At 45.3% G+C, this 71272-nt stretch overlaps 2 protein-coding genes across 2 annotated transcripts in view; both read left to right on the plus strand.

The window, feature by feature from the left end:
* Positions 1 to 31417: 31417 nt before the first annotated feature.
* VSTM2B (V-set and transmembrane domain containing 2B) lies at positions 31418 to 51349 on the plus strand. Its single transcript, XM_054296369.1, has 5 exons — positions 31418 to 31847; positions 32416 to 32600; positions 34160 to 34189; positions 34928 to 35339; positions 50682 to 51349. The coding sequence occupies exons 1-5, from the start codon at positions 31775 to 31777 to the stop codon at positions 50768 to 50770; spliced, it is 789 nt and encodes a 262-aa protein (XP_054152344.1). The 5' UTR covers positions 31418 to 31774; the 3' UTR covers positions 50771 to 51349.
* Positions 51350 to 69368: 18019 nt separating this feature from the next.
* POP4 (POP4 homolog, ribonuclease P/MRP subunit) overlaps positions 69369 to 71272 on the plus strand; it is a 3334-nt gene continuing 1430 nt past the window's right edge. The window contains exons 1-4 of the mRNA XM_054269320.1: positions 69369 to 69387; positions 69778 to 69830; positions 70198 to 70421; positions 71060 to 71137. Of these exons, the coding sequence (XP_054125295.1) occupies positions 69381 to 69387; positions 69778 to 69830; positions 70198 to 70421; positions 71060 to 71137 (362 nt within the window). The 5' untranslated portion in view covers positions 69369 to 69380. The remainder of the gene's footprint in view (positions 69388 to 69777; positions 69831 to 70197; positions 70422 to 71059; positions 71138 to 71272) is intronic.

Genomic DNA, 71272 nt, shown 5'->3' on the forward strand with positions numbered 1-71272 from the left:
AGAGTCAGTGGATTGATCCAAGCTGGATCACACCATTAAGGGTAGCCTGTCATTTACAAAATAGGTTTGAGATTGGTTTGTTTGCTGCAGCTGGAAACCTTCATTTCATTACACAAATTATTTCTCTGAAAGCTGCTAAGAAGGATTGTGGTCTATAATTAGAATAATACCCCACAGGATTACGTTCACAAATGTAATTATATAATCATTTAGAACTAAATTGTGCCATGAAACTACAGGGCTTTTTAAATGGTGCTAGCATTTCTGGAGGGTTCTTTTTAAGATTTTCTGTTGTAATGCAGTTGCCACAGGCCAATTAGAAACACTTCCAGTTCAGCTGAGAGCTCCTCCCTCCTTTTCTTATCAATAGTTTGATTAATCAAGATTAGAGTTTGTATTCAAATACCTGCTGTGAGTCAGAACCAGCTGGTGGCACTGGGACCAGGTGCAGGTGACTCAGAACCAGTTGGTGGCACTGGGATCAGGTGCAGGTTGTTCAGAACCATTCATTGGCACTGGGATCAGGTGCAGGTAGTTCAGAATCAGTTAATGGCACTAAAACCAAGTGCAGGAGGTTCAGAACCAGTTGGTGGCACTGGGATCAGGTGCAGGAGGTTCAGAACCAGTTGGTGGCACTAAAACCAGGTGCAGGGGGTTTGCTTGCAGTGTTTAGGGTGCAATGGTGTAAGCTGGAGTGTGTCTGTCAGAGGCCCACAGGGGAAGGCAGCTCTGCACAGGCTCCTTTGGTGTTTCAGTGCCTTTCAGAAGCAGACCATGAGCTGGTGAGATGGGTCTTTGGGGCAGAGTATCCCATCTCTGTGTCAGGCAGAGCTGTTTGTGCCCACAGGGGAGGTGATTCCTGTGTCCAGAGCCAGCCTGGCTGCCCAGCCTCACCCGGGGACTCCTGCAGGGTGTTCTGAGGGGTGCTGCAGCTGCTCTGCCCCTGTCCTCCCTGCAGCCATGCCCAGGACAGCCTTTGGATCCATTCCTGTGCTGGGAATGTGGATGCATTGATCCCTTGGCATACCTGAACCTGTGTGAATGGGTCGCTGCAGCTCGTGGATGAACATTGACACAAAACTATTTCACACTAAATTAGTTTCACTGCTCTCCTGCCTGAAATGAATCATAAATACCAGATAAAGAAGTTTTTCTTTTCTTTTTCACATTTGCAGGGCCTTTTTTAATAGCACTTTTATTAACACTGTTGATATGGCATCAGGTTGAATCCTCTTTTACCTCAATTTCCTCACTCACTGTGCCTTGTCTGTTGCACACACAAAACTGTACCAGAAGGTTTCTTTAGTGCAGCAAAACTGCAGAAACAGGAGCAGTGCCTTGCCCTGTTTTATTAGGAATTCATCCACTGTCCTTTCAGGTTGCAAACCCCTGGTTAGTAAGTCAATGGGCAATAGCAGGGTAAACTAATGAGGTTCTACAACATTTGCAACCTGAGAAAGGCAAATATTTCACAGAGCTCTCCAATTATCTCTGGTAGCCTTGTACACTTCTAATGAGCACAAGGTAATCAGCCTATCTCTTCACTGTATTAACAAGAGCCACTTAAAATTCTCCAGGATTCCTGTGGAGAATTGATCTATGGGCCCAAATGGATAAATAAAGAGGTGGTGCAATTACCACTTCAAGGACTTCAAGGGCTGCCATGCTATTCCCAGGGCTGGCTGCCTCTGCCTGTGCTGTGTTTTGCTGGTGCCTTTATTGTATGCAAACTGAAGAGAGTGATTTTGGAATGGCAAGGGTGCTTTAGCAGCAGCTTCATCTGGCTGCTGTGAGACTACAAAAATCATTCTCCTCCAAGACAGCAGCTCCTAACAAGGTGTTCAGCTGCCAGCTCACAGCTCCAGCAGTGCAGCTGGGCAAGGAACAGGATGTCAGGAAATACCAACCTGGAAACAGCAGCAGCTGCTGGCTGGGCTTTCACCATCCCATCCCTGTCAGGGACAGCAGGAGGCTCTCAGGGAGCAGCCAGCACAGCTCCATGGGCTCTGCTTTGGGAGGGAATCTCCCTTCCACAGCCTCCCAGGACAACACCTGGAGCTGTGGAAATAGGAGCACAGCAGAGGTGTGGGGTGGTGGGAACAGCTAGATGTGTTCTTCTATGTGTTTATCTTAACACCCTGGAGACTAAAGATGAAGAATACAAATTAAATGTTAGATGCTTCTGGTCACTAACAGTAGCTAGATTTGTTTGAGATCTTTTAAAATAAGGACAGGAAAAATTGTTGCTCAAATGGATTTTTCCTGTGAGATTGGAATGTACACAAATTTCTTAACACTGAAGAGAAACTTGGAAAGGAAGGAGAATTTGTGAACATTCTCCCTTCCAAAAGTCTGTGTCATAGTGAAACCCATTTATAATCAGAGGTTTACAGGAAAAAAAAAATCAGTCATTTAAAAAATGTGAACTGACAGGCAGTATCCTTTCTAATTCCCTAATCTGCAGCTGTGCTGAATTCAAACATGCACTTTTGGATGCTCAGGAGATTGTTTGTTGATTGGTGTAACTTTAAGTCCAGGGGGTACTAAAAGTAGAAGAACATACTGAGGTGTGTTTTATAACCCCTGGACTTACAGTTACACCGCATGGTTGTATGTCCTTACAACTCATATCTCATGGGTTTGTAGCACGCCTCAGCTTAGGGTTTTTCTCTGTTGTTCCTGGAGGAGAATCAAAATTGTAGAGCCGAGGTTTGAGCTGTGAATTTGTCTTGGAGCAGGACACTGAATACTAAATAAAGAATTATTTTAGGTCCCTCCTGTTCCACGGCCCTTCAGTGCCTGCTGTGAGGTGTGGCTGGCACTGAATGTTTCACTGCACCCCAACACCAGCCCAGTCACCTCCTCTCTGTCCCTGCTGCCCTGGCAGTTTCAGTCCTCACACAGCACCAAGAATATCCAAATTCTGTCTTTTTTCTGCAAGTAAAAAGCTTCATGCAGCAATGCAGCAGCCCCAGGATTTGCTGCTGAGACAGTTCAAAGCCCTGAAAGAGCTGGGAGTGTCATGAGGCACCAGCTGACTGCCAGGGAGCCAGCAAGGGCAGCAATCTGGGGAGAATAAGGAGAAAAATAAGTGTTAATATGAGTGAAATGTTGTGCCTGTGTATAAAAGCTGAGGTTTAATCTTGTGATACCTTTTCCTTTGGCTTATGATGACATTAGGCTCTCTAAAGGTTTATTATGTGCAGCTGGATGTACATCAACCTATTTATTAGTCATCACAAGGTTGTTGACATTATTTCCACAGTGCTTTTACATTAAGAGCTTACTGAAATGATGTATTTGTTAGGGTACCAAAGTAATTTCCTCATATCAGGACAGCTTAGAAATACAGGGACCTAAGCTGTTGCTGTAATGAATTTTCTGCCTCTCACAGGGATATTTATCCAATCTGTTCTGTAAACAGAGAAATTAGTTCAGACTTGTGCAAATGCTTTAATTACACTTAACTGGATTAATGGCTCTGCTCTGAGGAAATGTTGTTTCCTTAGACAAGACAGTGTGACCAGGTCAGAGATGTATTTTTAAAGCCAGCCTGGTGCCTCTGTGTGAGCTGGGCTGGTGGAGCCCTGCTGGCCCCGAGCAATTGGGGTGGGATGTGAGGATCTGTGTCTGGGTTTAGGGTTTGTGACAACTCCTCTCTTCAAGCTCACTTCTTTTGGATAGATTTCTCTTGGAACCTCCAAATGGTGACAGTTTCACAGTCCCTTTCTTTCCATCTGAGTGAACTGAGATTTTATGGTGAATATTTGCTTATCCATTACCTAAAGGTGAATGCAGCAAATCATGTTAAAGGCTTCCAGTCTGCTTTCCTTGACTGTGTTGTGTCAGCCTGAGCAGCTTGCTCAGAAATTCAGTAACTGTTGGAGGAGTGACAGATGCTTTGTTGCTTTGGTGGCTTCTGCATCCCTTTAGAGCAGCCCCAGCCATGTCCTGAGTGAAACATGCAGCAAAACCCCAGGCACCAAAACTCCCTGCATCTTCCAAAACCTCTCTTTGCCCCTGAGAAGGATTGGATTTCTAATCCCACCTTGCCCTCATCATCTCATTAAATTGCTGCAGCCAGCTTCCTGCTCAAGGTGCTCCTTTCAGAGCTGTATTGAAGCATTTCTATTTCATTTTTCACCTCAGTGAAACTAAGTACAGCTTGAGAGAGGGGTGAAGGTCCCAAAGCAGAGCCTGGACCAAAAAGAAACATCTCAAAAGGTTTTGTTGTGTCCATCCCCAGGGGCTCAGCTCCTCCAGGGCTCCCTGTGCACTGCTCTGAGTGCCTGGGAAAGCCCTTGGCAGCTCCTCCGTGCTGAGATTGAGCCCTAAAAGTTATTTATTGTCCTTTCTTATTGCATCCAAGCTAAACCTGATGAGTGGTCCAAGGCCTCATGGACATAAGGCAAAAGGACACCTTGAAATTCCACTCTTCTCACCTTCCCAGGGTTCTGTGCAGGAATGTCTGTGCTTTCCACAGATATGCAAAATGTCAGCACTGTCACCTCTGCTGTTCCTAGAGGTTCTGGAATTTCCTTGTCAATGGCAGTGCTCAGCTTCCCCTCCCCAGCTCTGCCCTGCTGCAGCTCCCACTCCCTCACCCTTTGGCCATTTATAGGGAACAGCTCAGCTTCCACTTTATTTGCCACTGTCTGAGTCAGAAATCCCAGAGAGCTGTGGGGTTCCTGAGACCAGAATTCCTTCTCAAGCACAGCTGCAGTAGGAAAGTCTTCATGGCATATTCCAGTAGTGTCTTTGGAATGTTTTCTAATTACCTGTTCTGATAAAAACATGCTTGCTATAAATATTGCATACACAAGGAGATTTCAAGCCAAGCAAATAACATTTTAGTATATACACACACTTCCATACAAAAATGAATGTTGACTTTGATCATAAAAAAGAAGAAAACAAAAAAATTACACTTTTCTTTTTCTCAGTATTGGAAGATACTGTTGCTAACAGGACATCTGTGAGCTCTGCTCTATAGAAGGTTTGAAATAGCTCTCTACAGAAAGCAGGGAAAGGTCAGGATTGTCAGATCCTTCCAGAAAGGAATTCAGCTACAATCCAAGTGTGGCATGGCACTGAGCAGCTCACCTTCCCTTGCAGGCAGGGCTGCCCTAAACAGGATCCCTAAATTCAGCTCGTGTCAATTCCCTGTAATTTGGAGCTCACTGCAAGTTGTCCCTGTGTCTCTTTTGATTTAAAATATTCCAGATTTGCAGTGGTTCACCTCAGGAGAGGGAGTCTTCCCCAGCTTTCTAATATTAACAGTGAGTGGAAATGCCATCAGCATTTATCATTTAAACTTTGCTGAATGCATTACACTGCAGATTCCATTGCTCCTTCTGCAGAACGAGAGAGGGGAGGAATTGTGTTCAGTGCTCTGTGCTTGTGCCAGGAGGCTCTTGCTGCTCCAGGAGCAGCTGTGCCCATGTGCAGGAGAATCTCCAGTGTCCCTGCAGTGCCTAGTGTGGCTGGGAAGATGCCCAGGGCCACCTCTGTGTGTGTGAGCTGTGCCCCTGGGAAAAGGCTGGGAAAAGGCTCAAGCCTGGTTCTTAGAGCTCCTCTTGTAGTATTTTGAATAGGACTGTAGTGGGTGGGGGATTTTAGCCGGGGAACAGGGGCAGAATTTGGTTATTTCCCCATTCAGCACAGAAGCACAGAGAGAGCAGCTTTATCTGTCACAAGGGGGGCTCATTCCCCTTTTTTATGTTCCCCAAAACAGGAGCACAGCCCTGGGGCAGAGAGAGCAGCTTTGTCCATCATGTACCTCACTGGAAGGGGGCTCATTTTCCTTTCTTTATGTTCCCCAAAACAGGAGCAGGTCAGCAAAGTCAGAGGAGCTGCACTGGCACTGAGTGCTCAGTGTTTGAAACTCATCAGCTTTGCTGCTTCTCCTGGAGCTGGTGGGGAGGGAAATGCTTACAAGCAAAACCTCATTTCTGACAGAGAATTTCTCAGCACTCGTTTGGCTTTAGGAAGTGTAATCACTCATGTTATTACCATAAAACAAATATCTTGGAGGTTTTGCCAGTTTTTAGTGAGTACTGAAAGCTGTACCAAAAAATGGTGTTAGTGAGAAATAAGAAACACACACACAAAATAAAAGTCACTGCTCTCCCTTTGCAGAGGCAGAAACAGAAAAAGCTAAATATCAGTTTTCATAGCAAAATTGCTATTTGTTGGTGAATCAGTTTCATGCATATAAAGAGTGCTTGGGGATTTTGCTCCCATGCATGTTTATTTATGAAGTGGAAAGGAAGCAGAAATTTTGAGTAGTCCCATGGTACAACCCAGAGTTGAAATGTAAAGACAGAATGCAAAAGCCAGTGATGCTAATAATAGAAATGCAAGGTCTCTGAGGGTGAGCTTGATCTGTGGGGAATGCCAGGGCTGTTGCAATCAGGAAAGAAAGGATTCTTCTGCTTCACTTCTTCCTAAAAATTCAGGAAAGCTTTTAGTTTGTTTTAAACTTGTGCTTCACAAAATCTGGTGGCAATCATGACCTGAAGGAGTAGTGCAGAAGCAAACCATGAACACAGCAGCTCTGGAGTCTGAGGGCAGAGTGAACAGCCAGGTTTTGGCTTTGTGACATTCAAGGCAGAAGATTTATTCCCTCCAGGCTGGCTCTGACCTTGCCAGGCTGCACAGGGCTGAGGGGGACCCTGTGCTACCTCTGAGGTGGAATGCTATGGCTTCTAACTGCTGACATGGGCAGTGAGAGCATCCTGCCTCAGCAGCAAACAGGCACAAACACAGGGAAGCTCTCCACGAGGTGCACTCACCGTCCCTCATCCCCTCACTGCTGCACTAACATCCTTTGGTCACATTTATCTCAAATTCTAGCGCTGTGTGCCAGTGCACTCTCCCATCGTGCAGCTTTGCCACTGGAATTGTTTCTGTGTGTGTTTGTTCTCTCTGGCAGTGTTTATCGCCTTTTTTAGGTTTAGTTTTCTCCCCTTTCCCCTCTGTCTCTGTGTGACAGTGTTCACAGGGGTCCCAGGATGAGGGAAGAGATGAGGATCTGACTCCATGTTTCAGAAGGCTGATTTATTATTTTATGATATATATTATATTAAAACTATACTAAAATAATAGAAGAAAGGATTTCATCAGAAGACTAGCTAAGAATAGAAAAAGAAAGAATTATACCAAAAGCTTCTGTCTCAGAGAGTCCAAGCCAGCTGACTGTGATTGGCCATTAATTAGAAACAACCACATGAGACCAATCACAGATGCACCTGTTGCATTCCACAGCAGCAGACAATCAATGTTTACATTTTGTTCTTGAGGCCTCTCAGCTTCTCAGGAGAAAAAAATCCAAAGGAAAGGACTATTCATAAAAGATGTCTGTGACATCCCTGTTAGTTCTTCCAACATTCTGCCATGTCTCTCCTCCAAAAGTGGCCCAAGCACCTCAGCACACTCAGCCTGCATGGGTGGCTGCTCCTGTTCCACCAGTGGGGGCAAAGATGGCAGAGCCCCTTTCCCAATCCTATTAAACCTCCTTGTGCTTCTCTCACAGCCAGCAGCAATGCTGAGAGCTGCCCACTGACAGTGCTGTGCAGGACATCCCTCCAGTCATGATTGAACACTATCATTCAGCAGATATAAGCCACTAAAGCTTTCAGCAAACTTGTAAGGCTTAACCCAAAGCACTCAGAAACAAGATAAAAGCTTAAGCATTTCCTCATCTCCCATTGGAAGCTGGAGATCCGTGTGTGCTGACCTTTCATAGTGCTGGAATCAGTGTGCACTGAAAATCCCTCTGTAATTTAGTGCTACAAGGAGAGCAGCCTGACTCATCTCTGAGACACTGTGTCTGCCACTCAGAGCCCAGAGCAGCTGAGTGTATAAATAACAACACCCAATGAAAATAGCACTCTGGACAAGGAATGCAGGCATATGTGATCCACCTGCTTATTTGGTTCCCAACATACAGGAACTGAGGAGCTCTGGAGCAGCTCTCAGTTATCCAGGTCCACCACTCACCAGCTCCTGCAGTTGCTTCAGTCACATTGAGATAAGGAGAAATGTGCTGTGGGGGTCTCTGAATATTTCACACCATTACTGCCATTTTGTGGGCACCTCTGGAGGGTGTTGGAGGATTCACTTTGTTGGAAGATGTTGTGCTGCTGCTCCACCATGGAATCCTGGCTGTGTAAAGTCTCATAGCTCTTGCCTTGGTCCTTTTGCCAGGGTTACAGCTGTATCCCTGTCCTGAGAGGAAATTAAGGAAGGTCTCTCCATCCTTACAACAGATGGTCTGTTACTAAATAAGGGGTTTTAAATAAACCTTGGATGGTTTTGGTTCTCTTTCCCATATCCTCACTGAGCACTGAATTTTCTGCCTAAGTGGGGCTGTATATCTCTGTCTAAGCAGGACTAGTAAAACAGCCTAAAATTGTTTAAAATATCTGCAAGTGTCCTGATGATGTGTCTTTGTGCAGTTACTGAAGTGCAGCCTCAGCCAGAGATAGAGAATCTTTGCAATTAGTCACCTTCCATGTAGGAGGGAATGCACTGGCTGATTAGATTGTTCTCCTTATCAGAGTACGGCCAGTGGTGAGAGAAGCAGAGCTGGGCCAGGCTGGGCTGTCCTCTGACTCTCACTGCATCCAGAATCAGTGCATGGTGTTCCTGGCTCTGGAGTGTCTGCAGGGCCTGGGAACAGCAGGGCAGGGAATATGGGATGATTTCCCATCACACAGGCAGGGGCAGGCTCAGCAGCCAGCTCTGCCTCTGTACCTGGGACTTTCACTCACTTTCTAGGTTAAATAACTTCTGGTAGCAGCATCCATGGTAATCTGTTGCCTAAAAGTCTTTGGCTTTTCTAGCAGGGGAAATAGATTGGGCCAGTCAGGTTGTCTTCTGTGATACCTGTCAGTTTAAATTGTATGACCTTTTAGTGAGCTCTGAACCTCACCTGTCCAAGTCAATTTAATCAGGTGTCCTTGCAAGGCTTCACAATTCCAGAGTCCTTTCAACTGAGAAAACTAATTGAAAAAAGTTGGCAAATACTTCACTAAAGAGTAAGTAAGCTTGGAGGGGAAATATATCTTCTTCTGCATGGACTTTCCTATGTTGCTGAACTTAACTGCTGAAAATATTCACCCCTAAGGCAGCCCTTTCTCTTTTCTAGCTCTGCATTTGACTGCTTCTCAGAGACCAACATCTGTGGAAAGCAATTAAATTAAATCTTTTTTACTAATTGGACTGGGTCTGAGCAGTTGTTGTCCATTTCCTTCAGACATCTCAACATAAACTATTTCCCCTTGGCTATTGAGTCTCCTATTTTCTGTCACAGCACCCATAGCTGTATTTCACCTGCCCATTCTGGCAGTTCTTGTTTGCATTTCCTAAACTATGGCATCTCCAGATTTCTAGTTCTGAGGAGAGATGACCCCTCTGTGCTGTCTTTTGTATAAGAACTTCCTGGGCAGCCCATTCCAGTGTCTAACCACCCTTCCTTTAAAGAAACTCTTCCTGATCCTCAACCTAAGTCTCCCTGGTGCAGCTTAAAACTGTGTCCTCTTGTCCTATCCCTGGTCCACTGGTTTCAGGGAGTTGTAAACTTATTCTGCTCCTTTTCACCTCTCCAGCTTTCCCAGGGAATCCTCCTGCCCTCCCTCCAGTATGAGCTGCCAGTCCCAGTGCAGTCACTCAGAGTCCCTGCACCTTACCAAAAGTGATTGGGGCAATTTAGGTTTACTGAAACTGAGACAAGAAAAGTTCAGACATCAACTGCTAATGGTATCACCAGCCCAACAAGTGCCCCTGGAAATGCTTTGAAATCATTTGCCACCCTCAGGAGTCAGGAGATTTCCAGCTCTCAATGAAGGTACCATGGTGTGTCTCAGGAGCATGTGTTGCCTCGTCCCCTGCCTTTGTCACAGGATGAGCATGCTATTGGGTATAGAAAAGTGTTCAGAGAGCACATGTTAAAATCAGAGCAGAAAGGTGGCTCTTTAGATCATACTTTCAAGAAAAATGAAGATTCCCATTTACAAGAGTTCTAAAATCTAGGAACCCAAATGTATCTTGTGAAGAAAAATTAGGGGCGAGAGGCAATCAACAAAGTTCTTGAAAATAATTTTTAAAGCTGAGAAAAAAGCTGTTCTCAGCATCTACTGCAGAGTGGCCTTATTAGCTTTGAGGCTGGGCACTCCAAGGGGGAAGAGGCTTATCCATGATGCTCAGTGTTCACAGTGCTGTTGGTGTTCCTACCCTGACCAAGCACCAACTCTCCTCCCTTATGGAATGGAGTTATCAGCAGGCCCAACACTGCCTGAAGCAGGAGGGAGCCAGAGGCAAGGCCAGGCTGGAAATCCCTTGTCCATGATGAGTTTTTCTGGGTTTTGAATCTTCTTTTCCCATTGCAGAGCAGAGCAGAGCCTGGTAATTCAGAGAACAGTGCACAGGAACGTATCAGAGGAAGGCAGTGACACTTCACCTGCTGAGGAGCCCTGGAAGAGAAAATACACTCAATGTATATCATCCAACCTCAATTTCCAACTTGTCTCTCTAGGGAAGGAAGGATCCAAGAATATAAATCCACTCATAATGCAATCTGAATCTTGGAGCCCTTGTTTCATAATTTATCAGATCCCATTTTGACTTGCAAGAAGCGTCCACGTGGTGAGACTGGGAGAGCTGCAGCTGCATTGGCGAGCAGTACCTGTGATTTCACTCCATCAGAATCACTCAGGAGCTGCTCAGCAAAATGAATAAGAAAAGGTCTGGTGTAATTGACAGTAGAAGGCCTCTGAATTAAGTTACTCCTGGTTTTCCTTTTAAGGTTTCTGATTCGAGTGTAATGGCTGCTCAGTAGCAGTCTACAACAAAACTGCCATTTTTCCTCCTCCACGTATTTTTTGGTTTTCTGATGCCACTCACTCAGCAGCAGCTCAGTAATTCCATGGACTTGGTGCTGCAGAGGTCCCTCCAGCTTGTAATTAAGCTGTTATCTCCCAATTCCTAGTGCTTATTTGACTTCAGCACAAAATATGGCTGTTGACTTAGAATTCATTGATAGCAACAAACAGGCTGAGGTTATAATTTGTCAGCTGTATTTACTGGGCACAGGAATTGTCTCAACTGATAGATTTCACACAAAGTTCAGGACCAAATGCACAACAGGCACTGCTCCAGGCAGGTGGCACATCTCCATGCTAGTGCAAGAGCCCCAAAATCTTGGATTCAATTAAAGGGGCTGCAGCACAGCAGGGAAGGGGAAAAACACGTCAGGCTGGGAGAGACATTGAAACTCTGGCAGTTCACCATGCCCTTATAACTTATGCACTCCTGTGAATTTCAGGCAAAGCACAGTAAAAGTTTCTTTTGTTACAGAGGCATTCAGGCAGAATGAATAAAGAAGATAAATTGTCTTTTAGAAGGGAGGGAGGGTTTCCAATATTCCTAGCAACTTTTATAGTTTTATGTCAAGCAGTAGTGGGGGGGAAAAAGAGTTCTCTTCTAAGGAATCTTTCCTTAAAGGATGTGATAGATGATTAAGGTGCACAGAAAGCTTCAATAGTAGATATGTGAAAAGTTCCCCCGGCAAGGGCTCATTGTAAAACAAATGTGCTGCTTTAAGGATAATGGCATGGTATTATTTATGTAGACAGTTCCAGCAGTTCCCAAAGAGAAGTAAATGCTGTAATCATACCCATAAAGGCCTGCCTGCTTGCTTGCACATTATTTGGCATTAATTTTAGTACAGGATAATTATCAAAGGAACATTTGGATTTATTATCTGTAAAGGCAATTTGAAGTGACGTAGGAATTCAATACAGTAAGTGTTCTTCTCTCAGCAGTGTGAATCCAAAATAGAGTCGTCGTCTTTCACCCACTAAGTCAAGCTGTGCCTGGGCATATGGAGATTTTCATAATATATTCTATTCAAGAATCACATAGCAGTAAATATTTGTGAAAGTGATAATCAGCAACTGTTTCTGAGGGCAGGAACAATGTACTGTAAGATTTTGAAATGAATCCCTGCAATTAGTGCTCCTCAAGGTCTTTTGGGGAGAGAAGGAGGCAGGAGAGTTGAGGTGTTAAACACTGAGAGAAGGGATGCAAGACAAGCGCCTGAGTTAACACTTCTCACTACCATGATCACCTGCAGTGAAATGCTCACCTAAAATTTCAGCTCTGCCATTTTTCAGCTTCTAAAAGTAAATGGCTTAGGAGATGGTAGAAGCCATCTGTACTGATGCAGCCAGTAGGTTTTATTGGGCTATTTTTGTTCTCACTGGACTAAACTCTACTCCTGCCTTGCTAGACAGCTGAGAAAAGAAGTGTCCTTTTCCATCTGCCCAAGCCAAGTAATTTATTTTGCTCTTCAGGCTTGAAATCTGCTTTATGCCCACATCCTCAAGTCTTGACAGCGCTGTAATGGGCATTGTGCAGTGCTAACAAGAAAAGCCATGCTCAAGAACCAATTCAGATCCTTCAGACCCCACTTTTGATCCCTTTTGATCAGAGTAAGCCAGCAGAAGAGTGACTTCCCTTGGCTCCATGCACTGGAGTTTGCCCAGGAGCCCCTGTCACTAAATAAATACTGCAGGCACTTCCCTGTGCCTTCCAGGTGAGATTTCAGCAATTGCTTCTCTTTCAGTGATCCCCTGGTGTCTGGGAAGAGCTCTCAGAGACAGCCAGTGGAGCCCACTCTGGGCTTTCTCCTGTCCCTGGTTTTGAACAAGACCTGATGATCTTCTGTCTGTAGATCTGCTTTATTTAGTTAGTTATTTGTGTATTTATTTAACAGGAATCATGGATAGTCTGGGGTGGCAAACATTGCCCCAGCAGGGTGAAAAGTGCCTGAGCAAATAGAAAGAATGGTGCTGAGCAAATCAAAACTGGCAAGTTCTCAGGACTCAAACTCCATTTTGGACTTTTTCTAGAAAAAAAATTAGCTTTAAAACCCACAGGGCATTAAAACTTTTTAAGTAGGAGGAGGACAGTGTAGCAGTTCTGAACAGTAATGATCAGCACTGCCAGCCATGAACTCTACTTTGCAGAGCCCTCCTGGATGTGGAAATACAGGCAGGAAAATACAGCAACCCGAACAAAAATCTTTGTTTCCTATCTCAAAGTAATTGATTAGAGCACAAACCTTGAAATTGGAGAGTTATGGTGCTCACAATTCTGAGAGCAGACATAACAAAGTCATTGGTAGAGGATTGGTTAAGTAATTTATCCCTTCTCTCTGTTCATGGTTTCTTTATAATCAGTGAAGCATTCCCCAAGTGGATGAAAAGAGACTGTGCTGTCTTGAGCAGGATATTGATGTCAGTCCCTGAAACCAGAGCCAACCAGTGGGTGTGGCAGAGCCAGCACAGAGGACATGGTGACCAGGAAAGGGGCAGGGGCTGAGGGCAGTTTGCAGAGAGGAGAGGGAAAGCTGAGATGGAGATCCAAGAGCAATAGGAAAGCTTGAGAGGGACAGCTCAGGCAAAGAGAGAAGGAGAATGGCCCTGTCAGGGAGGAGAACAGGATTCATGACACCATAAAAAAAGCAAGAATAGACCAGATTTCCATGTGGTGTGACATGGTGCTGGACCAATCTGATTTTCACCCGGTGAGAATCCTCCTCACCCTTCCCAAAGGGGCTGCTGGGCTTGTCTGGCTGAAAAATGTCCTGGATTTCCATGAGCAGCTGTGGCCCTGATGCAGAAGGTGCAGGAGGTGTCCAGGCACCAGCACCATGCTGGAGGTCAGAATTAGATGATCATAATTTTCCCCTCTGGCTTTAAAATCTATTAACAGCTATTTTACGAGGCTGGCCATTCATCATTGCACTGCAGACTGCAGGAGCAGGACCACCATGATATACTTCAGAGATAATTTATTTCCATTAGTTCACAGCTAAACTTAATTTAAAAGAATTTCTAAAAAATTGATTTTAAGGGAGAAAACCTAGAGACTTCCCAGTGTGGAACTATTTTGGGGAGGGGATGGGGGAAGGAATTTCTGGAGCTGTGAGTGAGATGTAGATGTCTGACCCTTGGTTGTGCCCCACATTTTAGTTGTACCTTAAATTTTACCGCAAATCTCAAGACACAATTGTCCCACAGGAGGATAAGGGAGTAATTCTAATGATGTAGGGAAATGTTGGCATTGTTTTTCCACTTGTGAACATTACAGTATTTTTTTCCTGAGAACTTAATCTTCTGTATTAAATTAAGTCAAATAATCTTCTTGTCACTATAAAAATAATTACAATAACTTTCTGAAAAGAACATAGGAAATAAAAGAAATTTAACCCCCCCCAAACCCATGCTTTTCTTTCCAGCATTATTTTAATGATTAAAACTGTGTTAGATTTAAAGCTCCAATTAAGATTAAAGTACAGGAATGACCAGCTTTATATTTTGAACATATCTGCTGTTGTTGATGCTGCTAATAGGTTCCACAGGCAGAAGTACTAATTGGTCTAAGACCAGATAAAACTAGATTTTCTTACAGGCAGACATTTAAAAAAAGGGGGGGAGAACAAATATGTAGAGAACAAAAGAACAAAATCTCCTTGTTTTTGTGGCATAAGAAGCCAGAGTCAAGGAATCAACTCCTCCAGGAGTCAATGTCACTATTGAATGTGCTCCCCTAATTTCTGTCTCCTCCAGCCCCGGCTGCCCAGCCCCGTCACAGACATCTTTTATGAAAAATCCTTTCCTTAAGATTTTTTTCTTCTGAGAAGCTGAGAGGCCTCAGGAACAAAATGTAAACAATGATTATCTGCTGCTGTGGAATGCAACAGGTGCATCTGTGATTGGCCCATGTTGGTTGTTTCTAATTAATGGCCAATCACAGTCAGCTGGCTCGGGCTCTCTGTCTGAGACACAAGCCTTTGTTATCATTCTTTCTTTTTCTATTCTTAGTTAGCCTTCTGATGAAATCCTTTCTTCTATTATTTTAGTATAGTTTTAATGTAATATAGATCATAAAATAACAAATCCAGCCTTCTGAAACACAGAGTCAGATCCTTGTCTCTTCCCTCATCCTGGGACCGCTGTGAACACCATCACACAGCCCCAAGCACAGAAATGGTCCCAGTGGGAGAGGAACCAGTGACCCTTAATCAGTAATATCCCTTTGCATCTCTCAGAAGAGGTAGCACTATTTTTAGTTTTCTTTGTAAGAATTACTTGTATTCCTGTCCTCTTTGGCACAGATCTATTAACCAAATGTACTTTACTGTTAGATGTATTACAAAATACAAACTGCACTAACAGGACAAGGCTCCTGATTGCTGACACACACAGAGCCAGGGTTTACATCTGTGCTGGAGGGAACTCTCTACTCCCTGTGCATTTTCTGCACTGGGACCATGAGCCCTTAATGGAGCTTCCTAGGGAATTCCCAAAGGGGAGCAGATGAAGCTGAAATGGCTGGGACTGGCACCAGCCCTGGCTGCAGGCAGGGCTACTCTCAGATTAGCAAGGCCTGAGTGCTCAGACAAATCAGGACAGCAGGAAATGACCCAGTATTTGTAGAATCCATTTTGAGTTGTGAAATTTATTTTCTCCTATAAACTCTTTTGTTTTCTGCTGTTAAACTACACGGATTTTGCTGCCCAGTTACTAATCCTAGCAGCAGTTCCTCAACAGGCCTGAGAAGCATCCTGAGAAAAACTGGCTTTGCTCACACAGTCCTTGCTGCCTTGCCCTGTCACAGGGCTGGAGGGAGCATCCCATAGAGCCTCACCATGTGTGTGTTCCTTTCCTGTGTCATTGCTGGATTTATTCCCCAGCTGTGGCTGGTGATGCTTCCAACACCCTCAGTGCAGCTCTGGGATTTGTTTGTTTGTTTACAGCAGCAGCTTCAACAAGAGGAGGGAGCAGGAAGCATCACAGAGCTGATGTAAAGAGAGCAAGAGTCTTTTGTAATTCCTTGTAGCTCTTTCAAGTACATCCATTTGTTTGACACTGATGCTGTTGTGTGTTTTAACCAAATACACACAAACAAAGGAGCCAGTCCTGGAGCCTTTGCTTATTCAGTGTTTGGGGAAAGACTTCCAGATGTTCCTTATAGATGTTTAAACTCTTTTAATGTAAATTTTAATTTTACATCTAAAATGAGGGAGTGTAGCTTCCTGCCAGAATCTGAAGGCTGATCTGGAGGAGAAAGTTAAATGAACATATTGACGCCTGCTACTGGAAGCTCTCCTGAGATATTCTGACACTCAGGGAAGGATGCCAGCTTGGTACTCCAGTTTTAAGATATTCCTAAGCCTTGTCCTGCAAATTTGGCAAAGTGAGGGATTGAGTGAGAGAATTCACATTGCTTTTGTGGAGAAAAGTCTCTAAATGTGGAAGTAAATTTCCCTCTTTCTCCTGCCATCATCTAGCATCTCCCATGATTTTCTGTTTGTGTGATATCACTAATGTACTGTTCTGACACCCTCTGATATCATTCCAATCCATCACAAACTCTAAACATTATGCTTGTGCATGTGTTTTACTCCTTTATTTTTTGCATAGATGTACACAAATGAATCCTGACTTCAGGCCTAATACCCTATTTACACAGATGCAGATGGGTTATTATGCCTTTAATTTGCAAGCAAGGTTGATATAATTAAAGACATTTCTGCTTTTTAGCCACACAATTGCATATGGCTTTTTAGAAAGAATGATACTCCTGAAGGATTTTTCCCCACTAATGAACATAATGATTGAACATCAGGTACAGAACCATTCTGCAGGCAAGAGTGATATTGCAGTAAAATCTCACATGGGTTGATGGTTGCATGGTCTGGAAATAGCATTATTACCAAACAGACCTGATTTTTGCTGCCCTTCCTTCTGAGTGATGGAGGGGAATGTACAGGAGCACTAATATATGATAGCCCATAAATATAACACTCTTCACTTAAATGGTCTTTTCCAAAAGTGAAACTTTCCAAAAAAAATGCTTCAATGCCATATAATCTATTTCACTCCCTCAGTAAGGGGAGAAACAGCTTAAAAATCTCAATAATTTTGTGTAGAATATTCCCAAGCAAGTCATTTGTATGCTGGATTTCCATTTGATGCAATATGAAACCACAGAGATACCTTATCATACTCCAAAAGCTGACATTATAAGGCACTACTGGAAATATTGCAGAGCTTTGCATAGCAAAGAGCATTCAGCCAAGCAGCTGCTGAAAGTCCTGTGTTCTTAAACACAAACACCTTTGCTGCTTTAATATTATTACTTCAGGAGACCAGAAACTAGCCTATAATATTTATATCATTTTTAAGTGTCATGGGGGAAAAAAAATCCAAAATGAAAAGGGAAAAATAAAAAAAAGCAGGGGTGAAGGGGTGGGGAGGAAAAGCAATCTAGCTGGGAAAGCTCCAGGGACTCAGTTCTTGCATACTGACATTTCCACCACAGTGAAAGCTTCTTTTAATGCTGGGCTGTGCAAACAAACAGGGGGATGTCTCTGCTTTGGAGAAATTAGAGGCTGATCTGATGGAGTCCATATTCTCTGCCAGCCCAGCAGAAACTTGCACAGGTGCTGGCAAAGGAGTGTCCCCAGCACAGGGGTGGCACTGGGTCTGTCACAGCAGGCTCTAATGAAAACCTGGGGCTAATCTTTAATAACCCCTGGGTTTGATACAAGGTGGGGGTTGGTTCTGAGGTTTTGTCTTTCTGCTTTGTCTGAAACCAGAAATTTAAATTGGCTTCCTTAGGGAAGGCTGCACTTTCAGATACCTCTTGTTTTCAAGTAAGATCTCAAGCTTGTATGCCTGGTTTTCCTGAAGCCTTTGGAACTAGATATGATTTTCCCATGGAATCAGAAATAGTGTTTATGCAGGTTTTTAAATAATTGGGTTTAAAACATCTCCCAGTGGCTAAATCCTTTGCTTGCAGATGATAAGGAAACATTTTTTTGCTGGATGCTTACTGCTGTTTTCATGGCTTTATGAATCTAAGCTTTAATTTTTCTTCCCATTTGTGCTTATGTCCAAAGGTGTTAAAGTTGAACTATTGCAAAATTAATTGCATCAGGAAACACAGTGTTATTTTTCTCCCATATCTGATGTTCAGATTGTAGCTAAGGGAGGGAAGGAGATGGAAGGGGAGGTTTCTGAATGTTGTAGCAGACAAGCTGCTTGTTTCCTGCACTGATAAAGAGAGTGATTCCTTCAAAGTGGAGTAGGAAGATGGCTTGGGGCTTTGGCTGTGAGTACCACCACACACAGCTGCAGCAGCAGCAGAGTCAATATCAGGCTTTGTGGCCTCTGAGTGCCTGGCAGTGAGTGCACGTTCAGGGCAGGCTAAACCAGCAAGAGTTTCAGATTCTGGAAACTCCAGCCTCTGCAGAAAGCCTTATCTATTCTATACTAATAAGAACTGTGGTAAAAGATGACTCTGAAGATTTACAGTGACACATAAACACATAGAGATGCTAATTTGTGTGAGGAGCAGTGGAAGAGAGGAGGCAGATTTAGAAGTGAATCCAGGAAGGAAAAGCTAAACACAGTTGGACTGTTGCAGCCAGAAAATGAATTAGCACTGCATTTCTCTGCCAAGCACAGAATATCCATCTCGTTTTTAGTTTTTCCTGAGCTATGGATATAGAGCTAAATAGATGTGATAAAAGGTCAGGGGTTTTAAACTGCACACTTAAACAATAAAATGATGGGACTGATTGTCCTGAGACCTTTTGCAGCTCATGGGAAGGACAAAGACAACTTTGGTGTCTTGATCCTGTTTCAAAGGGTTCAGGAAAGTAGTGCCCTCACCTTGCCCTTCAGAGGAAGAGATTTCATGTTTCATGTTCAGGAAGTATTGCCCTCACCTTGTCCTTCAGAGGAAGAGATTTCTTCCTCATCAGGACATGTACAAACTCTCTGCTCAAATACTTCCCAGGCAGCCAGGAAGTTACAATGACACTGCTAAACTTGGTGTGATTTCCAAACCTACCCATCTTAATTATCAGTCTCTGAAGATTCATTTGTCTCTTGGGGCTTGCTGTTTTCTCAAAGTCTTAACAAATCCCATATCTCTGCAAGTAATGACAAAACTGTGGGAGGAAAATAAAATAAAATAAAATAAAGTAAAATAAAGTAAAATAAAATAAAATAGAAATAGAAATAAAATAAAAATATTAAAAGAAAATTTAAAAAGAAAAGAAAAGAAAATTAAAATAGAATAGAATAAAAATAGAATAAAATAAAAGTAGAATAAAATAGGATAGAATAGAATAAAAATAGAATAAAGTATAATAATATAGTATAGTATATATATACTATATAATAATAATATAGTATAGTATAATATAACATAATGTAATGTAATATAATATGATATAAATAGAATAAAATAAATTAAAATAAAATAAAATAATAAAATAAGCAATGCTGTGAAAAAAGTAAAGGGCCAAAGTCCAAATAAATTTCTGAGACTCTAAGAATTAACCCTATCTACAGGCAGATTCACCCCTATCTGCAGAGAAAGAAAAATCTGGTTCTTCCTCTTGCTCTTGAGGGCCCCAGCTCTCCTTGCCCTGGTGCCCATCTCAGAGGGTGTCTCATGCCAGGGCAGTGCCTGTGTCACTTCCCTATGACCTGTCCCTGCTGTGCAGCTTTGTGCTGCCTCCCCAGGGGCTTTGTGCCCTCACCATCCTCCTGCTCTTTTTCCCACCCGTCCCTGTGCCCAGGTGCTCAGAGTTTGGCAGCACAGTGGGGACAGAGCTGGCACTGTGTGCCACCCTGGAGCAGCTCCTGCAGCCCTGGGTGCTGCCAAGGCAGGGGAGCTGGGGCAGACCCTGGGTCAGCTCCACGGCAGCACACAGGGCTGGTTCTGCTCCAGACTGCTCCTAATAAATGGGATTTATGAGGGCTTCTTTTCCCAAGATGGTTTTGAAGGAATGACACTGATATCTATATCTATCACATATAAAAAGCAGAGTGGGGTGGTTTTTTGTTTCGTTTTTGTTTGATTTTATTTTCCTTAATATCAGATATCTCTGTGGAACAAGTACAAGAATTTCTCTTTTTTCCCCTGTTTTTAAAGTGTGGTCTTATTCCCTGGATTAAATTTCAACATTGCCATACAACATTTCACTTATCCTGTGTAGTGTTGCAGTGGTGAATACTGAGATGAAGCTACAGAAATCTGAAATCAAGAAGTTTTTTATCTATTTTAAAACTGCTCAAAGTCATTCTAAAGTTAGGAGTAAAGAAGGCATATTCTCTAGAAAAAGAGGGGACATTCACCACAGTTTGTTTATTCTTCTTTGTTTGCAAAACAGTCCTCCTTTCACCTTAATAAATAGACGAATTAATAGAAGCTTTTTTTGGCACCCTGACTATTACTTTTATATAGCCATCAAAAGGAAATGTGAACAGGATTGACAATTTCATTTATCTTTGTGATAGAAATGCAAAGTAAAGAATTTGTAGCAAGTTCTGTGCACATCATAATAAAAGGGCAGCAAGAAACCCTTTTCCAGCCAGTGCAATTTATTTACCTCTTTTCAAAATCAACTTCTTATTGTGTGCCTACAAATCTGCCTGCTCTGAATACGCATTCAAAGAGGAAGAAAACAGGGCAACTTTCAAAAGGATATTACAGAGGAAATTGCAAAAAGTACTTTGCAATTAGTTGGAAGTTTTGTCAAATTGGACAGTGCATTTTTGTGCATTTCAATAAGGTATAAAAATGCACTCAGCTGATGACCAGGGGAAGGGGAGCCAGTGTGAGAAAAGCAAGGTCCATCCTCAGCAGTGTCCATCCCCAGGAAAGGTGCAGAGCTCTCATCTGCAGAGGGGCAGAGAACAGAGGAGATGGTGACCCTGAGGCAGAACTGATTCATGTGTGCTGTGATCAGATACTGCTAGGTGAAAAGGAGTGTAAGATGAAGGAGCTGAAATGAAGCCTTTGAAGTTCTCCTTCTCCATCACAGAGGCTTTTCCCTTCCTGTTCCCTGAGGATGGAGATTGTTAGCTGTCTGACACTGCTTAAAACCACACAAATTTGGTACAACAGCTTGGAAGAAATGACCTAAACCTGTGTGCCCCCACCTGCTGTGTGTGTGTCCCACCTGCTGAGGTCCAGTGGCTATGTTGGCCCTCACTGCTGCAGGCAGGGGCTGCAGCTCCTCACGTGCATCCCTGTGCATTCCTGACCCATCCTCAGCTGGAAGAAGGCCCTGGTGGGAGTTAGCCAATCTCTGGAGCCCATGCTAAGATGGCTGGGGAAAGGAGCCATTCATTGAATGGCATTCAATTCCATGAGCAGGAGATTCCAGCAGTTCCCAATGAGAACAAAGGTCAGTAATAACATTTATAGAAAATTTACTTGGGGTTTGTTACAGGAATGGAAGACAAATTTACTCCTGGGTTTAGGAGAGAAGCATCAACCAAAGTTCTAGAAATAATTAATTATGGGCACAAGCAAGGCAAGTTTTTCAAACACAAATGCTGCAGTGCCCATCAGGCACCTGCCAGGGAATTCCAGATAATCAGCCATGAGAGGTGACTGATGACAATGAGCAGCTGGGGGAAAATAACAGACTCTCCATGCCACTCCAAGCTGGTATTTCCATATGGTCCTAATTAAAGAATGGATCCCCAGCACTGCTGTTTAACTAAACCAAAGGTTTATGTAGCTCTTTGTCCTGGAGATAAGGTGCAGTCTCTTCACAGAGATTGTTAACTCACAAAACCTCCAGTCCAAAGACAGGGATAAAACCAAAACCATTGCTGAGTCCAAGACAGGAATTTGGCGTTCAGTTTGTCACCATGGGCATCAGAACACCTTCCTCCTTTCCTCTGTCTCTAAACACCAGCACAAATCAAATATGGAAAGAAATAATTCTTCAGTAGAAACAACTCTGAACACAGAGTTTTCATGTGCTTTCTCTGCTTGGCATGTCATTGAATTTGCAGAAATCTGACAAATCTAACCAACCATTAAAGTGTGTAATAACAGTGATAACTAAAAAGCATGCTTTGAGGGAGCATACACGAGCAAATGCAGATGATGAGGAAACATAAGTAGAATTTCTGATTCATGATGAAGAGATTGAATCATTTGGTCAGACAGTTTTAGTCATTTATTCATTAACTTGTGCTGCAGAATACTCCTATTTATTTTGAGTGCAATGGCAAAGTACAGCTGCACAGAATGTAGGCAGAGAGCTAATAAAGAATAGTTTTAGGACAGTTGCTATTCTAGATTTGTAAGCAGACATTTCTATAATTAATGGTGGAATCACCACATCCAAAGCATTCACTTATGTAAAATGCCCTCACATATTATCAAGGTTATACTAAAGCCTATCAATAACTTTGGAGAATTTTTTAAAATTGTAGGCTAATATATTTGTAGACTAAAAGGTGAATCATTAGGTTTTGCAACAAATTTAACTTCGTAAATATGACCTTTTCCACAGCCTATAATTTCTGATCACATATCTATAGAAATTCATGCTATGGTATTTACATTTCATAAACTGCAAAGGTTGTTTTCAGTGTGTGTGGAATATTGTGTCACATGCTCAGTGCAATACAACTCAATAGCATAGAAAGTTGTAGCTTGCTCAGTATTTTTGGAAGCAGGTCTCTGTCAAAAGTACAACTTGTTTTTTCTACCTGAGTGAGCCCCAAGTTCAAATGCAATCAGGTGAACATTTTAGTCTTAGCTTCAAGTTCACCATTAGCCAAGGAGCCTGGAAAGCTATCAGCTGTTTCTCAGGAAAAGGTCAAAGATAACTGCCATGACTGCCAGCAGCTGTGGCTGGATGTACAGCGTGATCCAAGTACACCAAAACAACAAAAAGGATCTTGGAAGAAAAACAAAGTACATATGACAGTGTCTTAAAAATGTAAATCTTTACAGTAGTCACATCAGAGGAGAAGCCTGCCTGCTTTTTTAGTCATCTCTGGTTATTCATTTAACCCTGAAAAGGTGAGGTATTTTGGAGGTTTCATATCAGCCGTGCTGGGGAGGCCACCCTGGCCTCACTGCCTAAGTCCTTTAGCCATAATTGCCAATTTAAGGCCTCTGCTTTTGGCTTGATTGTATCATGTTGACAGAGAACCTACAGACAACAGAACAGCTTCCTAATCCAAAAAATATTTGCTTGTTTTTATCAGAATTTTCAAGAACCATGTGATTCACTGCCATGAACTTCACCATAGTCTGATCAGCCAACCAGTCCTGCCTGTATGACTTGGCTTTTCTAATCCACAAAACAAGACCATGAAGTTGGACTTTAAAATACACATTTCATGAAAAGGAAAGGTTTTGTAGAAAATCATAAGCAGCCAGACACATGCTCATCCCCAGCCACTTTGAACAAGTGTGTGTTGCAGTTTTTCTCTAAAAGTCAGCAAATATAACTATTTGTCCATGAAACTCTTTGTTAGAACATTTGCTCACCTCTAAAGATTCATTTAATGAAGACATTTTGTCTCAGACTTTTCCAGGATGCTTTTGTAGATTAATTGCTGGGAGTTGTGTATTTCTGCAGTGGTCATTGTTATTTTCCTTGAATCCATCTTTCAATACGTTAAATACCTCTTCTGAGTATTGGGCTTTGTCTACAGCCAGTGTTTTCTGCCCACCCTTTTCACACCTAACAAACTCCTGTCTGATGAAAATTATTAATTACCACTCTGTAATGCACAGCTTCTAATCCAGACCTACCAAATGAGCTGCTGAGGTTAGGTTCTGGTGTTTCTTACTAGAATCTGTACAAAAGGATGACCTGTCAGAAGTTAACCAGTTCAGATCTTCAGATAAGGGAAGTGAGAAATAATTATTTTTAATTTCATTTTCCTCAGAACACTGAGAAAAAACATCAGAGTCTGCACATGAAGGATGTGGAAGCAAGAATTATCTGCCTCTTAGTTTCCATATTAATTCCTTTTTTTATGGCAGTATCTCCACTAACTCTGTGGAGAATGGGGAGAGGCTCCTCTTCCTGGATGTTTTTGATCCTTTGGGGCTATGCAACTCCTTCTTCTTTGGAAAAAAATTCCTTTAGGGCCACGGGCTGCAGGAAAATTACCCATGAGAAGATTCATCCTGGCCAGGAGTGTGTTCCAGCTCTGCCAGCCAGAAGCTGAAGGCATCCCTCCCTCACACCTCAGCGTCCCAGGTTGGTGCCTGGAGCCCTGAGCCCAGCCTCTCATAACTGAGTGCTAATATCTGCCTGACACAGCCCCACTGGCTGGTGTGGCCAGTTCCTCTCCTTTTGGGGATCAGCAGTTCCATTTTCTGGATGGATTTTCATTCAGCCTGAGTCCTTCCTGCCATAAAGTATTGATGTGTCAGCAGGCCATTCCAAACCTGCCCAGTGCCAGCTCCCACACCCATCAGCTGCGCAGCTCTGTGACCGCAGTGAGGACACAGCAGCAGGGACCTGACCCTGCCTGGAGCCAAGAGTCATTCCAGGTGTCACTTAGGAGCCATGGTCCCTCCCAGCCCCTGCAGCAGTGGGTAAGGGCTTGGATCTCCCCAGAATGAGGAGACATGGTCAGTGGAAGGTTATCTGCAAACTGCAAACTCTCCTCCTGTCCTGTTCCCTTCTCCTTCCCACAAATGCAGGCTGGATGGGGGAGTGCAGGGAGCCCCTCTCAGCCAGGCTGCTCCAGCCAGGCCTTCTCACCCAGCCACAGCTGCTGAGAGGAGCGAGAACACAACAGGGAATTGGGGCCAAATTCTCCTTCTTTTCATACTAAAAAAAAGTAATATAAATGATTAAGTCGGAGCGTCTAATTCATCCATACAGCATGAGGTCAGGTGTTTCACTTGATAAACGAAGACATTGACTTATTAGCTCAGTTCTGGCAGAATTATTAAGAGTGTGTTTACATTCAAGCTCATTAAGAGAGACATCTGAAACCAGAAGCATCCAAAATTAATGGATGCTTTTTGAGACTGTTGGCTTCAATGAGTTGTGTTGCATTCTTTTATTAAGTGGGTAGGTTTTTGTGGTTTAGGAAGAGAGCAGCTGCAGACAGTTCCCTGAAAAATGTAAATGTATTCTTAATCCGTAAAGGAAAATTAATTGAATACCTAGAAGCTTTTCTGTGCTATCTGTCCACATATTTGCACCCAATATGATTTCCCATGTTGTATGTGTTTTATGTGTGCCATAAGATTCTTGGTTCGCTTGAACATTTCCTTGCACTCTGATCTTTTGTGCTCTGGTATTAATTGGAAAGATGGGATTTCTGTACATTTCCTGATTACACTGACTTAACAAAGGTCATGATTTTGGCTTTACCAGCTCACCAGATTCCCACTGTCAACACCTTTTCTCTTGCTGTCTCATTCACCCATGACTCCAAAACATGGCACATTGATGTGCTATGGACTCAAACCCCAGACTGCCAGCTGCAGTAACCCACATCCATTTGGAGTATCCCCTTCTGTTCTCACAGCTTAAGTGCCATTTATAAAGGTATTTAATATAGAAAATATTATAAATCATTTAAAGCACAACAACTCTGAATACCACATATCTATTAGAGACACTATGTCTCTCTATATAAATAGAGATCTACATAAAATAAAATGCATTGTGTGTTAAAGAGATTTTATAACAATTGGTGCTGGTGGAAGACCCCAGGTGAGCACAGGAGGGTTGCCCCTGTAGCTGGTGAGGATCAGAGGCCATCACTCTGCAGAGGATGCTGCAATCCTGCTGACTCAGCTTGCTCCCTGCCTTCTGCAGGAGCAGGTTCCTCTCACCCACAGTGCCTCATCCTGAGCTACCTGGCAGCCACATCAAGAAACCTGATTCAACCATGCTTAAACTGAAGCTTTTCTGCCAGTTTAGCTTCAGCTTGACCAGAGGGATGCAAGACATGACTTTCTAATGGTAGTTGTTTTCCTTCCAATAGTTTATCAAGTATTTATTATTTTAAAAAAATAAGGAAAGGAAAATAAATCATGTATCCTAAGCAAATAAAACTCACTTCCCCACCTCTACTAATCAGGCTTTATTTGCTTAGTTTCTGTGATGTAGCAGTAATTATACTAATTCTCCAGTCACTCATTGAATCTCTCTCAAAGAACTGGAGAGATGTGACTTGAATTTCTCATCCTTTAGATTTCCTAGCTTCATCCTAGTGGAGAGCCCAGCGTGATGTGATCCTGGCAATGCAAATAATGTACAGGAAAGACAAAACAATATTAGCTTTTTAAAAAAGCAAAGCAAACTCCCTGGTTTTACACATAAGAGAACATATATTTTTCTTTATAATATTGCACAGCAGGTACATCTCCTCCCCCTTTACATTTGGAGGTTGTTGAGACATTTATATTGCAGGTCACAGAAACACTTGCAGAGCTGAGATGCCTAAGCGTTTAAGAGTTTGCTGTCTGATCTGTTGGTTGCTTACATGGATTTCTTTCCTTATGAGGTGCTGGGAGTTCTCTGAGATCAAATAAATGTTGGTTTTCTATGTGGGAGATGCTATGAATATCTGTGAGCACAGTGGGAAATACAAGGAATTGCCAGAGGTGTTCTCAGAGGTGAACACTCAGAGCTGTTCTCTCTTGGACTTAGATATGGTGATCTAATTACACTTCTAAAGATCTTGGTATAAGTGAAACATTTTACTCCCAGGAAGTAACCACAGTGTGTAGGCAGAGACATTTCAGAGTCAGAAAAATTCACCTACATTCTGCTGGGCACTGCTGGGACATCTTGGAGTCAGAGCCTCTCCTGGTAATGTGGAATTTTGGCTGCTACCCTGCACTTAGCACACTTCTGCAAGGCAAAGTATTTTTTCTAATTCCCAGGACTGAGCTGAGCTGGCTTCTACTCCTCTCTCAGCCTCTGGGTGATCCACCTCACTCAAGCTCTTCCCAATAAATTTGCTCAATCCCTTTGCTATGCAGGGGTTGCACTGAGCAGTGGAGGAGCAGCAGCTCCCATCTGCTGCCGGCTGAGCTGCCAAATGCCAGCCCCACGTGCTGAAGGACCTGACAGATGACAATTTTTACATGTTTTCTTCTCATGCCATCTTATATTCCTGTCTGTTGGGCAGCCAGCATCATGTCTTTTATTAAAACAGGCTATATGCTATAAATTTCAGGTATGTTTTACAGTGTGGAATAATCTGCCTTTCTGACTGTCTTTGGTTTTGTTGTAAGCATGGTGTACTAGAATGTGAGATTTTGTTGCATTATTATGAAGATGTTGTCCTCTCTTTCCATATGTTTCTGCATGAGTGTCTCATCCTGTTAGATCATTTAACAAAGAATGTCAGATAAGAAAGCAAAAGTAGAAACTAAAGTTAATTAAAAATGCATTGGCTGCATAAAGTGAGCCTGGCCAGAATGCAGAAACATGCTTTCCACCTTAATCAGTTTCATGGAAAGTTAAATAGAGTTTTGTGGTGGAAATGTCACTTGTCCAGAGTGAGGATAAATAAACCAAAGAGGTAGCACAGTCTGCCAGTTTTAACCCTGAATTTCCTCATATGACACCAATCAGCTCTTTCTCAGATACTCTGTTAGACTTCTGATTATCACCTGGATCCTGGAATAACTTCAAGGCATGAAGTCCCTGCTTGCAGATGGGAAATGGGAAATGCATGGAGTGTATTGAAAACAATCCAGCCCTTTGAACTTGCAGTTTTTATGACCTTTTACAAACTCCTTCCAGGAACACAAATACGGTGTTCATATTTGATCAGGCCCAAAACAGGGATTGTTTTGGGCATGAACAGGACTGGAATCCTGATGGGAGTGGAATCCCACTGAGGGTGGGGAGAAGGCAGAAACAAGGCAATTATACCTCCTGATTTGATGTTAAACCAGTGACATTTTAAAGGCAACCAGGGTGGCAGTTGCCAGCCTGTTTTTATGAGCTGCTCTGAGATAGAAGCTCCACAGTGAAGGTCACTGTGCTGGAAGCAGAGATGTGAGCATTTTAGCATCTCTCTACTTTTGCTTTTTTGGGTGTCTTTACATCCAATATTCTTTTCTGCCCCTCACCTATTTTCTACAGCAAATGCAGTTTGCAGAAGCCCCTCAGCATGCCCCCAGGTTCCAGGGGGGCACCCTGAGCCCCAGAGTGGGCTGGAACCCTCATGGGAGCTGTGAGGGACAGCACTGTCTGCTCCAGCCCTCCATGCCCACAGGGGTCCATGCAAAGGCATTCACTTTCTGTGACTAGAAGCAAAATTGGCTCCTGTGACTACAAAAACATGTCAGTTTAATGAGAAAAATGAGGAGGAAAAAAAGCCTGACAAAAATCTAAGAATAGAGTGTTGAACAGGGCTTATTTCTGCCAGAGGATTTAGGGGAGAGATGAATATTACTTAAATATGGTAGGGATGTCACATCAAGAATGTTACACCAGCTCAAAGTATGTCTCATCCCACATGCTTTGTGTGTGTAAATTTGGACGTTTTTGCAGCTTTCTCCTTTCCAAAGGTAATCTGCACTGCCCTAATTTCTGAGTGGATTAACTCCAAACAGGAGTGAAGGCTCCTCCAGCAGCCATTAGAAAGTATTTTGGTCATTCAAACAGAGGAGCTGCTAATCATTTTAAAGTATTACAGGGAGAATTTACAGACATTCTCCAAAGTAATCAGCTACACAGTGCTGGAGCCACTTAGGGGATTTCATGAGCTCCTGTAAAACAGAGTCCAACAGCATCAAAAGAGGTCTGCCACTACCTCTGATTTGGAAGTGGAATACTATGGAAATGCCATAGGATTTCTCCATAAAAACACCCAACTTCAGTTTGCCCAAGTGTAAAATATTGTTTCCTATCTGCCATACAGACAGCTGCAGCAAAAAAAATAAGATCAACTAAACATGGCCTTTGCTTTAAGCACCTGAATAGTGTCCCTGATTTCTGAGAATTGCTGGATTATGCTGCAGAATCAGCACCTACAAAGTGAGCTTCTCCCGATGACATTCTGCCACTCATCACCTCTTTGGGGCAAGAGTGCAGGCAGGTGAGAGCTTTTGCTGTACAAGTCCCTTTTGCTAGCAGGGTTGAATCAATAAATGACTTCCAATGCTGTTATGATCCTAAGAGCAGGATGATTTGCACAGAGTACTTGCTAGTGAGTGTAGAGCACCATAGTCCCTCATTATAGTTTTAGCAGGAGAACATAAAAAGTCTTGGATTACTCTAACTGTAGACTGTGAAAACCACACTGTTGTGTTTCTTATTCCTTACTTTAATTGAACACCAAGATATCAGCACTTCAGTGTCAGCTGCTTCACATAAAATCAAACTTAGAGGGTAGTAAATACAGCAGAGCTGAAGGTTTAGTGTTATATATTGAGAGAACCATTCAAGATAGAATTGTCTTAACCAACACTACCACTACAATAAAAACCTTAAATTTATTAAAATAGAACTAATTTTAAATGCATTTGCCTTTCCTTTTCATTTTTATTACGTATTTTTTATCTCTAAGAACCCAAACTCACTTAACATAAACTGGATATTTTCACTTTCCCAGCTGTTGTAAATTTTCACAATGTTGCAATCTCAGAAGAACTTTTTAAACATCAATTTTAATAAAAACTTGAGTAAAAGTGTTTAAAACATGATTTGTCACTAGCCATTTGATATAAAAATTACTTGTTTTGATCCTGCTTATCCAAGAGGAGCTTTCTAATCAATCCTTGTGCGGAGGGCACAAAGTTGTGGAATTGCCTCTCTAGCAGAAGATCAACTTAACCCATTCCTGGGATTTGACTTGTGCTGCTGAGCAGAGAGGCTGCTGGATTTGCTTCCTCAGGTGTGTCTGTCCTGATGGCCTTTCCCTGCCCTCTTCATGTCCTGTGGGTGCGGCACTGCCTGGGGACTCTGGCACAGTGACAATAAAACCCTGCAGTGAGAGGTGGCCCGAGGCCACATGTGAAAAAAGGAATAATGCTGGATGAGGCACACTGAGCTTTTGGGTGAAAACACAGAGTGTCAGTAATTATTACACAATTTAATTACACAGTGTTAACTAGTAATTACAATAAGTTTCTCTGACTGGTGGGGGCTAACTCCACCTGCCTGGGGAACTGGCCCTGCCTGGGGCAGGATTTAGGCTCCCAGTAACCAATCTGGAGAAAGGCAAGTTGCTCTTCAGGCAAATTGTCATAGACCTGCCAGAGGACTGTCACAGGATTTAAGTCACGGTAAGATCAGTAGGAATAGCTGAAAATGCTCTGAAGAAAAAATTTTCCAGCAAGAAATATTGATTTGATGCAGTTTGGGTATTCTTCAGGACTGTGTGAATTTTACTGGAAGTTCCTGATGGAAGCCTTGCAAAGGTGGGTTTTCCTAGCAGGGAGCCAGCAGCTGGCAGGGTCCAGAGATCTCCACCAGAGATTTTTCTGATGGGACAGGGAGGCAGCTGGGGAGCTGGAGACTAGATCAAAGCTGGTCTGATTTAGTTATTTAAAAAGAGGCTGTTCCCAAAAATTTTGTTCCATAGAAATCTTCATGATTCCAGATAATACACCAGACATCTTTTTTATGGTATAGAATGAAACCATTAAAAATATAAAGGAAATTTTCTGCGGATCTTAAAACATGTCCCAGGTCATCACAGTGATTGAATAAAGTTGTGGCTGAACAAAATGGAGACTTTTAATGGAATTTCCGGGGGGGGTGGAAGGGCAAATATTTTAGGAATGCACCTCAAATTTATTAAGACACAGCTCCCTCGCATTAGTTACTGCAAAAATCACATTCTGCTTATTATTTATACTCACTATAATGACTTTACTGATGACTTTCCACGCTTCTATTTTTTAATTGGGACATTAGCCTGAGAAACAGCCGATCCATGGAAACGTTTTCTTGTTATGATGCTGTTATCTAAATCAATGGGAGTGGGTTTTGTTGGGGTTTTTTTCCTTAATGTATTTTACCAACTACCAAACGCAGCGAGCTGGGGATGCTGACGGCAGCCGAGCGCTCCGGGAGGAGCCCGGGCGGGGATGGGGGTGCCGCCAACAGCGCGGCTTCGCTGCTGCGGGCTCAGGGGTTTCGCAGGTACTGCCAGCGCCGGCCGGGCAGCGAGCGAGCCCCAGCGGGTCCGTGGGTGCCAAAGCGGAGCGGGCCGGACTGCCAGCGAGCCCCAGCGGTCCCGGGGCCGGGTTAGAGCGGTGCCAGGGCCGGGCTGCCAGCGGGCCCCAGCGGTCCCGGGGCGGGTCCGGGGCGGCGCCTGGCGCGGGGGGCGGTGCGGGGCCGGGCGGGGGCCGGGCCCGCGGGGCAGCTGCGGCCGGGGCCGCGCATCCATCCATCCATCGCATCCCCGGGATCCAGCGGCCGGGCGGGCGGGGAGAGGCGGGCTCGGGCTGGGGCTGGGGCTGGGGCTGGGGCTGCCGCCGCCGCCTCCCCGCGCAGGGGCAGAGCCCGCGACGGGCGCACGGCGGGCGCTGCCCGGGCGCTCCAGGGAGGGGAGGCTCGTCCCCGCCGCCGCCTCGCTGGACATCGCGGCGACCATCGTGGGATGGGGCTCGGAGAGGCGCCCGCCTCCTCGCTCCCGGGCTGCGGGAGCCCCCAGGCAGCGCAGGGCAGTTGAATCCCGCCCGCGGTGGAGAGAAGAGCGGGACGCGATTTTGTTGCTGCATTCCCAGAAACGTCGCTTCCACCCGCCATCGAGTTTGAGCAGCCGGCCGTGGATTTTTTATTTGCTTCTCCGCAAAGCGAGGTTAGCCGGGAGGCTTTGGCTTTTTGGGAAGGAGCCCTGCCCCGGCCCACTGTGTGCGATGGATTGAGGCGTGCCCGGCTGCGCCCCCAGCCAGGTCCCCGCCCGCAGCCCACATAGATGCGATGGAAAGTCGGGGGCTGTTCTGCACCCTTTGTTACCTGATGTTCAACGCTCCTCTGCTGTTCATTGTCACCGGTGAGTGGGGAACTTCGGCCGCTCCGGGCACAACTTGCCGGCGGGGCCGTCGGGGCTGCGGGGCCGCATCCGAGCCGCAGCCGCCCCTCGCTCCAGGCTCGGCCTGTTCCCAGCGCGGGGCTGGGGGCAGGGAGCTGCCCGGGCGGGCTCTGGCTCTGCCTCTGGCTCTGGCTGTGGCAGAACAAGGTGGCTCTGTTGTTGGGCCGCAGCTGCCGGCAGCGCGCAGCGGGGCGCGGCGGGCGCACAGCCCGGGACAGTCCCCGCGCCCTCGGCGGGAGGGGACGCTGTCACACCGGTGGCCTGTATCAACCCGAGGGCTTTCTTAGAAGGACCAGGGGGTTTTGAATTCTCTTCAAACTTTCCGCTGAGGCCGCGGGTGCAGGGTGACGGGGCCGGCTCGGCCCTGCCCCGGTGCGCAGTCCTGGATGCTCTGCTCACCCTGTGGGCTCCAGGAAACCTGTGCCGCGCTCAGCGCTAGCTATCGAGCTGAAACAGCTCACGTTAGACTGATCTTGCCTTTTAATCTCTCTCGTTAACCAGCCCTTGTAACTCTATCTTCCCCTCCCAGCTACCTTTACTGAAGTTCCCAAAGATGTGACTGTTAGGGAGGGAGATGATATTGAGATGCCTTGTGCTTTCCGAGCCAGCGGATCCACCTCTTACTCCTTGGAAATCCAGTGGTGGTACCTTAAAGAGCCAGCCAGAGAACTTGCACACGAATTAGCCATCAGTGTCCCCGGCAGCAGGAGCAAGGTAATACATTGCTAAGGAGATGTATCTCTTCATCAAATGCAACATGCTTAGGCAGTGATCAGAATAAACTCAGCATTCCCAGAGTGCTTCCTCTGCCCAGTGCCAGCCACCAGTAGGAAGCATCAGCATGCCCAGGGCCTTTGAGGAATGCAGGAGTACAGGGCAAGCACCATGAGGGACTTCATGTCAGGAAAAAACATCAGTGCTGTAAGGACTGTAAACAGAAAATGATAAATGTTCTGCTGCAAATCAGCAATGAGGTCCCAAGAAAAGCTGTTGTATGAAGTGTGGACAAGCCAAAACCAGTGCTAGACTGAGCTAGGAATCACTATAAAAGGTGGGAGAGCCTCTGCTCAGTGATAGTGCAGAGGGAGGCATGAGGGATACACCTCTCTGTTGGTACATTAACGTGGTACCAGTCTGCACCTCCAAAGGCACAGTTACTTGTCCACGTCCACACTTGTGTCCATACCTGAAGCTCAGCAAGATGTTTTCAGTCAAATGTAGCCATTAAAATGCATGAAGCAGAGTTAAATCCTGTGTGCCTTTTGCCCTCCCCCTAGAACGCTGCTTGGTCTGAGGGCAGGCTTCAGTCTGAATTTTTCAGCTGCATTTCCTCAGCATAAGCCAGTTCATTCTGCACCTCCCCACCAGAGCAAAGACAACTTGCAGGTGCCAAACGGGGCTCCGTGCAAGGAGTGGGGTAAAGCAGGGTTTGAGGCTGTGCTGCCCTACTGTGCAGGACATGTCATCCTCTCCAGCGCTGTCCTCTGTGCCAGCAGGGTGGCCCGTGGCAGCCTCTGTGCCCGTGCCAGCTCCCTCTCTGTGGCACGCTTGTTTTCCTGCAGAGCTCAAATAGAGATGCAAAGCATATAGACACTGAGCTAATGCGATGCCGCCTAGCTGGGGAAAGTGTAAGTCAGTTGTCAGACTGGGAAATAAATCGCTTGGATTTAAATGTCTTCTTTAACCTTATATAAAAACTGTGAGCTGCTTTTACAATAAATGATGACAGAGCAAGCCTGGAGAATGATGACCGTCTCCCTGAGAGGCGTATCAGTGAGGTCTGAGGCATCACTTAGGTTTACAGTGGTTGGCTGGAGACAAAAACATAACCAGATATGAAATGTGCTGCGTGACACCTGCTCCCAGGGTGTTTCAGGACTGAAGCTCTGCCCTGAGCCATGCAACATCCAGCTTGCCCAAGCCCTTCCCTGCTGTGCTGCTGGTGAAGCGTCTTCTCCAGTGTTTGTCAGTGACTGTGAGCAGCAGAGCATGCAACAAGCATTTCTTTGGCTGCTGTTCTCACCCTTGGGGAAGGCAGCGCTTCTGTGGGGCAGCATGGGAACTTTACCCAAACACTCCCCCTGGCTGAGCACTGCTTTGCTGCCTTCCCCATCACCTGGGGAACTGCCTTGAGCCACACAGGCTGTGTGAATGGCAAGCTGAGAAACTTGCATCTATCCATGTCCTGTCCTTCCACCGGGGTGGGAATATGAGCATCCTGTTGATGTGCTGGCAGTGCTGAGTCTAATTGCCCTTTTTTTCTGTTCTTTTAGGTAGCAAATAAGGATGCAACTAAAATCAGCGTAAGTGCAGCTCGAGATGGGTGCAGAGCCCTCCTCCCACGCGCGTGGGATTTACTGCATGGCCCCCTCCTTTCCTGACACACGAAGGCAGCTGGTCTCGGTGGCAGCCGCGCTCCTGCAGCACGGCGGGAGTGTGGCACGTTTCCCCTCCTCACTGTGCCGCGGCTCAAGACGCTGTTACCATCTGTTGCTGCTTTTGCAGTCACGTCTCATTCCTCGCAAATCCAGAGGAGGTGGCCCTTCCTTAGCCACGTTGGAAAAGGGCTGTGGGCCAAATCAGAGGAGAATCTTGAGTTTTTCCCCCGGCCTTCTGCAACCCCCAGTGGCCTGAGGCGGCCCCGTTCCCTGGCTGTCCCGCAGGACACCCGCCCGTGTCCCTGCGATGAGCCCGGGAGCCGCTGCCCCTCTCCGCGGTGCTGAGCGCTCGGGGCAGGAGAGGGGACAGGAGGGCGGGGGCTGCGCTTTCCCCGGGGGGGTTCGGGGCGGTCCGTGGGGGCCGGGGGGCGACAGAGCCCCCGCGGGGGCGGGTGGCGGAGCGCTGGCGGTGACAGCGGGGAGGTGGCGCGGGGACGACGGGGACAGGGCTGGTTGTGGATATCCCCCGCGAGGTGGGGCTTGGGCAGCGATGTGCGGGCTCTGTCCGCTGCTCTGGGGGAGCCAGCCCGGCTCCTGCTCCGGCAGCAGAGGGCAGGCGCTGGGCCCGTGCTGAGGCCGTGCCGGCCGTGCGCTCTCTTGCAGACGGTCCGCGTCCAGGGCAATGACATCTCGCACCGGCTGCGCCTGTCGGGCGTGCGGCGGCAGGACGAGGGCGTCTACCAGTGCCGCGTGTCGGACTACAGCGACGACGAGACGCAGGAGCACAAGGCCCAGGCGCTGCTGCGCGTCCTGTCCCGCTTCGCCCCTCCCGACGTGCAGGCGGCCGAGGCCGTGTCGCACATCCAGAGCGGGGCCGCCCCGCGCCGCCACGGCCCCGCCGCCCGCCCCACGGCCCCGCCCGGGCCCGCCAAGCGCCCGCCGCCGCCGCCGGCCCCCGCCCCGGGCGGCACCGCCACCAGCGCCACCGCCGCCGCCACCGCATCGACGGCCGCAGCCTCCTCGGCATCGCCGCCGCCCGGGAAGGCCGCCATCCTCCGCCAGCAGCACGGGTCAGGTACGGCGCGGCGGGAGGGACCCCGGCCCCGCACGGGAGGAGCCCAGGAGGGCGGGACCCCGTTCCCGCACGGCACTGCCCCGGCACTGCCATCGCTTGCGGGACGGGCACGGTGACCCCGCTGCCACGGGGGACTCTCGCTGTGATGCTGAAACTGAGCAATCGCACCCGAGGCTGTTGGCAAAGTGCGCTTAGGGTGTCCTAAAGGCGCTTAGGGACTGTGCCTTGCCCCTGGACAGGAGTGAACACAGGCACGGGGATGGGGAGATGGGTCCGAGTACGAGGCTGGGACCTGCATCCCTTTGGTGGGTGCAATGGGGGGCCCCACATTCAGAACTCCCTTGCAGTTTTTTGGGTGCAGTGTCTGAAAGTAGCTGCAGCCTCAAGTGAGCAAAACACCATGGATGTTCTGCAGAGAATTCAGATTTGCAGAGAATTTAGATCAGCGAGTGGCTTACAGGGCTGGTTGTCCCAAGCAGATGTGAGGCCTGTGCAGAGCAGGATGCAGATTCAGAAGGGAAATGTCAATTGCTGTGTAATGAGCTCCACATCTGAATTAATGGCAGGATAAGAGTTGGAGATACAGTGCTCTATAATGTTTTCCAAATGTAAAGATCATGCTAATACTGATTGTCTATCAGTTAATACTGTATTAAGTTATTAATGCCACATTACCATACTGTGGTTTGCCAGAGAAGGCAGTTATAAACCTTTATTTATCCAATGACAGGAATGTCTGGGATGAAGAACACAGTCTTAAATCTGCATTGCAAAAGTGTTTCAAGCTTCAGAGGTGTGGTGCTGCTCTGGCTGGGCTTCAGCTCTCCCCTCAGCCACTGTCACTTAGCTGGTGTTGAACAAATGTCCCTGCCAAGTTATCTGTGGAAAAGGGGAACAGTTTTGTGCCACTAACTGTGCAGGGAAGGCCCTGAGCTCCCCTCTCTGCTGAGCCTCTTCTGACGTAGATTCATAATCTTCACGCAGGGAAGTTCACACTTCTTCCTGATACCTCTTCACACTTCCTGGGCAAGCAGTTGCAGGTTTTGGCTCACAGTAATGGAAATCATTTTTATATGGGTCACTGTGACCTGCTGGTGCTTTACAGGTGCTGTGTTTTATCTGGCTACTACTTCTTCCTGTTTCCTGAATAATTTAGTTTCTTTCTTCTGTAGAAATGCATGTGAAAGTCAGATTTTACTCCTTATCATTCCCAAGACTGAGCTGGTTGTTCATTGCTGTCTAGTGGGAGATAAGGTGACAGTTCCTGAGATATAACTACAGGTGCTTGTGGGCATTTAAAGAAGTTCATTTTGCTTTTGCTGAGTCCACTGACCCCAAGAAATTAAACCAGAGGCTCATGATCTATCATTTTTTGTTTAGAAATATCTGCTTTTCTCCTGGGACCCCAGGGCTGGGGCTTGTTCTCGTGTTTCCTCTCCACTCTGTGACTGTGTGAATTCCTGCAGTGCTTTCCATGCTGACAGTAGAGGCTGGCTTAAGGACTTGCAGCACTGTGCACCCTGCCTGCTGAACCCAGAGCTCATGTGGTGCCTATGAACTAGACCAGGATGGTGGGAGTGCAGCGGGCTCAGTTCCACGTCAACAGATGGATGTGAGCCTGTGCTGCCAAGACAGCCTGTCACATATGCCTGTGAGGGCAAGACCTCCTGCCCAGATCAGCTAAACTGCTGTCTGTCCTGATTTTTTACATGTCTGTGGTTTGGGATATGGCACTTGTGCATCGTTTCAAGGCTGCATTAAAATCTGAAAATAAACTGGCAGTGTTGTGGCCAGCAGTGGAGGCAATGGAATGATTTAAATCAGTGAAAAGGGCAGCAGAACACAGAAAAACATCTAGTGGGGGTCTCCAGGTGGAGACTGATGCTGAGGGCTACAAAACTGGCTAAACAAAAGTCTGCTGTGAGCTCCCTGCTGGGCACACAGGTCTCTGTGAACAGTGCCACTCTGTGGCAGCTCCGGCGTGGAGAAAGCCAGGTCAGACTGTTCCTGTTCCTGTACTGACTTCACAAGGTGTGAACCAGCCCCTGCTTTTGTCCCCAAAAGAGAGAGGTAATTATTCGTGTATTTTGGTATGGTCCTCTTTAGAAATAATGCCTTTTCACCCTGCTTGAATCAAGATCTCCCTGGATAACAGGCTTCTCCCTGGTTTGTTGTAATTTCTGTACCTGTGTTGTTTGGAGCTGCTTGTAATTATGAATCAATAGAACATCAATGACAGCATGGCTTTGGAAACTTGTACCTGAGGGATTTGACCCTCAAAAATTCCTGATTCAGGTGCTTTCTGGGCCAGAACTGCCTGAGTGTTGTTACCACAAGATGTGTCTTTGGTTGCTTCTGTGAAGCAGATTGCTGCTGTCCCAGTCCCCATCTCCTGGGTACTTTAGAAAGACTGTCTGGGACAGGGATTTGGTCTGAAGCTGAGAGACAGCCTCAGTAGAGGCAAGAAGTCTTCCCTAGACATGAATGTTGCATAGAAACCTGGATAAAATATTATCATGGCAGTCAGTGTGGTGAGGGCTTGCAAGAGGAAAGGAAGACTGGGGTCTCCAGTGCTGCCACTCGGGTTGGATAAGCACTAAACTTTCTCCTAAATGTCCTAAAAGAAAATGACATCTTAGACCTTCTGAGTTTCCCATTTGTATGTTAAAGTGGTGTTCTTTAGAGCTACAGTTAGCTGCAGTAATTATTGTTCTCCTTAAAGAATGCAGTTGCTTTATAGGAAGTGGGGGTTTTCCCCTTTATTTACTTCTGGGAACTAGAAGCCCTGTTTTGAGTCCACCCCCAAGGCAGTGTTGTAACTGGTTTTCCACCCAGTAGGGCCAACAAATCCAACCAAATCTTTGTTCATGTGGTGTTTGGGCTGCAGGACCTAACCTTGTGTTACTGTATGAGTTATATCTGCACAGCACTGTAGTATACATGCCTCATTATCCTATTTTGAGCTCCATAACACATACAGATAAGTGCTTGCACCAAATCTGTGTGTAATAATTGAATAGTCTGATACATTTACAGTACTTAGCATTTCTAAGTCTTTTCACTGTACACAGGGATATTTCCTCTGTATAAAGGCAGAAATGTGGTTGAACAATGGATTTGCTATCAGTGATTAAGAAACATCCTCATTTAAGAAACTGCAGAGCTCTTCCTGAGAGCTGATGGCATGGCACTAGCTACTAGCTACTAGCTATGAATTGGCCTCTAATCCTATTTTCCTTGCAATAGAAATCTTCCCAATGCTTTCAGTGTGGTAAGAGAGGGCCTCTATGTACTTGGATTCCAATAAACATGATTATAGATCAAATGCTCCATTGGGATGTGCCTGCAGGGCTCTTGTTGACTTCAGCTGCTGCCCCAGCCATGCACCATGGAGAAGTGTGATTCTTTACATCTTCTAAGTGAACTGAAACATGAATTTATCAGGATAAATGTGTCTGTTACTGAGATTATTTAAAGAGCACAGAGTCTCATCTGACAAACTGGGTATAAACCGAAAATCCATTGTTTTGAACATCATCAGAAATGGTATTTGCCTGAATTCTGTGTCAGCATTATGGTATATAAGGCAATAGATCCAGTATAACTGGAAAATTGACCAATATGCCACAAATATTAGCTACTTAAACAGAATTTTATCTGTGATGTTTAAACAACCATTTAAAAACTTGGTGCTGTGGTCTCATGGAAGCCTGGAAAATGGGATTTGGGCTGTGAGGAGACAAAGATCTTCTGGCAAGAACATTTTTAACCCTCTCAGAGAAGCAGTCATCCCTGTGGTTCTAAATGAAATAATATTGAGCTTTTAGTTTAAATGCTTGTACACCAATGGAACCCTACACTGTAGGAGAAAAATGAGGGTGAGCAAGTGAAAGTGTGCAAGTTGTTATTGTTTGGAAGTGCTCTGGTTTTACTGGGCAGAGCAGGGACGATGCAGAGCATCACTAAGTGATCACACAGCATCTCTGTCTCAGGAACTTTGTAGTCCAAGAGAGGAGAGAGACAGATAAGTGACACCAGAACAATAACTGACTTTGTTGAGTCGGGTGACAGCTGTGAAATTAAATATGAAAACTTAATTTCAGATCTTCTGAATTTAAGTCCAGTGCCTTAGTCGTGAGACGAACTTTGTCATCTGATGGTGCAGTAATAAACAAGGATCTCCATCCTGACCTCCTGGGAGGGAAATTGACTGTATTACATCCTACCAAATGGTCTCCAAAATGAGTGCCTGTGTATTGGCTTGGGGGCAATTTTTAGTTTAACTTCTGAGCAGAATGTAGATCAGACGTTGCAGCTTCCAAATTCCCTTTTATTTGTTTGATCTCCAGCCTCAAAGCTCAGGAGTGAAAGCTTTAAATAAAATAAACAAAGATGGGAGTGTGAAACAAGAGTCTCTAGGAGGAACGCAGGCTCATGTGCTATGCACAGATGAGGTGGTCATGGCAAGGAAGAACACAAACCTTCCCTCCATGCCTGAAAGCCTTTCATGTGTGAGGCAGGAGGAGCTGTGCAGCAGCGCCAGCCCTGCAGCCCCGTGGTGCTGAGCAGGGCAGGGCAGGCACAGCCAGCCCAGCTGCAGGCACATGGAGATTGTGGACACTCAGATCTCTGTGGGGCACTGGCAAGCAAGAAACCTGTCTGTGCGGCTCAGACAGCACAGGAGGAGCACAGGGTTATGTTGGTACAGCTGTGGCTGGTCAGGGGCACTCTGTGCTTGGGTTTGGGCTAACTCTGGGGTACGGTTTGAATTCAGGGCTCTCCTGCCTTTGTCAGGGCTTTAATGACTCTCTGCCTGTTGGAGCCAAGCCTGTGGAGCTCGTTTATGTTTGATAGATGAACATTACATGGAATAGCAAGGAAGGAAAGTCTGTGAGGCTGTTCAGCCCAGGCTCCCTGCCTTTCCCACTCAGTAATGTCTGGGTCTACTCCACTTCTCCTGTGCTTTGTATGAGACCATGTATGAGCTCAATTCTGATGTTCCTTGTAGTTAAATGCAACCTGGGTCACGTCACATTTTCCTTTACATTAAATAAAGTAGCAAGACAGAGGCCATAACTGAATTATCAGGCTGACCTCCTAAATGTCACTGGATAATAAACATGCAAAAAGAATTCTCATTAAATACACATCACTAGCACTTTAATATCTAGGCAAATTAGACTGCTTTGGGGACAAGTGAGGTCAAATATCTTCTTTTGTGTCTGTGTAATGTGGATTAATTCTCGAAGTGGACAAAAGCACTAACTGCTGTACTGTGTCACCTCATTATCTAGGGCAGAAACAAGCTGTGCCTGGGTGTTTTTGTACTGTGGAAATGCAATTTATTTGAGTAACCTCCTTTCAGCGGTTCTTGCTTGTTCCCCAGAGGACAGACAAAACTGTACTAACCTATTCTACTCCAGCCTGTTCAGTGCCCTTGAAGAAATCCAAATATTATTTGAATTTCTTTGAAATCTTTAGGTTACAGATGAAAAAATCTTTAAAAATATTACTAAACACAATGAAGGGGGTATTACTGGTCTTTTTAGTGAATATTGAAGCTGTATCTAACACTGCTCTAGATTTCTATATCAGATTGATTCACTAGTGAGTGAGAATTAGAAATTTATATGAGGAAAGGCTCGGTGCACTCACATGTGTTTTTGCATGAGCAAACAGCATTTGGGGCAGGAATACATATGTAGTGCTGGTTCTTTTACATTATTTCAATAGATACTTTGCAAAGCAGAGTCTTAGTTTGAAGCACCAGCTGACTTTGTATCTTTTATGAGAGGCAGTAATTGTTACTCACTCCCCACCTCAGCTATACTGGTGCAGCTTTACTGATGTATAAACTAATGCTCGAACTGTGCTGTCGATTTATATAGGTCCCTAACAGTTTAAAACTCAGCAGTGGTGGCACAAAGAAATGCCCAGACATATCTGGTGCCGGTTTTGAGAAGGTTTTTAGCAGTGTAGGCTGTAGCTGGGAAGAAAACACGAAGTAGCCTCTGCCAGGAAATGAATCTTACAGTAGTCCTGAGTAGGTGTTTCCTTTTTACTTAAGAGAGCCTGACAGGACTGTGCTGGCAATAAAAGGAAGTTGCTTTGGATTTTGATTTAGCTTTGCTAAAGCAGTAAGAATGCTGTCAGGCTCACTATTGCTGTTTACTATGTGTTTTTTAAAATTAGATAATGGTAGAGCAGTCCCATATGTCAATAATAAACAGTTCAAGTAGGTTTGTATTGGAAAAAATGGGGTTGTCAGCAGAATGGTATTATTTGTCACAACAGCAGCTAACAACCAAGCACTTTATATTGCTAGGCTGTTATCAGCTGGGAGGCAATTTTATTAGCTGGAAAGAAGAGCAGTTTGGCAGAGCAGCGCCGTGCTCAGCAGAGGGGTCTGTGTGAGCCAGCACGAGCTGTGCTGGGCTGCAGCAGGAGCTGTGCTCACCGAGCAGGGAGCACAAACACTGCCCTCAGCAGCTGCTCCCACCCTGCCCTGCTGGGAGGGAAGGCTCACCTGGAACAGAGACTGCACAGAGCCAAACAATAAAGGAGGGATTTATTAAGAGGGCAAGCACGACTTAGAATGGCCACAAAATGGACGAGTGGTCACTTTTATAAGTTCAGATCCATTAGTGTATTGCAGCTAATTGTCCAGTTACAGCTTTAGCTGATGAAGTCCAATGAAGTCCAATCCTTCTTGTTTCTTCTCTTTGGTCTACCATTGTTTATGCTCTTGGGCTTGAGATCTGGATCAGCTGTCCTTGGTGCCCAGCTAGAGAGGGAATTGTTTTGTCTCCCTGCTCTGTGCACAGAGCTCACCATCCCCTAAAACAAAGCCTCACACTAAAGCAGCACAGAATCTGAAAAATAGAAAAGCTAAGACCTGAGGCACCAGGAGCAAGACATCCCTGTGTGAGCAGGGAGAGGCTCTGACTTCCAAAGGGAGCTCCCTCGTGGACATTGTCTTCCACTCCTGTTGTTGTGTTGCCATGCTGCTGCTGGAGTTCAGGAGACGTGGCAATGTAGCACCTGAGCTCATGGGTTAGTGGTGCTCAGCGTGGTGGTGCTGAGCTCATGGCTGGGCTTGGTCATCTTACAGCTCTTTTCCAGCCTCACCCATTCTGTGATTCTATGGGTAAAATTCATCAAACTGACATAATTAGAAATAGTTTACTACTTTATAATTTTTTTAATTGTCCCGCTAATCTGAATCCCTCTCACACCGAGGAGCTGGAGATTTCACATGTACAGAGGGTACTGAAGAATATCCCATGTCCACAGTTTTGTCAAATAATCCCTTGCTGCCTTAATCTGTAAAGCTTGGCCCCCCTTACACCTAGGGCACAGCAGAGTCTTTAGTTAACTTCAGTTAACATCTAGCAAATATCAGTCATTGAGAATATTTGGAGGGTCTCTGTATTTGTGGGTCAGTCCCAAAATGCTGCTGTTTGTTTATAGCAAAAAGATGATCCCTTTTTTATTGAAATCACAGGCTCTGCTTTTTTTCCAGGCACATGCTCTCGGTACAGCCATTTCTCGTGTGTCATCATGCATTCTGCTAATGCACTTAGCTCTGGTTTTTTAAGTATGGACAGGATAGGGTTATTTAAAAAAAAAATCCTTAATCTGCACTTGCATCTGCTTAAGTTTAGTAATTCTGATTGGAGTGATAATTACAACTACATTGGCAGCTTGTTCCTAATCCTGATCAAGTAAAAAATACTCTAAAAGCAGTGAAGTAAGAACCACAGGGTCATCGTCTATTTCTGGGTTGCAAATATTTACAACTTGTATCAATTACAGGATATGAAATCTGTGTTTCAGTCCAGTGGGACTCATTGTCAGTCCTTTCATAAAGTCACTATGGAATTGTGTGACCATATCTAGCTTGCCTGCTTTTCTGCAATATGACTTTTTAGTCCTCCTACTTATAATGAAAAACCTGAGAATATGCCCCAAACTTGCTTCAAAACTCAGTAGCTGAAACCAGCTCCCAGTATTTTTCATTACCTTGTGATCTGAGCAGTTTGAGTTCTGCTTTTGCTATTTATGTGTATGGATATATTCTAGAATTGCTCACATAATAGTACAGAAGAAGGAAGTGTAGGACTGGCTGCTTATTCACCACCTGAGCTACCACTCATGCAGTTACTTATTTTTCTCTGTATTTTAATTTAGAATTCATTTTCCACCAAATTTCATTACAAAGAATTTTGTCTGTCTCATTATTCAACTTTCAGGGAATGAATTAATGGTTCTTGGTTTTGTTAAGTTAATTTTAGATCATGGAACAGCAGAAAATTCTGGAAATTAAGACAAATTCATAATTGCATGGTTTAAGTGTCTTAATAAGATGTTTGGCAAGGAGAGATCATCCCACAGATACAAAAGCAGAAATCTGTTTATGTGAGGGTATTACAAAGTAGAGACCAGCTGCAGGTCTTAAAAGAGGAAAGTTACTGGGTTATTTAAATGCACACCAATGGAAAGAATTTGAACTGTATAATCTATATGGAATGAATTACTCATTTTAAGCATTCAGGGTGCATTTCTGTTCTCCATTGACACCGTCTGGAGCAGTGTTTCCTTTTGGAGCTTGTTATAAATTACTCCTGCTGTTGTCTTGAAGTTACTCTTTAATTTCTCCCAAGTGGAGATTTGGTGTGGTTGGGTGGTTTGTGTGGCTCTCTCCAGTGCAGAAGAGATCCCAGGAGCAGCTCCCAAGGCCTGGCTCCCTCAGCTCAGCTGCTGGGCTGTCAGTGGGCACTGCCTGCCCTCAGTGGTGTTCACAGGCACATGCAGTGGTTGAAGAAGCAGAGGGAGGCTTTGGTAAGCTTTTATATTTTTCAGATTCTGTGCTGCTTTAGTGTGAGGGTCTGGGCTTCCTATTAGGGGATGGTGAGCTCTGTGCACAGAGCAGGGAGAAAAAACAATTCCCTCTCTAGCTGGGCACCAAGGACAGCTGATCCAGATCGCAAGCCCACGAGCACAAACAACAGTAGACCAAAGAAAGAAAACAAGAAGGATTGGACTTCATAAGCTAAAGCTGTAATTGGACAATTAGCTCCAATACACTAATGGATCAGAACTTATACAACTTATGGTTGTTCTGTACACTTCTGGCTACCACAGAAGGGAAATAAGGAGATTGAGGGAAAATATTTCCCTTACTGTGTTACCCCCATTTCTTGTAACTTTAGTGGGAGATAGTTTTTTGCCAGTCTCTTGGCAATGAAACTGCTTATTTCTCTGGGAACCTAACACCAGAAGTATTTGTGTATAAATATAGGATAATTTCTTGCTTCATAGCAGATATGGATTTCCCTGCATTCATCACTAGTTCAACAATTCCTGTTTGTGATAGCTGTTAAAACAAAAATGTTGTGCCTTGCAGACCTGCAGCAGCTGTGGAATGGGTCAGACCAATTGTCCATTTAATCCTGTGCCTTATGTCTAATGATGTCCTTATGATCCAGGAGAGGGAAGAGCCTCTGCAGAGGATCACAGAGCACTTGGCTGCTCTGTGTACCATCAGCATGTTTGGCAGGGATTGCCAGCACTAGCATTTTAAGGAAAATTTGGCCTTAATGAGTCTCAGCTAAAATGAGCTCTGTTGAGATCAAAATGCACCTCAATAGCTGCAGGTGCCTTAAGAAGCACATCCCCAGCTCCTGTACCACTGCCTCTGTCCTGTCCCACAGGCACTCACACACTGAATTCCAGCAGAGCACTGCAGTGCTTCAGGAAATCAATACTGCAGAAGGAATGTTTTTCTTCTCTCAGCTTCTTATCAGAACCAAACTTTTATTTCTGCATCATTTTCTTGCATGACTACACCTCTCTCTCATTTCCAACCAATTTATTTGTTTTCTAATCTGTAGCCTTACTGCTATCATGCTAAAACACTAAAGTCTAAAACAGTAAACCACTAAAACACCAGTCCTCTGTACTAGGTGAGCTTTTTGAGTTGTCAAATCAAGAACAGTAAAAATTAAGGACCAGGCTTAATTCCTTCAACAAGAAATTGGCTTTTTCCTCAAATACACATTATTTTTCTGCCTATTCATACTGTGCTGCCCTGTATGCAGCTTCTGTAGAGTTATCAAGCCTTAAATTCTGCCTCACCTCATTGTTTTCAGGTGAGTTTAGCCAAGCACATAAATAGATACAGGTATGGGCAAGCAAATTAATGTAATTTAGTGTCCTCTTTTCAGGACTGCTAAATACTCCAAATGCAAATGGAATCTCATTTAAAATATTAAAACCTGTTGAGTTTCCAAAACCAGGACAGGAGGCTTTCAGTAACTCTTGTAATGTGAGGTTTTGGCAATTCACCTCTAAATATGGGCCTGAACATTGCAGTGGATATTTTGAGAGAGAAGTGGAGAAGCAGTGAAAAACTCAGGTGTATTTGAGAAGACCTAAAATGATGAGTTTTACAAAACTCTGGTCAGTGTCTTCTGGCCAGTAAAATTGCTTTCAGCTTCCTGGAGAGTTTGAGGTTGTGGTGTGGATAAGGAAGTGAAATGTGGGCATTATCATGAAAGGTGTGGAGGGCAATGCTGGTAGTTTCACCTGGCTGTGTGGGAAGATTTACTCCTGACCTTAAAAACCTTGATGTCATGGATGAAGGAACAAAGCAGAATCACAAGCTTCTACCTGCATGGTTGTGTAGAAATAAAAACATATGCTGACTTCTGTGAGGCATTTTCTTGAGATGAGTTATGGAAAGCTGTTCCAAAACTCGGCGAATCATAAATAAAAACTGTGGTGGATAGAAAACTAATTTTGTCATCGTGCCTTCTAGGCAGGTTCAGTGGCAAGCAGAGCCCGTGCAGTTGCTCATAAATATGTGGGAAGTCAGCACTGCTGAAATTAGCTCCACCAAAAGGCAGCTGAGCTGCTGTCTGTGGCTGTGCCTGGCAGGATGATCCACAGCCACCAAAAGCCAGAGCTGTGGGGGCACCACAGCTCAGTGGTTTTTCTGTGGTACCAATGCTGCTTTGAACAACACCTCCTGCTCCATGCAGGGCTCTAGGGTAGAGCTGGGAGGGTCTGCAAAAATCAACACAGGCTCTGCGTGCACTTCTGCACAGCATCCTGGAGAATTATCTCCTGGGGAAGAGTGGGAATTTTAAGGCATTAAATACAAAACAAAAGGTAAAAAAAGCACAAGTGCAGTGTGTGGATTGTGCTCGAAGTACTTAAGAGTGGAAGGGTGTAGACAGTTTATAAGATCTTGTCTCAAACTGTGGAATAGTTCTAATGGGGTGTAGCATATTGTCTCTTTGGTTCAGTAAGTCTATAGTGACTTTAGTCATTTCAATTAAAAACTTCTAAGAAGCTCTTAGGTCTGAAGTTGGGGAAATTTAATTCAATGCAAGTGCTCCAAATGTATGTCAGTGAGTGAGAATCTGTTTTATCTAGGAGGTTATTGTTTGTAATGATCCTTGACTAGCAGCCCATGTCAAACTCCATTTTTTGCATAGATACCAGAACAAGAACATGTATCAAGTGCAGCCTAAATTTTCTGAACTGATAGAACAGATCAATCTGTTTGGCCACCTCTTAATGAAATGCCAGGTTTGAGGGCTTTAATTGGGCATTGTTCTGTAAGGAAATAGGCCAAGGCTAACAGGTCACTGCATAAAAGCACTACAGAGAAATGTCTCGTGACCCTGCCAGCCAGGGCCCCAGCTCCATCATCAATAGGCAGTCAGATTTTAGGTGTTATCTCATCTTTCAAGGAAAATAGGCTACTGATGTCTTTCAGCTTTTTATTATATGGGCCACTGCATTTTACCACCATCTCAGAAAGAGACATCAAAGGACTTCTCAGATTCTTTCTAGTAGGAAAAATAGGTGACTGCAGGAAGCTGTGGGTTTTGACCATTGGTTAAATATAGCTTGCAAAAGAATCATCCCTATTTTTTCTGGGTGTCACAAGTCACTTGGTTAATTAATGTTTGGTTTTGATTGAACTGCTTTAAGTCAAACTGTGATTAATTCTGGCATAAAAAAATATTAAATAGAAAATTACAGTAAAGCACTATTATGTCATAAATTGCAAAAAAGGATGAATGATGCCAGAGAGCAATTCACCATACACAAAGAGAACAAATTGTTCTTGTTCTGCATGGTGGTAGACTTTCCCTTTTGGCCATGAGCATATAAATATTTTAAAAGCAAAGTTATAAGTCTGTATAGTGATAAATAAGCTTGCAATAACAGAACACCAAATAAATATTCCAAATATCAGTGAAATGTTTTTCCCAAGTGTCTGTAGTTTGCAAGTAACTGTGCACTCCTGATTTAGGGTGTCTGGACAAGAACCCTCTGTCCTCACACCTGGATCAATCATGTGTCCAGAGCCTCATGCTCAAGCCCACATTTTGTTTGCTTACATCTACAGATGTAGCAATTTATTAACTAAAAGTCAAGACTTCTACTACTGCAGTAACAGCAGAATTGAGGACACTAAGTTCAGTTTGTTGTTGAAATTCTTTTTCTGGTCTGCTTATATTTAGAGGGAGGAGAATTCTGAAGTTCTGTGTGTCCAATTCTGCCTGAAGTCTTAGAGCAGAACAGCACTGAATCAGTATGAAAAAAGAAGTTTGTATGTGGTGTTCAGTAAGAATAATCACTTTCAAATAGTTTTTTTTTAATATGTTTCATTTAACTGCTGAGATTCTGTTAGCAGAGTCTGAACTCACATTCTGCCATCAGAGAAGATGGAGAATATAGGTTAAAAACAACAGCAGTTTCTACAGAAGGAAAAGACAAAACTTGGACTGTTGAATTCACAGTTCTGCATTGAAATTTAAACTAAAACTAATACATAAAGGTAAAACCTACATAGGAATGATTTTGATAGGCAGGCACACAAGGAGCTGTGACTAATGCTGCTTTCCCTTCAAAGCAGAAACCATCCTAAGCTGGTGTTCCTGGCAGCCCTTCAGCACCACAGTGGTGAGGACACTTGAGCCTCAAGAGCCCATTTCTCCAGGCTGAGTTTCTCTGTGTTTCCAGGGGAATTCCCCCTCACAGAAGCACATCTTGCTGTCTGATCAGCTGGCAGCATCTCAGACTCGAGCCATTGAAAGCAGGGAAAGAATGGGTTCTCGGGAGAGAAGAATGGGTTCTTTCCCTAGAAGGGAAGGAATGGCTTCTCAGCACCCTCAGGTTTGATCACAATAAATATCCAAGGCCAGCTCTTCCCTGCAGTGCTGGGCAGGTGTGGAATTGGCACAAATTTGGCACTGAGCTGTGTGCAGCTGGCAGGCTGCCCCTGCCATCCCCAGGCTCAGGGGACAGTGACAGCCCATGGGGACTGTCCTGGGCTGGCCTTCTTGCAGCTGTGCCTTGTCACAGAAGAGAGGACATCCCTGCACACACTTCTAGTGTCTTTTTGCAATCAGTTGCAAACTAACTCCTTCAACTGCTGGAGTTAATTATGTTTGTTAATGATTTTTCAACTTTCAAAACAAAAATCCTGTATTCATCTTAATACCTTGCTGTCACTGTGCAGGCAGTCCTGAGCATGTGTTTGTGCATGCAGGGATTTAATTAAAACCTTAATAACGAAATAATCACCACACAGTCTGGGTGTCTGTGAGATAGCACTGTGGGGACATTTCCTGAGTTCCTCAATTGCACAGCACATTGCTGTATTCTGGTTTTGATGCTGGTAATCGTGCTCCAGCATTGCTGGTGAGGTGTGTGTAGATTACAAGGCAGCTGGAGCAGTGAGCCCAAGAGCAGTGCTTTGCTCAGGCACTGTTTGAGGCATTTCCTTTGATCATGCCACAGCTGGGAGAACTCACATGTCCTAGAGACCAAGATTAAAGTATTCACATTACCGTGCCTGAAGTGAGTTTCATAAACACAAGTGCCCTGATTACTTTTCCAGAGATACAGAAAACTTATTTGTAAATTTTTCATGCTTTGCAAAGTGTCTCTCACAGTGTGGGTGGCATTCAGTGTTTTGGGCATTGGTCACTCCTGTAGGTTGGGCGTTCAGCAGAGAGGAGCTCTCTCCCCAGCTGTCCTTCTGCACTTCAGCTGCAGGGCAGATTCCCACTGGACTCCTGCTTTTGTCCCACATCCATCCCATGCTGGTGAAGCTGCACAGCTGGTCCTCTGTGGCTCAGGAAGGTGTCCCTGGGGACATTTGGGCCAGGCAGCTGCTGTGGCCCAGCCTGGCCTTGTCTGCATGGGCTGAGCCGGGCTCAGGGAGTGCCAGGCACCCCTGGCCTACACTGCAGCAGTGGCAGGGGCTGATTCAGGGAAAGGGGCTGTTCCAAGGAAAGGGGCTGCTCCAAGGGAAGGGGCTGTTCCAAGGGAAGGGGCTGCTCCAAGGGAAGGGGCTGCTCCAGGGAAAGGGCTTGTTTTGCCTTTGCCTTTGCCTTTGCCTTTGCCTTTGCCTCTGCCTCCTCTGCCCTTGCCAGCAGCACAGCAATGGCCATTTCAGAGGTGACAGCAGAGCCTCATGCCTGTGTGTCCTGTTCTCCTGGCTGAGCATGGCCATGAGACCTCGGCCCCACGGCTCAGCCCTCCCATGCCAGAGAGAGGAGCCACACCACAGTGCACACAGCAAATGTGTGCTCACCTTTTTGTATCTTTTCAGCACACATTGCTGGAAAATTGAAGATCTGAGGGAGTATCTTGGTGTGCAGGGTGTGAGGCAGGGACAGGCTTGGTGGCTGTGGCTGCCCCTGGTTGCTGGGAGCAGTTTTCTCAGCGTGTCCTGCCCCATGAGTGAGCTCACTGCTCTCCTTGGGACAGGCTGACAGGAACAGATGTGTTCCACACCTGACCTCTGTTTTTCTATAGCTCCTGAGCACATTTTTAATTTAAAATTCTGCTCTTTCCCATAAAAGGTAAAGAAGATGTCAAGGTCTTGCTGTTCCCATTCCAAATGGAATGGGTTCATGTCCCGTTAATCAAGAAGTACAGACGCAGCATTTGTCATTTCCCTCTAAAGTAATGGGTGGTTGATACCTGTCATTTCTCAAGAAACTATATACCAGATTATGGTGTATTTATAGAAATCTCAATTGCTGGTAACTTGGCTGAAGCCAAGTTTAGGCATACCATTAGTAACACATAATGAAATGACCTCAGTGGAGTCAGATTTGGGAGGGGGAGGAAAAAGCCATTTGAGTTGAATAGCTTGAGGATGCTGTTTTACTATTAAAATTAAGCTTCTGACCCCTGGCACTGAAGTGATAAAAATGAATCTTCCTATATTTCTCTTTTGCATTTAATCTTCTATATTGGAAAAGATAAAAAATCAAATCTCCTTCTCTCCCTTGTCTCTTTCTCTTCTAGGTACAGGACCTATTTATGCTACAGACCCACTCCTATACATGTCCCTGTTAATACTGCATAAGCTTGTACATTTATTAGTAAACCACTGACGGACTGCTCCCTCCACTGCTCCTCAGCCAAACAGAAAGGAACCTATTTAATAACAAACACAACCCCTGACAAAGAAATCCCTACTGTTTTAAGGATGGACAGAAAGAGACTGAAAGAAGCATGATAAATTCTACATGGGGGGAAAAACATATTTTTGGGGATGCCACAAGAAAGTAAATCACATAGAATAATGCATCTAGTTTCCAGACTCTATGGTGTAAAGCCCTGCTCTGTGCATGGCACTTATGATTTCTCTATTTTAATGTAATATTTTTTTCTTTTCTAAACCTTCCCTCTGACTCTTCATTTTGCACGAACTGTTGAGCAGTTATCTTTATGACAATATGTAAAGATGTTGGGTCAAACCCTTCCTAAGAAAGGAAATATTTTTAGTAGATTATTGTGTTTAGGTTTTTTTGGATTTCCTTTTTCTTTTTTAATTAAATTATTTCTTTTGGAGACATTAAAAAGGTACATCTTACCATAATTAATATTCACTGTCAATAATATTTATTTTTAAATGAAGATTGGAAACAAGGTAAGACATTTGTTTATAAACTGTATTGTATATTGCTGAATAACAGTTGAATAAAAAGATTTTGAAATAAAGTTTTTACAGATGTGTGTGCCTTTCCCTGTGTCCTGAATGTCCCTGAGAAGGCTTGATGGCTGCATCCCTTCCATGCCTTGAGAAAAGATGCAGTACAAACAAAATAAAATTGAAATCAGTTACTTTTCAGACACCTTCAGCTGGTGCCAAAGCCCACAGCAGAACGTGCAGGCAGCCAGTCCCAGGCTGCTGCTGCCTTTTCCTTGGTGCCACAAGAAAGTAAACCACAGTTATCACTGGGCAGTCAGGGCAAGATCTGGTAGATGGACAGTGGGAGAGTGTGTGGCATTCAGTGTAAATTGCTTTAGTTTGCCCCAGGCTTCTCTGGAAAAAAGGTAAATCAAACCGTGGAAAATCAAAATAAATCATCCTGGAATGTTGTGTAACCTAGTTCCAAGGTTTGTTTAAAATATATTCAGATTTTTTAAAATGCATAATTTTGTCACTTTTCTTATCCAGGTGGGCTTCCTCTAAAGAAGCTTTTTTACAGCAAATAGTTATTTTTCTGTTGCAAAATGCTTGTTTTTCAAGTGAGCCTGTAAGATGACTTGGTAAAGGAACCTTTGTTAGCTGAATTTATTGAACTGCCTTGAAATTTCCAATGCCTGACTCTGACTCTTGTCCTGTCACTTGAGTGGCATTTTAGAGAGGAGTTTCCTTGTGGGAAAGGCAGAGTGGCAGCTCCAGTGGCAGCAGCACTGTGCCTGCAGGAGCTGCAGAGCAAACACAGGACAGGCCACTGCCTCACCTCACACCTGAGTCCTGTCCTGCAAGGAGGGCAGGGAGGGATTGCCATTCCCCAGGTGCTCAGCATTTCCCTTCTCTAGGGCTGCCAGTGACAGCCAGGAGTTTGTGCCCCTGGCACTCCCTGGGTTGTAGACCAAGCAGATCTGTGTTTGATAAGAGTACTACACTGTGGTAGTAAAAGCCTCTTGCACCAGCGCAGACTCACCATGGGGATCCAAAGGGGATAAAATCAGTAATCATCCCATTACTGCCAGCTGAAGGACTGGGGAGCAATCCATAATCCTCCCACAAAAAGCTGAACTGCTCTTTGGAAGAACAAGGAGGAAGTTTTTGTTGCCAGCCTGGAGGTGCAGCAGAGCATGAGACACTGAAGAACACAGTCCTTGGCTTCCATGTGCCACAGGAGCTTCTAAACCTGGAAGGAAAAGGTAAGTGGGGAAAAGATTAGCATGTTGGTCCATGTCTGAACAAATACCAGCATCCCTGTGTGGGAATCTGCTCAAGGACAGTTACTGCAGAGGTGTGCATGGAGCCTGCAATGTCAGGAGGGTTCTAATGCTTCCACCAAGGGCTGGTCATGCAAGTGAAACCTGCCTGTGTTTGGACTGGGGTCCTCTGGCCAGCTCTTCATTGCTGCTGCTGTTTTCTCAAGGGCAGAGAATATTTCTCAGGGCCTCAACTTCCTTCTAAAGGAGAGAATTTGAATTTTTCCACAAGAGGAAGAAGAAAATCTGCCTGCATTGATCTAAATAAATAGCTGAAGCTTGAAGCAGTGAAGCATGGCTGTTTAAGAGTAGTTATGCTTCTATTTCAACTTCAGCCCTGCCCCAATTGGTCTCCAAGTAAACAGGTATCTGCTTTGCTCTGATATTTTTGTTCCATCACTTACAGAGAACATTGTCTCTTAAATTACACACTGTGTGGTTTGGAGGAAATATATCAATCATCTTGAGTGTGTCCTTCCCTTCCTTTTGTAGCCTGTTACCTGCAAAGGGATGTGGCAGCAAGTTTTGTATGCAATGACAGGAGTAGAATTACCAAGGTCTTTTAGCCTTTAATCACATTAAAGGTGAAAAAATATTAAATCTGCAAGTAAAAGTAACTTTTTTATCCTTTCTGAGATCAGAATTAAGCATGCCACAGTAGGAATAGCAATTCTTATATTCTAATTCACCATAAAATCTCAGAAATACTAAACAATAACCTGAGGATTTGATGAAAAATCTCTTCCAGCAAGAGCAAAAAGCATCTTTTCTTTCCAGTAAAGATCTGTACACAGGCAGAGAGAACTCATTCCCAGCACGCAGGATAACTTCAACAAGTGAGATTGCCTTGCTTTACCTTTACCATCACCCTCACTACACGTCTGCCTTTAAAAATGTACAAAATGAGTCCTTCCGGTTTTGGGGCCATGGTTTCCACATTCGGACCAGCTTTTTTAGCACAACACACAGCCTATAATTGGCCCCCCATTCCTGTAGTGCAGGGAAAATAAGTGGCTAAAGAGGAGACTGCAGCTTTCAGTACAGTATTTAGTCCTTAAAAAGCACTTAAAGGAATGAGAAACATTTTGAAGAGAAATTGTAAAGAATTTGAAGCCTTATTGCTTGTGAGTGTGTTGAGAACTTTTGCTAAAACATCTGTCCTTTGAGAGTGCTCTTTCTTCTGAAAAGGGCAACTGCCTCACTTGTGCTGATTGTATTTACAAAGGGCAGAGCGAGGTTCCGCCGTACCCTTAATGGACAGGGGCTAGTGGCAAATCTTGCTCTTTCATAAATCTCAGCATTCCTCGTGGTGTCTGCTGTCAGAATCGATTAGGAGAGAGTGCCTGTGCTGCAGAGCTGTGGGGGGAGGCTGCTGTGGCTCCTGCAGTGCCACGGGGAGCCGGGCACAGGCTCCCCCTGCACTGGGCACAGCACCGGCTCCTCACACAGCCAGCAAGCAGGGAAACATGAGGGATGGCTGCTGGGGGCCAGAGCTGAGTCATCTGTAATATAATCATAAGGAAACACACATTTTTCCTGAGAGAAAATCAATAGAACTTTGCACTTTTCCTTGTAATATTTCCAGTCTGCGCCATCAGCCGCGGCTCGCTCACAGTTATGCTGCCATAAATCCACTGCGAGTTAATGGATTTCCACAAAAACCAATGGATTTACAGCACTGTAACAGAGCTGCTGCTACAGCCTTGCACATGTAAAAATACACGGAACAAAAGTAGTTTGATAGCACACAGGTGACCTTCAAAGTGCCAAGACCTAGCGAATAAAAACCAAAATTACCCAGTTTGTGGTGTGCTCCTTTTCTGGCAAAGTTCCCGAGGAAAATGGAGCCTGCAGTGCTGAGAACCTCGCTGTGCGTGGCAAGAGGGCCAGTCCCACTGAAGGGAAGATGGGAGAATGAGCAGCTTCACGCTGTGATGGAGAGTGCAAAAGAATGTCTGAACACATCATTTGTCATTTCCTGCATAAAACATTTTGGAGCCTAGTCTTGCTTAGAATTAGTAAGTAAGTAAATAATGTGCTCCCAAACTTGTGTGTCAAAACTATGTTGGTTAATGTATGAGCTGCCTCCGTTGCATTTGTTACTCCACAGCAAATTTCATGCTTAGCCAGAGGCTGGCAAAGTTCATTTATTCATTATCCCCAAACTTTGGGCAGTTATTATTCAAACGCCCCTAGTACATCTATTTAATAAGAAGAGAACAGAAAATTGATGGGATCAGAAATGTTAAAGTCTTAATTAATGCTTTTAGCAAAGACTGATTGGAGGGGGGTTGTTGTGAGAATATTAATGCGCAGCGAGTGTGTCTGGCTGGTGTCACTGGGCAGGGAAAGGGCTCTGCCAGCCCTGCCCAGGGAGCTCTGCCCTGCAGCCCCCTGAGCTCTGCACCTGGGGGACACCCCCTGCATCACCCCAGGGCTCTGAGCCTCCAGGGCAGGGAAAACCAGTGCTGCAGGCCTTGGGGAGCACTGAAATACCAGCATCTGGGAATTACTGCTGGTAATGGGTTTAAATGGTAAAACATCCACTTACAGCAGAGTAAAGATAGGGAGGTTCTTTCTTTTCTGCTGTTTCTGGGGTTCTGTGGAGTTTCTGTGCAGCTGTGCAGATGCTGTGCTGCAATGGGGGCTGCTGGGCAACTGGGGGCTTTGCTGTGGGCACACAGGGACCAGGTTTGGGTTTTGTTCATGCAGGAGCAGCTGCAATTATTCCACAGGAAAATTAACAGGCCTTGAAACAACGGGAACAAGATGAAGGCTTGAAGAATCCCAGCAAGGCAGGCTGTAAGGATCCCCTGCCTCAGCCTGTCCTGCCCCAGCACAGCAGCTGTGTGTGATGGGATGGGGAGGAGGGAGGAAGGGCAGGGAATCCTCTGAATCCTTCCCCCTCAGGGAAATCCCCAGGGCCTTGCCTTGGAGGAATATACCACGGAGTTTTCCCCAGCTAGGCTGAAGAGAGGACCTAGCCCATGGTGTTCTGCAGCACTATTGCCAATCTACATCAGATTGCTTCTCCCACTGGCCAGTGGACGCTGCCCACCCCAAATATTCATCCCTCATCCCTACAGTTACTGCCCTTTGCACCACCCCTGTGCACCAGGTCACTGGTACCTAAGTCTGTGCAGACCCCATGGTTTTGTCTTTGTTCCTGCTTTGGAATAAACCTTTGCTGGAATACATCATGCAAAGATCCTTCCTGCCTTTCCTCTGCTGAGCTCTCTGTGGTGTGTGTGTGCAGCAATTGTACCACCCTGCCATGCTGCAACAGGCAGGATGGGAGGTTGTCACTGAGTTTAGACCAAGTTTATAGAAGCCAGCAACCTCTGCTGAGTAGAGTTGAAACCTCCTATTTCTCCTCTGCTGACTGCCCACCTTCAAATTATAGCAATTATGGACATTGCAAGTAAAACTCAGTTACATTAAGAGCTGAATCAAAGAGGACTGTGATGTGGAGTTAGTTAATGGATTTCCCTATTTGTTGAGTATAGATTTCCTTTCCTGTTATTATTGAACTGGTTCTTAAATCTCATATGAGAAATCATCTGTAGTGTAATGCAAACTAAACTACCAAGATCTTCATAAATAATTCAAAAATGTTTACAGTTCAATTGAACATTATAGTTTCCTAACAGGAAATGTTTGGGATTTACTCTGGAGAAGATGGGAAAGGGGTCGTTACTTTTATTTCTATTCCATGACCAGATCTTTCAAAAACTTTCATTCATCTCTGTGTTAGTATTATCCTTGAAATAGGAAGCAACAGGTTAAGTCTTGGGGAGTATTACACAGGTGAAAAAAGAGATGACCACAGAAATGGACCCTTGTTTTTTGATTTTGTTGTAATTTTGCTTGGAAATCTGAAGTAATTTCTTTATTTTAATAAACTAAAATAGGAATTCTTCATTACTAAATATTTTTCAGGTTTTGAAGTTGCACTGACAATCCAGTGAGTATTGTGACTCATTTTGGGTTTTAGGGTTATCAATATAGTACCTAGACAGGTGTTGATATTTAGGCTGGCAGTCAAAGTCAGCAGTTTGGCAAAAATCAGTAACATATTTCTGATTTCTGTTGTGTTTTTATAATAGGTTTTAATTTATTTTTTCCCAACTGAGTCCGTCTGTATTAACAGTCTACATTAAGCATGAGATTTAGCTCTAAATTCCCATGGCAGAGCCTCTTTTTAATGCCCATGTTGTAATTTCTTTACTTACTGTTCTGGACTGTTGCGTTTCAGTGCTTCCAGAGTTGTCAGAGTTGATCCAAGTGATGGATACCTGTCAGTGTGTCATTAACCAAGTGTCTCTGCAGTTTTACAATGTGTCACCAGCCCCTCAGGGAGTGTCTGTGCTCTTTGGCTGGGTGTGAGGAAGGTCGGTGCCAGGGCTCTGACACCCTCCTGCCTTTGCCTCATCCTTCCCTCAGGAGAGCAGTGTGCTGGTGGCTGTGACCCAGACAGGAGCAGCTTGGCCAGATCTCAGCCAAGGATCTGAGAGCTGAATTCCCCCTTGGGAATTAACGTGCCCTCTCCTGTCAGCAGGCAGCCTGGGCTGGGGCTTTGTTTGTGCTCTGAGAATCAGAGCCAGTTCTCTGGAGCCTATGGAGCACCACCAGCATGGTGCTGAGGACTCCTCATTTGTCCTTCTTTTCTGGGATCCCCTGCAGAGCACTGCAAGCAGGATGGCAGGGGCTGTATCACCAGGCTGCCAGGCACAGCCACTGCAGCTCAGGAAAGCTCAGGAAAGCTCCTGCCCAGTGTCCCAGGGCACAGCTCAGCCTCACACTCTGCTCTGGCAGGACAAGCACTGCTGCTCCCACTGCTCTGAGCAGGCAGGGACAGTGGCAGCACAAGGAAAAGCCACCATCCCTTCCTGAAGGGACCCTCAAGTGCCTCAAGATTTAAAAGCCTGTTTTCCCTAAACAGTCATCCTGTGTCTGTGGCAGGAATTTGGATGCTGCTGAAACACCCCCCAGTGCTATCCTGAATTTACAGTGCCCTGGGAAGCCAGCAGTGCCTCCATACCCTGTGTGTCTCACCCTGAGTGAGCCAGGCAGTGTGTGAGCTCTGGAGCTGCACTTGCTTGGGAATGTCAATAAACCCTCAGACAAAGGCACAGTGTGCACATCTAAACCCAAGTCAGGCCAAGGGATAACTGTACTGAGGGATGATCCAAGCTGGACATGTCTGTCAGTGATACCTGGAACCCTGAGGGGAATGCAGCACTTGAGAAAGTGCACAAGAGAAGCTAAAGGGCAACAAAATCAAATGAGACAGTGAAAATTTACAGTTTGATTAAGGAAACATCAGTTACTTTATGGTCTTTACCAAATACACTCGTGTTTGTTATTCATTTATGCTAATTTAGTGCAAGACAGTAAAAGTACAATCATTCAGCGCCACAAATAATGATAATAGTGTAATCCATTTACAGAGTGCCTGGATATAATTTCAACCTTTATAGTACAGTGGTATGAAAGTCAAGTTAGTTAAATGCACAGCAAGGTGCTAATTGCAATCCTGGTTAGAATGAACCTCCATTTATGGTTAAGTCCCTGATAATGACTTTGCACCCAAGCTAGCCAAGAACCACACAGCCAGACTCCTTATGACATCCTTTAATAATTAATAACCCTGGCATTTCAGTCTCCAGAGAAGCAAGCAGGGCTTGACAAGACAGGAAGACCAAAACTGAGCACCTATTAGTGCTTCAATCCTGGAGGAATCTGTGGGTGTTGTCCCCTTGCAGCTCCCCAGCACCGGGGAGAGACAGAAGGTGGGCAGGGGGGCTCTGCCCTCTGCCCTTAGCACAGAGCAGTGAGCAACCACACCAGGCCCCTGTCAGAATGGCAGCTGTAACATGACTTAATGACAAGACTGAATAAAAGGAACTAAATCCAGCTTGCCACAGTGTCAAATGCGAGTAGTTGAACTTTTGCTGTATTTTTTAAGAACATAAACTCCCTTTATGAACCTGAGTTAATTATTTAATGACCAGAGAGGTCTTACACTACTTATGCTAGACTAAAGCATTTCGGTAAAGAAAACTATCTCAAAAGTGAATGCAAGGAGCTTTGCTGGGTTCAGAAAGTGTTTGTCAACCTGCTTGTAAATGTGTATGGAAAAGTCAACCCAGTTTAGGCTCATTACCCCGGGCAATTCACACCTTGCCACAGCAGGTCTTTTGGAGCACAGCAGCACCAGAGAAAGCCCTGCTCACGTTCAGGGCCATGAAATGCCATGTGTTCACATTTCCCTTTGTTCAGTGCTCATCTGTAGCTGCTGGCTTGGGAAAAACATCTGTCCAGTTTGCTTTTACAGCCAGGAGTGCAACTGCAAAATGGTGAGGGGACCCCTGGGGACCATTTACTTGGGAAACAATGTCAGTGTCACCTGCTCTGGGGGCTCAGCACCACGAGGCACACCTGAGGCACAGCCTGCACAGGCAGTGTGCTCAGCAAGTGCTGCAGTCATGCTGAAGCCATTAATTTCTATTTCAGCAACACTGAGCATTCCCAAAACAACCGGGTGGAGCTCAAGGACACAGGTAAATAAGCTGTAACAGCATGATTTGACACAGCTCGAAGTTTCAGTCTGCTCTAAACCAAGCTTTTCCCAGTGCAGAAAAAGGGGGTGTGGTTTTTTCTTCACGTGCTGAACCAAGAAGCAAAATAAAGTATTTCCCCACCTAAACCAAGTGATAACGGGTTCTGTCATGCATCCCTAGCTAATTGGGGTGTGATGAAGTGCATAATTCCAAAGCTATCTACCCTGCGGGCTTAAAGAAAAGCTTAACTGTGCCTGCAAAGCAGAGTGGAGATAGCTGGTGTGACAAGTACCTATCAGGAGGCTGCAGGCTTTCCAACCAGCCTGACACAGGGCCACTATCTGATTGCAGCTCCAATTCTGCCCACAGTCCTGCTGCTGCCTTCAGCAGTCACTCGATGGCCAATAAGGCATTAAAGAGTCACAATGTACAGCTTATTTCAGGAGGAAATATTTTAACAGCACAGGTGACTGTCGTGCATGCATTAGGAAAACCAGGACACAGCTGAACCAAATTAAGTTCAGCTACAGATAATTGTAACAGGGCAATGCTGACCCCAGCTACTGAATGGTGAGACCTGGCTTTGCTGCACAGGTGAGATTAGGTTTTTCTAGTTTGCTTTCCTCCCTGTCTCCTTGCACATATAAATCACAAATATAGTGCATATTCACAGAAATATAGCATATATTTACTATTCAGATGTTTGAGATCAAACTCCAATATCTTAGAGAGAAAAGTGTCCTTCAAGCTCTGCAGCACAAACTATGGTCTCACAGAAATACAAACTGCAAGAGGAAAGTAGCCCCTACTGTGCAACTCTTTCACTTTGTTAGATTGCAATATATTTTCTTATTTTTCATGTGTCTGGTTCGTGTGACCCTGCCAGTATGCAAAAATGGTTGTTGACAGTTTCTTTGTTTTGGTTTTATTATAATGTAATTTATGGGATGCTGAAAGTCTGCAAGTACTTGTACTTGACTGACATTTCTCTGAGAGTCAAAAGATTGCTCTGTATACTTGACTGAGATTAAAATGACTAGACTGCATATAGCTGTATCCTGCTTTGAAAGTGCAGGATTGGAAGGCTTCCATTAAATTGTTATTTTCAGTTATTATTAGCTCCTAAATCAGTTAATATAACTCCTTTCCCATAATGAATGCACAGCACTGTAAGCCTAAATGCCATATTTTCTATTGATGTATTTCCACAACCTGTTTAGTGAAATAATTAAAATGATTTACAAGGCTGACCCAATATCTTAGTGGTTTAGTAAATCACGCTGCCATGTGGGAGGCTCAGCTGGTTTGGAAGCAGCAGCAGGACCTGGAGCGGAACTCTGTGCCCACCTGGAGAGCACCAGGCTCCAGAAATGCCCCCTCCACACTGAGGGAGAACAGCTCCAGCTGCTGTGCTCACTCATCACCTCTGGCCAGAGATGGGGAATGCCCTGGTGCTTCCCAGCCAGAGCAGAACCTGAGTTGCAGGGAATGTATCTGCACTGAAAACTGGAACATCCCCGTTTCCTAACCCCAGAACTGACTCTGTATCTGTGTGAGCACCAAAAACGTTTCAGCTGTGGAGTCTGGTATTTTTACATGCATGACAATGAGGAAAATTATTATTTCTACCTTCTTTTTATTTTTTTAATTTGTATCAATTCATAAGAAGAGGACAACACACAATACGCAACATTTGTGTTTAAATGGCAGAGTTATGGAAGGCTCAGTAGGATTCAGTAATGGCAAGACAAAGACACATTAAAGCATGCCCCACAGTCCCTTGAAATCCCTGTAAGTCAGTCCTCAGGGGATAGGGAGGGTTTCATTAAGATGATCTCCCTGGCACAGGAGCCCCTCCTGTAATGACATGAGCTCTCCTGATTCCTCCGTGTCTCCCACAGCTCATCCAGGCAAACACCCAGGGCTGATGCTGGTAGGACTGCTAGGACATTCCTGGGTTTGTCCCCAGCTCACCTCCCAGCGTTATGGAAATGCTGAGAGCCCTTAGAGCAGGGGCAGAAGGACACTACAGCAGTGCCTGAGAGGAGACCCAGCAGCCAGACTGTGCAGCAGGAGTGGCAAGAGCCAACCAGAAGTACCATTTTGAAAAGTGGGTAACAGTTCTCCTTCTCATGAAGAGTGTGGATTTTGACAGCTGCAGTCTGGAACAAAAGGGACTGAGGTGACATCAGGGCAGTGGCTGTTTAGCAAGGAGTGTGCAGCCAGGGCCAGCCCTCGTGGGGCCCTCAGGGTCCTGCCCTGGCCAGCCATGCAGGGAGGATGTCCCTTAGGGGACACCTGTGTGGGCAGGAAGGACACAGACCCCTATCCTGGAAAGACAGAGCCCCACACCTCTGAAATCAGCATTTGAGACACCACTCATAATGCCTCTATTTGCAATCCCTGAGCAAGACTCCACCTTGCTTTCAGCATCTAGCACACTTTTTTTAGTTCTATTATTTTGTATAATTACACAGAGAAAAGAAAAAACATCCAATAAAAAATACTTTAAAATTTGAAGACTGTTGTTGGATGCACTTTGCAGCAGATGTCATTATCTTCCCTCCTTGACCCTGACCCACAACCATTTCTATTTTTCTTTAAATGATACTGTAATTTTACAATATGTATTCAGCTAGAACTATTCTTTTTGTTAAATAAACTTTACCCTTGTTCTGGCTGCTCCAGGCTCTGAAAAGAAACACTTCTTCCTTGTGACTGTTCCAAAAAGTAGGTCTGAAATTCAGAAAAAAGAAGTGTTGGTAAATGGGCTGTAATCATACTGAAGGGCAAGTGAGTATTCCTCCTCTAAGGCAGAAGAAAATAAAGAAAAATCTGCTTTGCTTCTGCTGCCTCAATGCTGATAATTTCACAGATCAGAGTGCTTTTTTTAGAAAGAAGCCTGCTGTGCTGCAGTGTGTGTTTCAGCACTGAGATACCCGTAGTGAAGCCCTTAATGCCACACTTGGATGTGTAAATCAGGGCCTCATTTCATATCCCCAGCAGCACCTGGTGCTGCCCGGGCAGACACCAGCACAGGCACAGCTCCAGACTCACCGGGGGCCTGAGATGCACTGGGAGCAGTGTGTCTGTCCCCAGCTGTGCACTGGGAGCTGTGTGTCCTCAGCTGTGCACTGGGAGCTGTGTGTCTGTCCCCAGCTGTGCACTGGGAGCTGTGTGTCCTCAGCTGTGCACTGGGAGCTGTGTGTCTGTCCCCAGCTGTGCACTGGGAGCAGTGTGTCTGTCCCCAGCTGTGCACTGGAGCTGTCTGTCCCCAGCTGTGCACTGGGAGCTGTGTGTCTGTCCCCAGCTATGCACTGGGAGCTGTGTGTCTGTCCCCAGCTGTGCACTGGAGCAGTGTGTCTGTCCCCAGCTGTGCACCTGGAGCTGCATGGTGCTACATGAGAGCTCAGTGCCTGTTACAGATAGCACTGAAGTGATGCAAGGTTCAAAGATGACCTCAGAGAGAGGCAGTAGCACACAAACACCCAGCTCCTGAGGGCACAGCAGGGTCACAGCCCCCTGACTGCACCCACTTCAGGAGAACATCTCTCCTGCTTCAGTGTCTGCCTGGCCTCAGAGTTAGCTTTCCTCCAGAACAGGACAACCACAAACCAGGAGCTGGGCAGCTCTGAGGACAGGCTGTGCCACACAGCTAATCCTGAGCAGTGACTTGCTCACTGCCCCAAGCCTGCATGGCACACACAGCTCTGTGGTGACCACCAGCCAGCTCTGCTGAAGATTACCAGCTCCTGGTGATTACCAGTTCTCTCAGTGATTACCAGTGTGCTTTTACATACAAATCTGTCCTTTCCTGCAGCTCCTCTGTACACTTGCCAGAGCATCCATCCTTGAGCTTGCTGTAGTCCCAAATAACTCCTGTTCTTCCTGTAGTGGGATCCACCCCTGCAGCACTCCTCATGTCACACTCTCGTAACTCAGAAATCCTTTAAACCACAGCAACACAGAGTGGCTCGAGCTACCTGCTAACCAGGGCTCTGTACTTACTGAGCTGTGGTAAAGCCAAGGAGCCCCTGGAAGCTGTGTGCAAGAGTGCTTTGGGTCAGGTGTAAGCCTGTAATTAGTTAACTCTGTTTAGAGTTAAAATTAAACATTTTCTCTCTCCCATTTTCATACACTGTTCTGATTTTAACAAATAAAAAGTGCTTAATAATATCTACCATTGGCAGGATGAAAGCTCTCCCCCTCCCATCCTTGCCATTTTGTCCCACTGCAAAATGTATAAATTAATCTCATGCTAAAATTAACATATATTGCTGAGGCAAATGAATTGGCATCTCCATGTGTATCTATTAGCTTCCAGCATTTCCTGAGAGGGCTTTCATTTAATTACCAGCCTGACAGCCTAACTCACTCCCGAACTGCAGCCACATTTATTACTTTTATCTCCTTGGACACCTGCCTCTCTCTGTGCTTTATCAGATTTCTACTGAAGAGAGGGACAGAATGTTTTCTATTGCACCAGGTTATTGTTTCTTTAAAAGGCACTTACTAGAGCACTGACCTCAAACAGGGGCTTGTTTGGTTAGCTTCGGATGGGCTTTTTTCTTTTTCAATTATCAAAGGACTGCTGCAGCATTAACCCCCTCAGTGCCCCAGCACACTCCAGCAGTCCCAAAGAAATGGGATTGCAGACAGATTGCAGATTGCAGAAATGGGAGCTGAAAGCCTCATCACCAGCTCTGTGCAAGGAGCTGCCCACTGCTCATAAGGACCCTGCCTGCAGTGGAAATCCAAGCCCTCAGATGCTGTGACTGCTTTTCACACTCCCATGGATGAAAACTTCAAGAGTCCTGAGCATAGCTCAGTGCCCTCCACTGCAGTCCAGTGAGGGGGATTGAGCTGAATTTCCCTTGGTGGTTTGGGTCACACGTTACTATATTTGGTTTATAAAACACCAATGTAGATCACCAGGAACATTATAAAACTACTGCTGCCTCCATGCATTACCAAGATGGCCCCAGCAGCATTATGGCTTCGCATCACCCTGTGTGAGTATGTACCATTCCCTATCAGCTGGGAATCGCAGCTCTCCCCTCAGATTGCCTCAGGCAGCAGCTCAGGACACTGCTAGTTGTGCTGACTGTGCCAGAGGGGCTCATTCAGCCCAGTTTCAACAGACAAATAGCTGCCACCTGTTTTCCTCTGGGTCACTCCACCTGAGACACACAGGTCCCCTGGGCAGGGCTCTCGTGAGCTGGCATGCTGTGACAGACACATTCAAAGCAGCAGGACCTGGAGCTGAGTGCTGCAGAGGAGCCCTTCAGTGTGCATTCAGCAGCTGCATCCCTTGGAGGTGCACAAGCAGACTTGCTGTGTTAAAAGGAATGGCTCACTCCTGACAGCCTCAGCACGCTGCTTCCAAAGAATCTGGCAGGAACAGGGCTTTGCTGAGAGTGGTGCTTTTGAGAAGGATGCCTCATTATAGAGGAAAAACGAGAAATTCCTGTCTGTTCACTTAATGAACCTTCTCAGTCTCGCTGGGGTTCCTCAGCAGCTGTAACTGCAGGCACAGGGGCTGTTTGGCAGGGAGCAGGGGCTGGCTGGGAGCTGGGCAGGAGGAGGCTGCGCTGTGCTGTGGACACTGCCCAGCGTGGCTGGAGCCTCCTGCTCCCCTGTGGGTCACAGTGTCACAGACAGTGTCACGGCCACAGCCACATCCCCCTGGGCTGCAGGGTGCCCTCCCCTGCCCCTGGCCCAAGCACCTGCTGGCAAACACACCAAAAGATGCTTCAGGGAAACACAAATCATTTTCACGAACACCTTTTATTTTCAATACACCTGTATTATTTTCAAATTGTAATGAATTATGTTAATTTTATGTCATTTAACCAAAACCAAATGAAATACATTAAACTAGTCAAACTGCTGTAACTCCAATGACTATTATTACTTTCTAATTTACCATTGTTAATACTCATTTCTGCACCATACCTCCCTATCACACATGACCCAATGTTAATTAAGTTTTAAAATAAAATATTCCACAAGTTCTAAATGAGACTCAAAGCATAACAAAAGAAATGACTGTGAGACACTGTCATGGAACAATACATGAATGCTGAATGCTGGTATTAATTAGTAAATACAAGCTGTTCAGGAGCAGAAGTGGTGCCTGTCATGCTGATGTGTGTTTGGATCATACATGATCCCAGCACTCAGGGAAAGCAAATGTCAGCTGCCAAAGCCTCAGCTTTCCTGACTGCTCGTTACTGTTTTGGGAATAAAGTGTTGCTATTTTAGCACTGTTCTGAGTGCCAAGGCTGGGTACTTGTAGCTTGCAGTAGTAATCTCCAGGTATTCTAGGACTGCCCATATTTTAAATATCTTAAGATGGATATGGCTTCTTATTTTGATATAAGAATTTATTGGTGTTTTAAAAGTGGCCGCCTTAACTTGTGGTGAAATTGAATTCCTTCACAATCCTCTTTTCACTGACACTGTGATGCAGAAAAGGTTGGTATGTGGAGGAACTGGAGTTCTGTATGCTAAACCAAGCTGCAAATGGGCACATTTCTTCCATAAGAGGACACAATTTGTAAACTTTTATAATTTATTACTTACTCTAAGACAGTGAGCTGAATTCCAACAGCACTGTACAGTCTCGGGCTGCCCTCTAGTGTGAGCAGCTGTGGAGACACGGCACAGCCTGCCAAAAACCTGCCTTGTTTCACTTTGATTTTTTTAAAACCCAGCTATTAAACCATTAGGATTTTCTGAAAACATTTTTGAGTTATTATTTGCTTCTGATGTCTCTGCCACTGAGATCTATTTGGACTGTGCTTCCCAGCTCTTTCTTGTTCCTGTCAGGTACAGACAAGCCAGCCTTTTGTCTGTGCCCTGGAGCAGCAGCTGCACTTTGAGATGAGAAGGAGCCAGGACTGCAAGGAAATAATGACCCTTCAGCTGGGAAGGACAGATTGTCAGCTTGGGGCGGGGGCAGAACACGATGACAAGCCTTGAGTTAAGGGCGAGCTGATAAAGCAGAAAAATTAATGGAAAGCTATATGGAAAAGACACATTTGAGGGATACACGGTACTTCAGAAGATGCTGCTCATCACTCAAACACAGCAATCTAAAATCACTCAACCAAGGCCCTAATGCAAGAGTTTGGGCTTAGACACAAATACTGCAAACCTTCCTCTGGCATACCTCCACTGACACAAGATGAAGATTCAGGTTACCCTTGTCAATCACTCCATGTTCCCAGTGGGCTGGATGGCAGATTTCACCTGTCCACCTACCACCACCCCCAGACATGTCCCTTTCCTAGATGGGTTTTTCCAGGGAACACTGAGTGCTGACACCCTGGAAAGGTCCTGGCTGCACAGCCAGAGCTGGGGAGATCAGCTGTGTTGGGTATGGTCAGCCCCTGGCCCTAAAACTGCTCCCCCAGCCCAAGGGGATGTCAGAGCAGGATGCCAAGGCTGGGTGCAGGCAGGAGCTGTGGGATGGTGGCAGGGCTGACACGGACTGGATGGATGCTGCTTCAGCACAGCCATGGGAAGGGGGTGGGAATTGTATTATCTGGAGAGAGGAAATCAGATCAGAGCGCTTTAAATGGAAATTATTTTCACCAGTACAGATGTCCCCAGGGACCAGATTCAGCTGCTAATACAATTTGGCCAAGAGGAATAAACTATATTGATCTTGAGAGCTCAAATGCTTGCTGAGACAGTCCTTCTAGAGAATTACAGTATTTATTTCCTGCATGACTGTCAGCAAAAGTATAACAGTGATTACAGCCCAGTGACTTTTTGCACACACCAGTTAACTTCACACTCATCTCTTGCTTCAGTTCATAATTACTCTTTTTTTTTTTTTAATCCTTGATCTGCTATTCTTGTGTCACATAAACATCTTTAATGGTACTGTCTTTGGTCACTTCACATCTCAAGTTTTAGCTTTCTGTGACTGTCACAATAAAGCTCATTGTGTAATTGGTCCACAGGCACCCAGCTCTCCCAGGACACTGCTGTTCCCCAGCCTGGCCTGCACATGGGTCCTTGCCCATCCCTGCAGTTCAGCAGCCCCCAGAGGTACAGCAATATCCTCCCGTCGGGCACAGCTAGATTGTGTCCATGAAAGGGGTTTGCAAAGCTGTCAGTGGGGTCTTACTATCTCTGGAGAGCAATAAGTAAAGCCATATAGATTTGATTGCATAAGAAACACCAATGTTGGCACCTATAACATGGTACTAATGATATACATCATGGAATTTTATCACTACAAACCTATTCCAACGGGATTTACTTGAAGTAAGAAGCTTGAAAATTCTAAGACACTATGACAGGGTGCTGCACATCCCGAAATATGCATTATAGTTATTTGCTGGCATATTTCCACATCACTTTACATTCACATCTTACCCATCTTCCCTCATTTCTCTGAGCCTTCTTTTTCTTATCTACAAACTGCCTTTGCCTATTCTGTGGTTTCTCAGTGTCTTCACCTATTCTTTTTCATGTTTATTTGATGTGAGTCTCGACTCCTGATGCAGAGCCTTCTTGCTGGGACACACACTAATGCTCTGAGCTCGCTCCCTCAGACATTACATCTGAAGATAAATTGGGAAATGAAGATGTAGAGCTGTTGGAAGAGGCTGGTTTCCCCAGGCACCAGTTTAGCCTGGATCATTGGATTTACAACACCAGCACCGCCAACACTGATTTGACTATTAATCCCTGAAGTGCCCTAAGAATTGAGGCATAAATCCAGTGAAGGAGCACTCATATGGCCCTAAAGACCCATAGCGCTTATCCTGGTACTCCATTCATGAAAATTGATCTCATAGTAGCAATGACAACTCAAGGAGTCCATGCTTTGTAAAATCAAGAGATCCACTAGCTGTGGTAACATATTTAGCTGCCAGGAGGTCTGTGATACAAACCAGCTGCTGTTCATGCTTAATACTCTGCAAACACCAGCCTTTTCTCCTTTACACACAACCAGAGAGATCTACTATTTCATTCGCTGTTAGGGATCACTTTAGTACCTCTGTGCCCCACAGCAGCACTCCACAAAATCATCATGTTTCCTATACGCTGCCCCTGTAACTCCCTCCCCAAATATCCTTTACCAAGCAGTGCTTACTTATCTTCTAAGCAAATATCGCCATGTGACAAGAATATAAATCTTTTCTGTATTTGGAGAAGAATAGTGCCTGAGCAGAGAAATGCAGGACTTGGGACTGGGCTGGCAGGAAAAGGAATTGGCCATACTGGTTTCAAGACACTGCTGTTTGGTAAGTGAGCAGGACTTTGTCCTGTCCCAGAAGGAAAGAGGCCCTGATGTGTCAGAGCATGCAAATCTCACAGTGAGTGGCATCTTGCTATGCCTTGACCTTGATTGCTAGAAACAGGAGGGCTGATTTTAACCCAAGGTCTCGCATTGCTGGGTGTGCAGCTCCAGGACAGACACACTGTTAACCACCGAGAGCAGAGCCAGGCACTCCCTGCAGCGGCAGCCAGGGCTGGAGAGGCCGTGTGGGACAGGATGGGACCTGGAAATAACTCCTCTCCTACAGGAGCGGTGGGAATGGAGGAACTTTAGTAGGGGCAGAGAGAACCTGTGCCTGCCGTGGCCCTGGAGCCTGGGCAGTGGCTGCCTCCAGCACCACACTGGTAAATCTCGGGGAGGAGGGAGATCTCCAGAGCACATGGGGCAACAGAAGTGGGAGGTGAGGAGACTGCAGGATGGAAATGTGGAAATGTGAATCCCAGCATCTGTGGTGGGAATGACTGTAGTATGAGGGAGAAGTGAGAATTGGCACGGCCAGGCTGTCATGACGAGTGTCAGACCCTGCTGTTCTTGTGGAAAGGACACGGCCATGTCAATGCTCCAACACCAGAGCCGTGCACTCCGCGACCATCCACACATGCTGGATGACCACGGAAAATGATGTGGCCTACATAACACAAGGTATGATTGACATGGCCTTTTAAAAAAACCTCCCCCATGACAGTGAATGAAATATCTGTTGCTCAGTGTCTCCCAGTTCAGAGAATTTATTAGTACAAGAGTAGTAAATAGCAGTAAACAGCTACTTAAACATCAACTCCCCCCACGGCAACCCAGCACCTCCCGCAGGCAGCAGCGCCGCCTTGTGGCCAGGTCGGGAGCGCCGCTGTGCGCATGCGCGCCTGACTCGTCATCGGCCCGCGCCGGCTGCGCCGCGACAGCATGGAGGGTGAGGGGACAGGGGAAAGAGGGGAGACAGAGGGACGGGGGAGAGGGGGGAGCGGTGGAGGGCGAGGGATGGAGGTGAGGGATGAGGGGGGAGCGGTGGAGGGCGAGGGATGGAGGATGAGGGGATGGAGGGTGGGCAATGGAAGGTGAGGGATGGAGAGTGAGGGTTGGAAGGTGAGGGATGGAGGTGGGGGATGAGGGGGGAGCGGTAGAGGGCGAGGGATGGAGGGTGTGCAGTGGAGGGTTAGGAATGAAGGGCGGGCGGTGGAGGGTGAGGGATGGGGGGCGGGCGCCGGTGGGCGACGGAGGATGAGGGATGCAGGGATGCCGATGCGGGGCCGGGGATGGGTGAGCCCGCCCCGGCCGACCCCTGCTCCGCCGTGCCTTGCAGGGCAGCTGTACCGCCGGCTGGCGCCCGAGGAGAGCGGGGAGCTGCGCCTGCAGGTACCGAGCACGCCGTGCCGGGGTTACCGGGCCATTCCCATTCCTACACGCCTTTTAAACCCCGTTAGACACCGACCGGCCGGGGGTGGGTTGGGTCCCTGGGTTCCCCTGTATATCCCGCTCGGAACTCGCTGTTTCAGACGAAATGCAAAACAAGAGTTTTCCTCCAAAACATGAGTCCGAGAGCGGGCCGGAGTGTGCCTGCCCTCAGCTTTTCCCCGCCTGGGAACATCTCCCTCCACTGGCACTGACGGGAAGATCTCCCATTCCCACGGAGGTTTTGCCGACCTGATGAAACCACCGGTCAGCAGCAAGTTCTAACTTAATTAATACATACTATTTTATAGCACCTTTCACGTGTCTTTAGCCCCAGGACTCAGAAAAAGCCAAGACCTTTGTGCATGCGTTCCTGAAGCGCAGCATGCCCAAAATGAAAGATGAGGCTATCCAGGACATGCTGACTCGGAAAGCTGTCGTTCTGGAGCATTATCACAAAAAACAGACCAAGCAGAAGAGGAAGAAGACAAAAGGTTTTACTGCCAAGCAGAGGCGAGAGCTGCGTCTGTTTGAAATTGAACCTGAGCAGCAGAGGTAAGGCTTCAAATGTCTTCTTTGTGTAGTAAAGTAAAACTACATCAGAAGTCTGTAAAAACAGCAGCATGTTGATGTGGATAGAAATCCTCCAGTGTGTAAAGTCAGTCTGAAACACTACTTGTGGCATTTCTCCATAGGAAAATAATTCTCTTGTGTGCATAGGTGAAAGATTCATTTCTGTTGAGCTCATTTCGTGTATCTAAATATGACAAGAAATCAAACCCAGACACAAGCCCCTGTGGTTAAATTTGTAAAGTTGGACTGTCTGTGACCAGAAAGTCAAAACTCTGCATAAGGTTCCTTGAATTTATCATGCTGGATGAAGCCCTTGCTTTGCTAACAGAGTAAACAGGGAGATAAATGAGTGGGGAAGAAAAAGGAGAAATCTCTTCAGTCTTAGCCTGATGCTCTAAAACACATCACTGTTTTGGGTTGGAAGAGAAGAGCATGCTTTGTGCTTGTTTTATAAGGTAAACCAGCTGTTTGGAGTGGGTCACCTTGCAGGGTAACATAACTTTGTGTAACTTAAAAATGTCAGACCTGACTCTGTGGAAATACAGACTACTTCAGCAATCAACCAATGGACTTTTTTATAACTAGATTTTGTATAATATTTTATCTTTATTTTACTGCAGATATGCCATCTTCCTCCCACTCCACGAGCTCTGGAAGCAGTACATCAGAGACCTGTGCCATGGCCTCAAACCCGATGCGTACGTGGGCATATTTTACATTTAGTCTGGGTTTTATGCAGTAAAACTTCCAGTTTTATTGAGTTACTGCTTGAAACACTGTGGCTAACTGATAAGCATATTGGTACCATTTCACAGAATCACAGAATTCTCATG

Source organism: Melozone crissalis, unplaced genomic scaffold (assembly GCF_028551555.1).
Source record: "Melozone crissalis strain CALT ecotype California unplaced genomic scaffold, PUWL_Pcris_2 ptg000007l_1, whole genome shotgun sequence".
Taxonomy (NCBI): domain Eukaryota; kingdom Metazoa; phylum Chordata; class Aves; order Passeriformes; family Passerellidae; genus Melozone; species Melozone crissalis.

Coding starts and splice junctions, on each gene's coding strand:
- VSTM2B (XM_054296369.1), top strand. CDS start 31,775: ATGGAAAGTCGGGGGCTGTTCTGCACCCTTTGTTACCTGATGTTCAAC. Junction 31,848..32,415: donor TCTGCTGTTCATTGTCACCG/GTGAGTGGGGAA, acceptor TTCCCCTCCCAG/CTACCTTTACTGAAGTTCCC. Junction 34,190..34,927: donor AGGATGCAACTAAAATCAGC/GTAAGTGCAGCT, acceptor GCTCTCTTGCAG/ACGGTCCGCGTCCAGGGCAA.